At 46.9% G+C, this 59,161-nt stretch overlaps 2 protein-coding genes and 1 long non-coding RNA gene across 3 annotated transcripts in view; all 3 read right to left on the reverse strand.

Moving 5' to 3' along the window:
* Positions 1–24,883: 24,883 nt before the first annotated feature.
* LOC119111844 (uncharacterized) lies at positions 24,884–34,407 on the reverse strand. Its single transcript, XM_037235677.1, has 3 exons — positions 34,215–34,407; positions 32,453–32,637; positions 24,884–25,609 (listed from the first exon to the last, which is right to left on the reverse strand). The coding sequence occupies exons 1-3, from the start codon at positions 34,285–34,287 to the stop codon at positions 25,529–25,531; spliced, it is 339 nt and encodes a 112-aa protein (XP_037091572.1). The 5' UTR covers positions 34,288–34,407; the 3' UTR covers positions 24,884–25,528.
* A 1,366-nt stretch (positions 34,408–35,773) lies between these two features.
* LOC119112276 (uncharacterized) lies at positions 35,774–48,312 on the reverse strand. Its single transcript, XR_005095703.1, has 2 exons — positions 47,971–48,312; positions 35,774–35,974 (listed from the first exon to the last, which is right to left on the reverse strand). It is a non-coding gene; the product is annotated as an uncharacterized LOC119112276 (long non-coding RNA).
* A 5,789-nt stretch (positions 48,313–54,101) lies between these two features.
* The window catches only part of LOC119112640 (RNA-binding protein FUS), a 7,059-nt gene continuing 1,999 nt past the window's right edge, over positions 54,102–59,161 (reverse strand). The window contains exons 3-6 of the mRNA XM_037236877.1: positions 58,602–58,719; positions 55,346–55,542; positions 54,975–55,085; positions 54,102–54,622 (exon numbers count right to left, since the gene is read on the reverse strand). Of these exons, the coding sequence (XP_037092772.1) occupies positions 54,505–54,622; positions 54,975–55,085; positions 55,346–55,542; positions 58,602–58,719 (544 nt within the window). The 3' untranslated portion in view covers positions 54,102–54,504. The remainder of the gene's footprint in view (positions 54,623–54,974; positions 55,086–55,345; positions 55,543–58,601; positions 58,720–59,161) is intronic.

The following is a 59,161-nucleotide window of genomic DNA, read 5'->3' on the forward strand; positions in this document are numbered from 1 at the left end:
TTGGGCATTCTGTACATTAGACATTCTGTACCTTTGGACATTCTGTACCTTTGGACATTCTGTACCTTTGGACATTCCGTACCTTTGGACATTCTGTACCTTGGACAATATGAACGCCTCCCGAATTCGAGCTGGCCGGCTGGCTGAACGGCACCAGATATCAGAACAGTCTGGACCTGGCTGATCCCCAGCAGGTGCGGGGCATGCCCGTTAGGAAAACAAGCGCCGCGCTCGGCGGATGTGGTCGCATGGTTCAAACTATTGCAATTGGGTAGATGACAGGTGAGGCGCCACGGACTTGAGTTGTGGATGAGCAGAATTTTCTGGAGAGATTCCTCGGCAAAATGAAGCCTCTACGCAGTGTGACGTCCCGGCGAAAGAGTCCAAGCTGGTCTCTTGAGTTTTGGATTAAGCAGGTGTTTGCGTGAGTTGTTGAGAGCATTTACGAAGAACATTATGCACATCAATAAGACAGCAGTGATAGTCTTATTCCTCGGAGAAAAAAGCAAGAAGATGACGATGTAGATGCGTCCATATTTCGGCGGCATGCCTTTATCGAAACGAATAGCAGAAATAAATTGTTCTACATGTGCTATATTTATCATATATATGTCTACTATGCTGTCTTATGTAGGTGACCACGTGGATTGCTTTCAAACAGAAATGACATCAACACTCTCAGTGCTACGTTGCTATGAGCTACTTCCTTTTCTTGATTAGACGGGCTTAATTTGTTAGAGCACCAAAGTTAATCAAAACCATTACTGTCGTTATCAGATGCTGGGGAGGAAGCCACTACGTTGCTCAATTTTTAAAATTAGATTTGATTCGGCTTAGCAAAACAAAAGTATAAATATTCCACCCTAATCCGTGTTCAAGTCTTGTTTCTGTCATCATAATCCGACAAGTATGGCGTATATGGCGCATTCCGTATATCTATCTATCTATCTTTCTATATATATATATATATATATATATATATATATATATATATACAGAGAGAGAGAGAGAGAGAGAGAGAGAGGAGAGAGAGAGAGAGAGAGAGGAGAGAGAGAGAGGAGAGAGGAGAGAGAGAGAGAGGAGAGAGAGAGAGAGAGAGAGGAGAGAGAGAGAGGAGAGAGAGAGAGAGAGAGAGAGAGAGAGAGAGAGAGAGGGAGAGAGAGAGGGAGAGAGAGAGAGAGAGATACATATATATATATATATATATATATATATATATATATATATATATATAGTCTCATGAAACCACCCTTTGTCTTCAAATAGCGGAGAGGAGATTTCGATCCTGGACATTCTTCTTGGTTGACTTTTGGCAAGACTCTTGCCAGACATTTAATTTGCGCGTGAAAAATGTGCACGTTTTTCGGCATGAATAGCCATCGACCAATACTTTAGAGCATCATTATACTAACAAAAATGTGGCAAACTGGCTACCAGATACATGCACACCCCACATGCGTAGCATTTCGTTTGACGTGCACACCTTACATAACACTTAACACACATACATATTCCATGATGCTTTTCCACACAGCATGTGTGTATGGTGGGAGGTGTATGCATGAGAAAGTGTGATATATGATGTGCGCGCGGCGTGCCAACGCGTCTTGGTTTGGAGAACCGCACGTGTCTTGTTATTTATTTATTTGTTTTATACTAAAGTGTTGTCTGGGCTGCTTGTTGCAGTTTAATTGAGAATCCGTGCTTGTGTTATTACTGCTAAATATGCACTGTGCCCCGCTACTTGTCCCACCAAAATGAATGGTAATAATATGACGAAAACTGAACTCAGGACAAAAAGAAAATATCGTAAAATTCCAGACAGGGGAATTCGTACAAGTAGAAAGTTTTAGTTTTGGTAAGGGTACCATCCCCGTGGTGCAGCGTTGCATGATGAGCAAACATTTCTCACGCCCTAACGCGAGCAGTACCATGAATGTTCCCAAGCCCCCTGAAGTCACCGCTAGCCATACCTGCCAGCTTTTCGTATGTCTGCAATTGCTGCAGAGATTTACGCTAACGCCTGCCGTGACAGGTGATAACAAGATGCCATGTCGGCGGACGGCCTAGTTTTCAGGCCGCGTGGACGGGACATATCCTGATTCGAGCGCCGAAGTCTCAACTGACGCTGTACGTGAACTGCAAGGGACACACGTATCTAAACTCTGTGGCAATTACCAGATCTGACAGGACCATCTGCGCGGCTGTGACGCACTCCGGCTGCCGGGTCCACAATGTTCGAAGGGTATAGATATCTGGTCTCACTGGAATGTTAGTTGTTTCAACCGAAAAGCGCAAATAGAAGAGTGGGCTTCAAATGTAATATTTGTCTGCTGGGAAACCCGACAAAAATGGAACTACATATTAACTATAAAGTCATGCCTTTTGCCACTAGATCAATGTGTTCAGAACCACAATGAACTGTAAGTAACCTGGCACAATTTGCCCCGCCGAGAAATCATCTATATATTTCAAAGCAGTCAGTTCAATGGCGGAGCTTTTATTCTTCAGATTTGGTCAAACCAAGGATCAGCACGTCATGGGGTCTTCTTCGGCGACAGCGCCTGCCCGTTGATGCCGTGGCTGCTGACCCCGAGTGGCGACACCTGCGTCCCCGGAGGAGCAGGCGTAAGACGGCAGCAATGACCCAATGCGCTTGTGTTTTCAGTTGCGATTGTGCTTCCAGCTGCGTTTGCGTCCGCGACACAATGCAAGTCTACGCAGGTGTTTGTGTGAATGCGGGTCTCATGATTTGAGTTTTGCGTGCTAAAATTACGCCCAGAGAAGAAAGCCACCTAATTTTCGATCATAGAATTTCGGATCAAACGGGTGGGTCAAGCAGAAGTGTTCCTGACAGGAAATCATATTGTTTTGCTGCGTTTTACATCTAGTTGAAAATAACCATGGACGGGCAGTGCGCTTGGTGGTTTAAAGGTGATTCCTTTTCACTTTTTGTGGTGCAGCATGAAACATTCAAGAGCAATCGCGCGCGTGCACCTTGAATCTGAATTACACTAATTACGTCAAGTTCCAGTTCCGTCATTCGAAAAGTATTATTTGACATTGCATTCGTGACGTATGACATCTGGTGATTAGCGCAAGCGTGGGCCCGTTTTGCAGGTGCATTTATATTGGCGGGTACGAAGTACATTCGCATACCAGAGTGGTGGTGGAAAACGCATTTAGCGTAATGAAGCGCCGTTTCCGCGTGGTGGAAGTGGGGCTACGCATGCGTTCGTATCCTACCCATCCCCGCGCCCCACTACCAAACAATGATGCACTGCAGCTTGCTGCGGCAAATGGTAGCAATCAAGCTTCAAGGTGGACGATCTACGGGAAGTAGTTTAAGTCATTAGGGCATCACGGTCAACAAGAAATGGCACGCTCGATACGGACCCAGCTTCTAAACATGTTTTGACAGAATTTGTCACTAAATCTGCCAGAAGACGTGCAATGCCGCACATTGCGAGCGATGGGGAGTAATAGTCAGTTTATGGAATTTGAGGCAGTTTAACGCAACCCATTATTGCCCATCTAATGGCATCCTACCTCGTACACCAATGGATGTTTTAAGTATGCAAACATTTCGGAGAGAAACCTGATATCAATCTGATGTCGAAAATGACAGGCGTCAGATGGCTTCAGCAATAAGACAAAAACACTCTTTTCGGGCCTTAATAATATATTTATGTGAAGTGACCTATCGTTTCACATAATATTTTCAGACGTCCAACGAAATATAAAGCAACACCTTGACCTCACATCTTGGAATAAAACTCTTGAATACAAGACACATGAACGAAGAATTCTGCTTTCCGAATGAGGGGCTGCGATTTGCCTACATCCTTGCACACATCTAAGACTTTTGTTAGTCGCACTGATGTTTTGTATTGTGGATTCACTTGGTTGCTCATCGAAACAACTTGGTGACCACACTACAATCCCAATATATTTAAGACATCCCTGCAGTGAATCACGTGCTTTGGGAACTTGCACGTATGGTGTGATTTAAAAGGCATCGAGCGGGGTTCGACTAGTGGAACCTTAAGATGTTGCACTGTTTCATTAAATCCTAAGCATTGAATAAATGAAGCTGTTAAGCCAACTAGTGAAAATGTCCGGCATCAAACCCTACACCAGATGATGTCTAGAATTGAAAGCAAGGGTTTTCCAAAAAGGTTATTGGGTGGATGTATTGAAGAAATATATAATAGAAAGCAAGCAATTTAAAGAGAACCCTGATATTATTTGCATAACTAAATTTGCAGATACCAGATGCTTTTGTAGATGAGAAACGCAGCAATCAGGGTCCTTTAACAAACGGGAAATTTCATATTACTCCGATGCACAGTTAGTAATACTTCAGTGAAGTAATATTGCCCCACATCAAAATCCTGCCCCACCCGTTGCTGACCACTGCTAAGACTATAAAACAACACTGACTGCGGCGAAACCGAGCTTTTGCGTTCTTTTTCTTTGATTTATTGAAGGATTCAGTATCATAAATCATCCATTATGACATAGGTTTAGTTTATCACGCATGCAACTCTCGTTCGTGTAAGGCGAAAAAATCGGTGTGACACGAGACGGATCGTGGATTTCTCAGAATGGCTATGTGTTAAATGAATCGTTTTATGTGTGCTCGACGTATTTGGTGCCGCAGTAATAATTTGGCATGCCACTTGGAAGACGTACTGCCAGTGAGAAAGGGTCGGAACTGAGACCCTACATGGAGCCACATACAAATAGATAGGTGGGACCTACCATAAAACATGTGACAGCAAAATGTTTGCGTGGAACTATATATCTAAAACATATTTTTCGAGGTTTTTTGACAATCGAATGCTGTTGGAAGGCTCGAGCTACATGCAGCTCTGTATTGGGATAGTTTTATTGAATTTCAGTTTTTTGTCAAGCCTTCCGTAATAGTTAATTGGTAGTCAATGCAAGTTAACCTGCAGCATGAGACAATAGAATTGCTTTAAATTTGGGCCGGGCAGCATGATGTAAGTTTTAATGGAATTAGTCATAGAGTTACAAAGCAAAATAATGAACCCTCTGCAAACCTCTACCGCTCACGTTTTTTGGAACACTGCGTGCATGCTAATCAAGAATATAAACAGTATCATGCCGCCAAATTTTCAACGCCATCGGCTCCCACGTGAGGGCGCCGGCTTCAGGCCCCGGTTGAGCGAGGGCTCCTGCGCGCTGACAGTCGCCACTGGGGGCGCCGGCTTCAGGCCTCGGTTGAGCGAGGGCTCCTGCGCGCTGACAGTCGCCACCATAGCTGTCACTGGCGTTACAAAAGGGTGTGTGACGGCGTGAGCCGCGTCTCTTTTTAGGATAAAGGTCTACCTGCCACCTGGAGAATGGTTGCCTCCACCTATCAAACTGCTGCCCTCCTAGCTTAGTAGCCATTTGTTTGTTGAATATTCCATCCAATGACATGTTAACATGAATATGTTAGGATACATTTACATGGCCCATAATTGAAACCAGCGTCTTTGCAAGATTGAGGCTACTATTATAGGATTATGCAGTTGTGGTATATGACAGTTGTTTAGGGAGCCTACGCGCCAGGCAAGTGGCAGTCGCGCGAGAGTGTTGGCCTTGACAAGGTGGCGCGTGGCGGGGGCGCGACGTGTTCGGACGCCTCGGACGTTATATTATTGCTTTGTTATTATTACCGAGGTATTGGGAAAATACTCACGGTAACATCTGACTTAGTGTTTGGTCAGGCTGTGAGAGCGGACGATACTACAGCAGTAAAGTTATTATTTCCGTCAGAATATTCAAATTCACTAGTTTCAGTCATCGATTTCATTCACTTATCCATCCATCCATCACGCCTTTCGTTCAATCCGCGTGCCGTCCCAAATCCTAAAATCTTGTTCGTTCCTTGTGCTAATCTTTTCGCCCATTTTGGGCGGTTCTAATGAGGGTGATGTTTTCCATGCGATTATCTTTGCTATTTGACGAAGTTCAGCATATTCCCGTACACCAATTTACCGTTAGCAGATAAGTGATCTGAATGAGCATTGGACGTTCCCCATTTGAAATGATCGCCTAAGTCTGTACAATCCCACAATGACACTGCATTCAGGTCGTCATCCGAAGACAGCCTTATGAGCAGAGATATATTGCCACCACCCAAGTGAAGCTACGAATTTTGTTATTGAATGTCCGCCCTTTTGTGTATTTCAGCACGCCACCGCAGCAGTCACGCATCGAACAATAGCCAACCATTATGACATCAGTAAGAACAGAATCCACCGAAACTTTAAATTTGGCACCAGCTGACACTCCGCATACATACGTGGCTATCACGTGTTTTAGTCTGAGACATAAAACAGCATGTCAAAAAACAACGAAAAGTGATAAGGAATTAAGAAACATAAACACATGCACGCATAAGTGGTATAAGACAACCGCATCACACACAACAGAAGCTGACAGTGCGCTTAAAACTTGTTGAATCCAGTGATCCAACGCCCACAGATAACTTATTCACGTGATGTCGCTCGGTATGCGAGGGATCGCTGTCCTGCCGCCGTGCGCACCGCCGGGGACGCAGGTTATGGTCCATGCAATACGGGGTTGTACGGTCACTGGTCTGCGCGTCAGTGCATGCTTGAAGCAAACAGTCGAGACCCGCAGGTTCACCTCGCTCACGGGCTTTGTGCGCAGGGATAACAGTCTGTATTTCACACATTTGGAGAGGCGTGGCAAAGTGCAGGTCATCCCGCACCCGAGACACGTGGTCATACTTTCGGAGACCACTAGCTACTCTGTTAGCGAAGTTAACTACTTTAAGCAGCCTGGCCTCGCTCACAGCTGGCCCCTGGCCATAAACTGAAATGCCATATCTCACGCGCGAGATGACAAGACCCGGTACTATGGCCCAGCAGCACTCGCTGCGAGAGGAGATTTTCAGGTGGCGGGAACCGATAAGGACGCCGACGCACTTTTTACTACATTACTGGCGTTTACGTCCGAGCTCAGATGGCGGTCAAAGAGCACTCCCAAGCTTTTTACGATCAGGTTCTCCCCAACAGTCTCCCCTCCGACCCGTGCGCTGACAGAGGAAAGTCACCGGGTGTTCCGTGTGGTGCCAAGGAGAAGGGGTCCGGTTTTGGATGCATGGAGCTTGAGAAAGTGAGCATGGAACCACGTTGATAAGGAGGAGAGAGTGGTTTCCATGCGTTCGATGAGGGAAGGAAGATTGCGTTTAACATCGGATATGAGGATTTGGGTGTCGTCAGCATGGGCGTCTGGCGCGTGCAGGCCGAAGTCGCTGGCGAATATTGTGAATAAATGAAGGCCAAGGGCTAATCCCCAGCAGACTCGCATGGCAATGAGGAGGGGATCGCTGTCACCAGAAGAGGAGGAATAGATGCAGACTCACTTGGAATGACCAGATAGATAAGAGGAGGGCCAAGCCGGGTCAGTGCAATAGAGCTGGGGCTTGGAAAGCAGTTGAGCATGAGGAATGACGTCGAAACATTTACTGAGATCCAAGAGGCGTGGGGGTGGAAGATGACCACGATCCATGTTGGAAAAAATGCGGTCGGCCACGGTGATGAGCAGAGCAGTCTCAGTGGAATGGCGGGGACGGAAATCGCGCTGGGATGAAGACAGAAGGTAACTGTCAGACATGTGGATGAACACCTGGCGCTGCACCACGCATCCGACAATCTTGGTCATAGTAGGAGAGATGGAAGTAGGACGGTAACTGGAGACCAAGGTTGGATACCTGGATTTGAAAGTAGGATGGACCGGGAAATGGTTCCAGGAATTGGGGAAGTCGCAGGAGGTGAGGCAGGTGGTAATGATATGGAGAAAAGGGGCCGATGACGTCAAAACAGAGGAGTAGGATACGAATACACAGACCATCAAGTCCACACGCCCCAGAACGCTTAATGGAGAACATGATCTCATGCAGCCTGCCAAGGGTCATGCCAATCACGGAAACCGCAGGCGCCTAGCCTGCGCAGGCGATATGGGACGTCAGGTGCCAAACAACGGCCAGGCTGGCTGCAACACGGGGCCCCCGACATTGACAAAATAGCATTCAGCTCGTCCGCGGCCGCGATCGGGTCATGGCGAGGTGCTATTTTGCTATTTGCCTCTGCTATTTTGTTATCGCTAACAGCGGGCAGATAATGCGATGCAGAGAACTGCTTCCCTGCTCAAGCAGCCTCACCTCAATATCCGCTCGGCAGGCGCGCCTGATCGCCGACCGCATCCTCCGATTCAGTTCGCGGAAAGTTAGCGATCTCCCCTCGTGGCGCAACACGTCCCTCCGATGTGCCAGAAGGTCAAGGTTCACCGGGGGTGACAGCTGGTGTGTTTGAATTCCTTAACGACATGCTTTTGATTGTTGTATGCTTGCCAATGTAGGTAGGCGACAGTCAAACAGATGGAACCATATATCAGGAACTAAGGGGCGTCTCAAAACACCAAACCGGTCGCCATGGTACAAATTGCAAAGTAAACGGCCTGGGGCAATTTCGCTTCAACAGTCGACTATGGATAAGGAGAGGCTTGACACGACAATTTGTCAAAACCAAGAACGTGCGAGCAAAGTCATGAGGAATAGAAGCGCAGAAAAAACTCAAGTACGCTGAACGACGTTACCTAAATTAAAAATGAGCACGTTTAATACAAACCCGAAAGAGATTGTTGACTCTCTGACAAACCGGTGCAGATGAAACGATCGCAGCGTCTCATTTAACTGGTCCCTTGCAACGTTACTAGCAGGGTCCAGTAAGTTACAATTCCAATCACCCATGATGACGATCAGTCCGGGGTGCTGCAGAAGTACTCGCTGACATTGCAGCTCCAGTTCACTGAAGCCCGCAAGGAGGGCAGCAACGGTGCGGGACCGGTAGACCGCAGTCACAGTGAAACCGGACTCCGATCTCACTCTCAGTCAGAGGAGCTCCAACCGGCAGTCCGAACACTCAGATGCCGGCTGTGTGACGACAGCGGCTTCGTAGCAGTCACGGTTCACAATCTCCACACCTCCATAGCTGACCCCTCCTGGCCGATCCGCACAGTGCAGCGCATAGCCGGGGACTGTGGCCAGCCTGGACGCAGTGGCGGGTCGAAGCCACATTTAGGTACTCACGTAAAAGTTGTAATACAGGCGGTTCATATGGTCATGCTGTAGTGGAACTATCCTCGGCAGCAGGGACTGGCTGTTGATAAGTCCCACCAGCAGGTTACGACGAAGACCGTCCGGAGAAGAGCGCCGCCACGCCTGACCACCCCTGCAGCCCCGGCGCCTGGTGCCGGCACCGCGCCTACCGCGCCGGGCAGCGCGAGTGGCCGCAGGCCGGTCGCGGTCAAAGTCACCGTGGCCGGGGTGCGCGGCGAGGTCACCTCGAGATCGGCCAGCGTGTCGACAGGACCGATGGACTGGAGGGTCGCTACAGGACAGTATCGGTGGCAATGGTGCAGGTCCGAGTCTGGAAGGTGGCTGTCATGGTGGTCTCGCGGCTGTTGCAAGCAGGTAGGTCAACACCAGCATCACCACATGGCTGGAAAGATCGCTGCGCATCGTTGTCGCGGCGGAAACAGACTGTTTCATCCAGAGACTGTTCCGTCAAGAAGACTGTTTCGTCGGACTGGCACGGAATCCACGGCACGCTACATCACGCAGGCGATCACCCTCACACATTAATTGTTGGCAGGCACGCAAGACGAGGCACAGTGTAATGAGACAGCAAGGAACAGAGCCTCCGACACCGCAGCCGCCGGCGGGGGAGGCGGCCCGGGGGAGCTGGCATAGACACTGCCACATGGAACTTTAGCGTAGTCATTTGATTGCATGACGTAAATTGCTTATGACCACCTTACAACTTGCCCGGGATAATTTGTCCCCCGGTTACCCTAGCAGCTTACTGTCACCCAAATTTACAATCATTTAACCCGCGAAAGTGAGTTTAAGATGCCGGGGGGGGGGGGGGGCGCCTGACAGACGTTATTGCACGGGGGGGGGAGACGTCGCAGCAGTGATCATGTCAGCCCTTTTTAAGGAAAATAACGAAAATATCACTGTTTTGAACAATAATGCAGGAAAGTACTGGTTTTCAATAAATATTTTATCCGGCACAAATTTAATGAGCACATGATTTTCAAGCAAATTAAGCAGAATATCGAACCGAAGGAAATAAAAAACTTACTTATTTTAGAATGAACCAATATTTTGTTTGCATAGTTACAACATGCTTCGTTAAACTTAGCAACAACACGCTTGGTAACACTGCATCACCTGTATCATATTGATCACTTAACCATTCCATCGCACTGTCACGGTACATTTATTTACCAAGATATCAAAATGTAAAAAACCTGACATCGCCTCATGTTAAAATTCAAGCAACTGTATCGTACGGATTGTTAAAAGGCTGCACTTTCACTCGCAGTAGATTTAGTAAAAGCATTATCTCATCGACAAGTGTTCTTAAAAAATATGAAAATTGTGTGCTTTTGGCTGGATAAGCCAGCATAGAATGACCCAACCACCAGTAAAAGCTTACGATCGGTCACATTCCTCTGCTACTCTTCATTGTCATTATTACTACGCGTACCTAGCTCCTCTCTGTTGCCTTCGATGTTCATCTGCTTGCTGATGCGACGGGGACAGCATGCGGTATCTCCTTAACACTTGCAATGCGTGCATCGCTTTCTGCGGTGGAGCTGTAGGTTACTACATCCAGAAGTGCTTCGGGAGTAGCTGCTGCTGTTGAGACGGTCGGTATGGTTGTAGAAACTGCCATGCTCCAACCAAAGCTGGCAGTTTCTCTACCTTCTCTTTTTCAAGGTGGGTGATAACGGGAACTTCTTCGGAGGGAGGGGAGGGGGGGGGGGGGGGAGGGCAGGCTAGGAGTGTGGTGGGCCAGTAGTTACTTAACTTTCAGCCAAGCCTCCTGGGGTCCCAGGAACTGGCCAGTGGACGCGATATGGCTGCTGACCGAGGTCAACCAACATCTGATATGCTGACACTGCGGTCTCGCCGTCCGAGTGACACTAGGCGTGCGCCCTCGCCAGTAGCTCCTTCCTGGCATGTCGGGGAAGGCGCTTCATCTATCTCACTTGTCAGGTCAGCTAGCGAGCATAATTGTGATGTACTGCCATGATGAAATACGGCAGCATTGCCCTGACGCGGCGCTGCTAAAGGAACAAGCTGTCGTTCGACCCTCCGCGCAAGAGAATGAGCGCCAGCAGTGTAGATGTAAAGAGGCACTTTACTTACATGCTTCTGGTCAGTTGCCCTTTGACTGTCTCCAGGTAGTCCCTCAGCTCCCCATATGCCTTTGTGGCTTTCGAGTACATCCCCAGCATCAGAACGGTGACAGTGCGGAGGCGCGTTTGCGAGTCACCCACCCAGTACAGCGCCACAAGAGACCTTCAAATCTGCATCATTGCCGTCAGGTTCAGTTGGCAGTGAAACGTGGTATGACTGTGCACAAGGCTGAAAAGCCGGCCTAGAAGACCGGTTTCAATGCTCGGCAAGACCCACTGGTGGCGGGCTCCGCCATGAAGTCTGAGACACTGGTGGTGTTCGGGCTGATGGTCGACTCGCCGCCTGACAGTCAGACACCTTTTTGCCTACGCTTGTGTGTCTCGAAAGGACTTTCAATACTCTCGGGTTGCAGCACGCCCATCTTGCAGCCGACCTTCACTTGTATCAGAGTGCATGCATAGTCTAATTCCACTACCATCAGTGCAGGACCAGATTCATACTTTACCCAAACGAGCATGATGCACATCCATGATGCATGGGCATACCTGACACGGGCATAATGCGCGCTCCCATGAGTGTGCCGGGCTGTGTAGGGACTCTGGGGATCTATCGTGGGCTTAAATATGGGCGCAGCGTTTGTTGACTGCATGACCAGCAGGACGATTGGGAAGGACTGGAACAACGCCCTAAGGGCTTCCGCCCCCTTACCACCGCGCTGCTGCATGCCGTGAACTTAATGGGAACGAGTCATGCCAGGAGCTGAGCCGCTACCTGGAGTCAGCCCGAGAACATTCGGCGGGGAGAATGTGGGCGGACCCCTTGGTAAATGGGCAGTGCACGAGAACAGCAGAGAAACGATTGTAACAAGAGGCATGGTACGGAGCGTGAGCGGGGGCGGACAATTCACCCGAATGGGCATAAGCTCTATCACTCTGGCCCCAGAGGTTTCTTGAATGTGATTTTCTTGGGCCTTTTTAGGGTTTTACACTGTTTGACCTGTACCCAGCTGCATTGGTTTAGCTGTCGTTCGGTTAACACTGTTTCTTAGACAGCAGACAGCGTCGCTTCAAATAGAAGTCACTGCAATGCGACTTCAGCAACTGTTGAGGAGTCGCGATTTGAGCCCGTGAAGGCAATCTTATTTTATTGTTTCAAGTCCCCGATATATGGCTGTAGTAGCATGATTTGTGAGCAAAGATTTCACGCCCTAGCAGAGCTGTATGCCACTCATAGCCTATCGCTTTGCGGCGACAACTTTGGGAACGGAAGCTGTAGTACAGCCGGTAGTGCAGGATTTTGTATGCATTAGAGTCTCCTATAATGGATGCGTCGTGTATAAAATACATAAACATAACATTATGGTTTATAACACCTAAGACTTCTGCGAGATGCATCCTTACATTGAGCACGAACAGACTACAAGTGGTACTCCATCGATTAATGAAGGGGTTTTGAGGGTCCATGATCAATGTTGACTTTTGGCTTTTGAGCTGACTTTCACAATGACCTTTACATTAACACGCACTCGGTGGGGGCCAATTTGATGCTCCAAAGGCTTCTTCCGGAATGGCTTCCGAACGGTGCAGGATAGCCGTGCTAAATTTTTTACAGCTGTAGGCATTTGAACAGCAGATAGTTTGATATCAAAAATCTAATTGTACCTTGTAAGGTCACTGACCTGCGACAAGTCGAAATCAGGCCATGGATTCAGCGAAGTTAATCTCTAGGGAATTATTCAATGTGATGCAAAAACAGACATTGAAGAAAGAAATTCGATCGGCCATGTATCAAGTAAAAAGGTCAGACCAAGACCAAAATTAGCCTGTTTTATTACTCCGGGGCTTGCAACATGGGTTAGATTGTCACGCTCACAAACAAATCATTGACCACAGGAACATAATTATGCGTTTCCCATGGACTTTTTCAGGTCAGAAAAAGTCAAGTACCTAACACGACCCAGGTCAGCATTTTGTTTTCAGGAACGTACTGCCTAGCGTAACCTTGGCCGCTTTTTCAAAGGCAAAACTAAAAGCAGTCTTGTATGATTTTGGGGACCGTGACTCGGAAGATCGAACAAGGTCACTACCTTAGATGAGCATGTGATCTTTTGTTTAGAACATGCATCTACGTTCTGGGGCACTTTGGACACCAGCCTAAAGTTTGACTTTCTGTGACCTTACTTAAGCCGAATAGTATGACCTAGAAACTTCAATCCTTGACCGAAGTGATTTCACGTAAAGTTCCGTACACCCGGTGAATTAGGTATCTCTAGCTTTCTTGGTTCCTGAGATCTTAGGAGGTCAAATTAACCCCACCCCCATCCGAGCGAAGGGCACCCAACCTGCCATCCGGACGCATATTCAAAATGACTGCAAAAATGGACTACCTGCCTTCGAAAAGCCACAGAAAACGGTATCACACGACCCTCTAAGCCGTCGAGATAAAACTTTGGAACTGGACCAACATTTAAGATGGCGGCGGCCATCATTTTGATCTCTGTGAAATGCGTAAAGTTGTGCAAGTAGCCGCCAAGCTGGTTTGGCTCTCCTAGTTACATAAAGCTAATTGCGTAGAATATTTCGGTTTGCAGTAGTAAGCATTGCGTGGTCTCATATCAAGAGCATAGAGATGGCAACTCGACTACATGTACCCAATTAAGTGAAACACGTCTCCTATAGTACACGCATCGTGAATGTAGCACATATGTAATTATGGTATGTTACACATGCAGCTTATATGAGTGGTACCTTTACACGATGAGTACGAGAAGACAACGAACAACACTTATCGAAGAGAAGGGGTGGCTTTCGTTATTCGTGTTCATCTTTGGCATTTGACCCAAGATTCAACCTTGAGTTTAACCTTATGTATGGAAAATAGTATCAGAAATGCACTCCCTGTCATAAAAAACCTGTCCAAAACGACGTCCTACGTCTCTCCAAGTCATCAAGAAAGGAACTTCGAAACTGGTTCATAATCTCAAGATGGCTGTCGCCGCCATCTTGAACTCTGAGAAACGCTCAAAGTCGTACAAATAGAAGTTAAATTAATTTGTATCGTCTAGCTACATGTAACATATTTCCGTCAAAAAGTTCGCGGTAATCGACATTGCAGGGTCTCATATGGGAGGTATCAGGATGGCAACTATACTAATGACATTTTTGTTATTGTATAATGCGGTGTTGCGACCGTTTAGGTGAAGTTGATGCATGGACGGCACAGTGCATATAATGGCGAATAAACGGATGATAAATTCCGACAATAAATCGGCGCACGCCGTGAATGAAAGTTAGTCGCGACCCACACTACAGTTTCGACGAGAGCGTGCTCTATTCCACACCGTTTTCGAATTGCCAAGATCCCCAGCTTGCCCAACGAATATTGGCACCACCGTGCATCGCATTAACTCGCGTTGGCACATGAATTGGCGACGATGCATCGATCAGCGCTTTAAAATTGGATTTGCGTCTCTACCCGCTCTGGCTATCGAGTTATTTTACAAAACATGAAAATATTTAAAGAGCACAAAAAGCAGGCCAAATCCAACTTGGCCGCTCCTGCGCGTAACACGTGTCACCTGCGACCGCACATCCAAAACCATGTGATACCCCGTCCAATTGTCTATCCAACCGTGTCAATTTCTTGCCGCCCTGACCCCCGGCTGGCGAGATGTGACTACGTTTTCAGACGGCTACTCTTCGACTCGGCATCAGTCACATTTTCGGCCCGCGCGTGTAAAACCAGTGGCCTAACACGGTCATCCCGCCACGCGCCGCACCTGAACTGCGGACCGCGGCGGTCCACGATCGCCACGCATTTACCATATCCCGGCTCGTGAGGAGATGGGTACTTGTCTAGGTTTACAGGGACACCCTAACCAGCGGCGTACGTGGGTTGAAACTTGGCAAGGTGGTAGACGGGAACGCAATCTATGACACATCAACCGGATTCTTGTCCGGAGTCAGTGTATCGACCTCAACATTGTCCAGAATGTTGGCAGTAAAATGCATTTAGGTTGGTCATTAAAGAGTGCGTAAAGCCATTAGAGTGGAACGGTGAATTTGGGTTGCATGGATTTTTTTACATGGCAAATTGCTTTTCACTGCGCAAATGTGAATGCATGCAGCTGTGTAATGCACGATCACAAATTGAAATAGCTTTCATTTTTGCTCAGGATCAGCAAAAAATGGATATTTGGCAGCATCTGACATTTGAGCGATATGGATCAAAAATGAGGCAACTGTTTCATTCCCTGGATGAAAGGGCAGGTACCGCAAGCAGTGGACAGTCGCACGCATGGATTATGTGTGAATTATGTGGATTATGATAATGATTAGGCAGGCGCAATCGAACAGAAAATGATATCCACAGCTGAGGATGTTTCATTATTGGTGTGTTCGGGAATGCATACACACCTGAAGTATCATATATAAGGTGAGTGTGCCGGGCTAGTCATTACGAAGACGCACTAACTAGGTGAGCGTCGTCCTGCGCATGTGAAGTGAGTGCCCCTGAAGCTGTCTAGTGGCATGTGTTGCTATAATGCACCCGACTTGGAGTCTGAGAATGTTAGATGATGTCCTCATGCCCTCAAGATATTGAAAACAGGAGCGATTTTGGCCTCTGCATGTGGTGGTACTTGCGAATTACTGGCCAAAATTATTGTGGTGTGATTAGTAAAATGATGAGCCTAGTTTGTTTTAATCTTCATGAAGACTTCATTTCTAATAGGCAACAGGCTGTGTTAAGTACACACTGATTGATGGCAACTCAACGCACTTTTTTCTCTGATGGAAATAAGCAATTTTTTATATGTCAGATACTGAGATGAACCAAATTTGCTGTTCAAATGTTAAAAAGCCCTTAATGTGCAGGCGGATTGGTACGGATTCGTTGGATAAGTTTTATGTTAAGGCGGGCTGGACCGGACTGGATTGAAAAATCTGCGAAAAGCGGATCGGCGGTCATATTGGATTCAGTCCGGTCCAAATCCGATCAGATCAGATCAGATTAGATCGGATCATATCCAGTCCAGTGCAGTATGGACTAACCGGACCGGTACTGGACCGGAAAATTTTAATCCATGAAGCGCTCAAACGCTAAGGCAAGTATGATACTAACGACTTCTCCACAACGGAACATGGAAAACATGCGAGGCGCATGAGCCTAGATCAGTAAAACGTGAATTGGCCAATATTGTAGTGTTCAAGCTTTCATTTGCTAACTCAAATGGCTGCAATCTCACTCGAAATGCACGACTGTCATGTCACAGTAAAAACAAGAAATGCCGGGGTTGGGTGGCGCATTATTTGACGTAAAATTTGTCGTCTCTTCACAACTATGCCGCAGTGCCGTGTCGCATATTGTCTCACTTGGAGTATTGTGATACTCAAATGGTCTCGTTGTCTGCTTTTTCATAACTTTTTTCGATGCCGCACTTTTTTTTTGCCCGAATGCCCATAGAATTCGGTGACGTATATATGGAGAAGACAGGAGCATCGCTGTAGTCATTCCTTTTTTTAAATATTGGCTACTGGAACTAAAATCAGATATCTTTATAGAGCTTAGACCACCAGCAACACGATGGCTTTTATTCCGATACATTTTCTGTCATTGCTGCGAAGGTAGCACGGAGATCTTCAGCCCAGCCCTCGTTGGGCGCAGGTGTTGCGCAAACCGCTATGATCCACTACCCGATATTTTGTTTACGCAACACCGCAAGCAACCTTAACAACGACGTCAAATTTCAAGGCAAAGTCCACTCATACTGGCTTCTCACAGCTCTCTGCTTCGGCGAGCGCACGAGTCTCGAGATCCAGTAGGCCACTACACCGGTCGCCAAGAGATCACTTAGTTTATTTTCGACCCTGACCGGTAGAATTAGCTTGGTATAGTACCTCAGCACACGCCGAAGTTCCCGGATGTAAGCCTTTAACAAAACACTGCATACGTAAGGCACAATGCAGCTTAAAACGAAATTAACAGTAACATCGGCAACAGGTGTAAACAGGTGTAAAAATGGCTCCGTCCAGTGGCGACCAAGGCAAGTTGAGCCCGCAAGATTCGCACCGTACGTTGTGCCAGATGTCAATGGATTTAGGCATCTTGTAACATAACTACTAATGCGACACGAACAAGTAGCATTCAACGCGCAAGATCAGTTAACGTCCTGCGGTCTGAAATTCAATCTATATAGCTTACCAGGTTTCCTGCAATTTACAACACTACGATATTGCAAGGTTGACTTTAAATCAGAAGTGCTCTCCACGGGAGATACTTCAGGGCTGCATTCCCACACACAAATGTGAAGAGCCGTCGATGATATTACCATGAGAGACGCGAAAAAAATTGCATGGAAATCTAGCCATGCGCGGCGTCGTCGATGCATCTTGGCGCGAGCTTGTAGCCGGCGATGCGATTTCGTCATCATCTCGCGCTCGTGATAAAGCCTGACCTGGCTCCTTTCTGAGGGCCGTCTGAGACTGCGGTCATTCATCTGCCCATGGGCGGGCAGCTCGGACAATGGCTGGGGCCCTGTGTCGTCAGCCGACCGCGGCTGTCTCCCACGCCGAATCGGTGCCGGTAATGAGGCTGGCAGCTGGTCGCTCTCCGCTCCATCTGCGCCGCCATTGGCGTGCGGTTCTCGCTGGGAATAATGATCAAAGACGGTCGTCGATCGGCGACGCCCGAAGAGGCGTAGGAGCCGAGGCTGTTGTGGGGCGCCGCAGTCGGTTGGACCACCCATGTCCACGAATGGGACGCTGATACTCGCCCGACACCCAACACCCGCCCGATACCAGACACACGCCCGACAGTCGACACCCGCCTGACACCAGACACCCGCCCGACACCAGACACGCAACCGACACCAGACACACGCCCGGCACTCGACACCCGCCCTGCACCAGACACCCACCCGGCACCAGACACCCGCCCGACACCCACCCAACACCCGACACCTACCCGGCACCCACTCGACACCCCACCCCACACCCACACCCACCCACAACACTCGACACCCATCCGACAGGCTGACAAATGGAACTGAGAGATTTTGTCTTCAAACATCACAACCAATGCGATGCCCCTTCACAAGAGGATTTCTTTATTTACATGGGGCGGATGAATCGAGGTGGCATGAATGCAGACCAATGCAGCCATTGAAGATTTCCTGTGATGGCTCACATTTCTAGCCTTCTTTCTAGAAAGCAACACGCTCTCGCCCACCAAAGCAGCGTTAGATACGTCAATCAACTATTCATGCATTCCTTACTGAGCCTGTCCCCTCCCTGTGGAGAGCCGTCAGCCAGCGGCGCCGCGCGACGCTCAGTCACCCGAGTCCATTACCGCGCCGCGCCCGGTGGATGAGGATGTCACACGCTGCCTACTTCATCTGGCGGCAGCGTGTAGGCACTGAGCGACGGTCTCGATTTATCCAGGGAGAGCTCCAAGGAACGATGCAGCACGCAAGCCTGCGGCCCCACGAGCTGTATACGCTAGGTCGGCGGGCTCGTCGTGGCTGGGGTAGCTTCCAGCGTGGCCTTACCGTGCGTTTTGCCCGGAATGACTCCCGCTCACAGACAGCCAATGCGAACTCACACACAGGATCTCCTTCTTGGGGCCTTGGCGCTTCGCTGATATTTCGTGGTAAACTTGGTCTTTTCTATGCTTTGCTACGATTGGACAAAGGGCTTTCAGGCTGCCGGTCTCGTAAAAATAGCTTACTAATGCTTGTTTGTGATCTCACTACATAGATAACGGGGTCCTTTTTACTGACACGAAATTTTTGGCACGATGTTTTGCAATCCAAATGTTTTTTCAGCACAAAGGATGGCGTGGATGGCGTGGATGGCCATCTTCAAAGCCGTGTGTCGGCACAATTAGTTGTTTTTTTTTGGTGCAAAAAGAGATCTTGCCATGGCACCTGTCTGTACGTTTCTCGAGTAAAAAACATGCCCCGGTGGCGCCTATAACTGTCATGCCCCTGTGGATAGCCCAACCAATGACGTTGCGTATTGCCTGGCTTAACGACGAGCAGGGGAGTGCCGAGGGCTCGCTCGACTCCAAAGTGGAAAGAAATGGGTTAATGCCACTTCCCCATTTGGCATGAGTTCTTCATCGCGGAAAAAATCAGAAATTTATTTCCAATATATATTAAAACAATTGTGCCGTTTGTTGCCGCACTTCCTCCAACCATCACCAGATGAGCACAATTTGCGCGGCGCATGTACGATGTGGGTCTGATGTATCGGGCTCATAAAGGAAGTAACTTCAAGCAAGAAGACGTACGGTACCTTGTTATCCTCCCACGTGTTGATCATTTGCATGAAAAAACAAATAAGATTGTTGTCGCCTGACCGGGCAAGAACCTCTCCAACCATACGCAATATTGTGTGCAACTGTTGCAAGGTAATTTCGCGACCTGCCTAGCTCCTGCCCATAGATCCTGTCGCTCTCACAGCCCCGCTCCTTGATGCGATTGCGTGACGATTGGAGAGGATGGATGACGATGCCTTTTCCTGTAGGCCGTAGACGGTTATCACCAATGTCTATCAAACGCTTTACGCCTTTAGAGCAAAGTTCTTCTTTAGTTAATTGTCAGTGATTTTGCGCCAAACTTGCTCATCCCCTCTGCTTCAGGTAGAAGGGACTAACTTCTCCAGTTTGGCACCTCAATTCTGCATATTTGTAACATTTGAAGAAGGTAACAACTCTTGTTCGCGAAAATTACGAATGGATTGCACTGCAGTAGCAGCGATATCGCTACACCGCGCAGAGACGCTTCCTGTTCTCCTTCCATAAATATCAATCGATTCGTTTTATCAGGCATATCCCGGGGGCAATTGCTAAGAGCGGCACAACCGCAGGCCTTCATCTTTCCGACCTCCCGTCAACACGGCCCTACACACATACTGACTCTCTTGGCCCCCGGCCCGGTTTGTGGGAAGTTGACGTCGAATTAGATGCTTGGTATCTAGAATTCAATGTCTGTGGCTTCTGACGTGCTTGACCAGCGCACAAAGCAATTTTGCTCCGTCTCAAGGCAGTTTGAATAAAATATCGTTGCTTTAGACCAGTTGTTTGCTTCTTCACACGTTGAGTTTCAGCTCAACTTCAGTGGTTACCGATATGCTGTGAAGACCCGGAGCGCACGACGATGCCACCCACGTCCCTCGTGAGGGACGTCCGGTTCGTTCGGCAGAGTACACGCATTCGTCATTCCGACATGATTCTGGAATAGGGAAGAAGGTGTAATTGCCTGATTTTTAGATTCAAAATAATGGTTTCAAGGTCACGGTCACGGCTCTCCACGAAGTAATCCGATCAAGCCCGCCTCACAGTCACGGCTCTCGACGAAGTGAGCCGATCGAGCCCGCCTCACGGTCACGGCTCTCGACGAAGTGAGCCGATCGAGCCCGCCTCACGATCACGGCTCTCGACGGAGTGAGCCGATCGAGCCCACCCATCCGACGCAGGCTGGGCAGCTCGTGATGTGCTGACAAGCGTTACATCAATCATACAAGATACGATCATACAAGACTGTTCTGAGTTTTACATTTGAATAAGCGGCAAAGATTACGCGAGGCAATATGTTTCTGAAAACAAGAATGTTGACCGGAGTCATTTCAGGTCAGTGACCTTTTCTGACCTTTGAGAAGTGCATGGAAGACTATAGCGCAGTTCCTGTTATCAATAAATTGAAAATGAACACCAGAAACTGCCCCCTACAGCAAGGCCTAGAGCAATAAAACAGATTGGCTTCGACCTTGGCCTGACTTTCAAAACTGACCTTTGGTCAGCAGACTTTGTTCAGTCAATTGTTGCGTTGCCTAAGAAAGTATTTCAGAGATGTATGGGCTCGTCTAACACTCTGTTGTTGCATCAGATTGAACGAGTCCCTAGAAATTGGTTTCGCAGAATCCATGGCCTGACTTTGACCTGCCGTAGATCAGCGACCTTACAAGGTACATCTAAATTTTTAATACCAAACAATCCGCGACTCAATTTTATATAGCTGTGCAAGATTTGGCGCGGCTGCGTTGCGCCTTTCGAAACCATTCTGGAAAAACCGTTGGAGCGCCAATGTGACACCTACCCAAGCGCGTGTTAAGTTATGGTCCCTTTTGTGTTTTCTGTCTTTATCCCGAATAGCGCAAATGGCCGAAGTTCAATTCACTGCCCTTGTCAGCCAAGTCCCTCTACTCAAAATTGAAGATCACCCGTGATGCATGGCTTCCATGGTCCATGAGGTAACTACAATGGAAACAAAACTAGAAGCAAAACCATAAAACAACAAAGATAGAAGCATACCATTTCAGTCAATTGGTTCCAAAAGAAGCTCCGCTGGTTTTGAAATTTGATATCCTGCTAAATTTTTGCACAAATAATATCTTAATTCCTATACATGTGTGTGTATCTGAGTTACGCGCATAATTTTGTAGAATTAATCCTATTTGCAGTATTCTAATATTCCTGATGATTTAATGTTGCAATGACTCAGTTGGGTAGAGCACCTGCCTTCCGATCCATCCACACATGGCCACACGTGGGGTGGATTCGAGTTGCTTTAGGCGCTCGCTATTCGCCGTTGACAGGTATTGCCTGCGGCCGGTGTCAGCGGCCGTGGCTAAGGACAGTAGATGTCAGAGGGTAGGAGCAAGCGAGCCTTGCCGAGCGCTGTGGCACGTTTGAGCTCAGCCAACAAATTCTGCCATTGACCTGGAATTGCGTGATGGGATTGTGGGGGTCAGGGCTCTCACAACAAGCACTGCTAAGCATGAGCTTTGATCCCAGAAATCCTCCATTCAAAACGTTCGGATAAAATCTTTAAAAGTGTAGCCCCACGAAAACTATTTGGTCTCCGGTGAAAAGGAAACTGTGCGCTGTATGCATGACATCCTGAATGGCCTGCACTTTTGGAAAACAGCAGAGTGCAAGAAAGAACTTAATCTTCATCGAATCTATAAGCAAAGAATGTGAGCGAATAGTAACCTAAAAATGTAACCATGCGTGTTTTTTCTACATAATTCGTGTCGTTGCAATGCTGTGACATTTTCCGTCACACTCGTTCTTAACCCACTGCATTAACTCATGGAACACTACTGAATGACATCAAACCGAGTTTTCGTAACCCGTGTTGTTAAGTTCACTGGAGGTTTGAGCAAAATTGACTGTCCATCACAATATAAATATTTCTCATCACACTTCTCAGTAAGCTTTCATGGAACGTAGACAAAACAGTGTGGCAGAAGACGGATCGTGGATCTCCCGTGGGGACCGTTATCGCATCCGTACCCAGCTCGGAGCAGATGGCGACACACACCTCACGGGTGATCTTCCAAGTGGTGGCGTATCCGATGCGGTAAGATTCCACTACCGCCGTAGCGTGGCAGCAAGACGCTCTCCTGGCGAGATGGGATCTCACGCGTTCGTGCCCTGCTTCCGGATCTCGTCAACTGCCAGAAGTTCGTCAAATTCGTCGACGCACATCCGGAAGTGGTTTTGTGGCGCGGCCGGGTCGGACTCCCACGTCCCGTTCGCGAGTATGGGGTTTACGCCACTCTGGTCCCGACAGAACAGTATGTACGGACCCAGAAGGCTCGCTGGCGGCGCCACCGAAGCCGCGAGAAGCGGTGACGATTTGTATCCATGACAGGGAATTAGACTTGAATTGCTGATGACTGGACGTCACGGTTAACGCTGCTTTCGGGTTGCTCTGCATGCAAAAACTGACAAACAACATTTTAAAAGCACGAAAAGACGTGCTGAAAAAGAAAACCTCAAAAGCACAATATTGAAAACAAAAGAATCCTAAAAAGCGCACTCATAGAAAACGAAATCATTAAAAACACGGGCCGTACTGCCACACCTTGATGATCGCTGCGCTTTTAAACGACGTACGGGGTTAATCCGTGCATCTGGTATATATTCCACATATTTGACGCCACAATTATTGATTTAGCATGCGTCTTGATCTAGGTAAAGCCCCTGTCGGCGACAGTATGGGTGCACCATATAGCTGTATGGCTGGGAACGAACTTTCGGAAAAAGTGACTGCACGTTGCCTGTTACATCTTTATGATTTGACGTATCTTTTCCTCAAGGAATGCGCTGAAGTACTTAGTGACAAGGACACGGATTCCCCAAAGGGGAATTATGGTTATCTCTTAGGTGGGGATACCCTATTTGTATTTCACTTTTTCAACGCTCTTAGTTGTAGATTGTCCAAGGTTTACTGGCATCAGTAACAGATCACCAACAAAAAACAAAAAACAAAAACGAAATGCCCGCAGACATCTAATACGTTTTTGCATCACTTCGTGAATGTCTGTCAAAAATGTATATCACACACTGTATCGTGATGTTACTGGCGTGCGCCTGAGGCTGCCCCTGCTCGCGCCGCCAGTGCTGCTGCACCTTGGTACGCCGCTCCCCGACCGGCGGTGTACTGCCTGGCGCGCCGCCCGCCGGGGTCGGCGCCGCCCGCTCGCCTCGCGGGTTAATACAGTTGCCGTCTCGCAGCGCTCGTGTCTGGTCTGGGCAGATAGAACACGTAAGACTTGAAGATACACTGCTACCTAAGTAATTATTATTGCTCAATTTATCATTAATAAAATCAAATTATTAATAATATGCTAGCAGTCAACTTTTTGCAGAGTGATTTACACAGTGACATGTTCACTCCAACAGCCTAGGATAACTTTCCATTACCATTGGTTGTTAGGGAAAGTCAGTTAACAAGTAAATCAACGTCGCTCTTGGATTACAGCTCCTTTTGCAAAAGTCCAGTCCAGTCCAGTCCAGTTGCAGTCCAGCACTGAAGAGTGATGACGAATCCGTACTAAACGAGGGTGCCTAAGAATAATTGTGCCGTTTTCTCTGAGGTGTTCGCCTTTTCATGCGGCAAATGCATCATTCCCTGCTCCCAAAAGAGACGCACGAGACTGGCCAAACACCCGGACAACCACACGGGTGAGGGCATGGATCGATGCGTGTGTGCTCATGGCCGCTCAAGCATAAACCATTGACCCGCACTGACCCGCCCGTTCCATGCCGCACAAGGTGTCATGCCCAGCACTGAAGATGAGATTCGTTTTGATTTTGATGCAACAGTCAGCTGAAGTTTACTACTGCAGATTTATCATGGTTGTGCGCCCGTAATACCTGAGAGTGCAATGCTTTATGATATGTGACGAACGCTGGCCTGAGAGTCACCGAACATGTATAGAAGCGTTAAAAACAAATGACAGTCTAATAGTAGTTCAACTTTTCACAAAAGGGACAACACATTTGGCCTCCAAGCGTCTAAGCCTGAGGATTCATGTTAGGATACAAAAATGGGTGGTGGGAAACTGGGGTTTTTAATAACTTTGCCGTGCGATTTATGCTATAGAGCCTTCCACATCTAAAGAGAAGAACTTGGCTTTGCTGAAAGACAGTTCACTATTTGGGTACTAGCCTCTGTCAACAAGATTCAGCTTGTACGCAACGATCAGAGCAGCAACACATAATCATAATTCACTGCTGCGTTGCCTAAATCAAACCACGTGCATAGATGAGGAAAATAGATAAGGAAAATCGGTCGGCACTGATTAATTTCAGTTGCTTACAACACTTTACATGAATCAGGGTTTTATTGACATACTACATAACACATGCGGGTAATCGAGTTTATCTCTCGTTTAATGTGACAAAAATCAGCACGCAAAGCAACACACCGTCAGCGGCTGCGGCCAAACCTTCAATGTCAGTTGCATTTCACAACATACCAAACTCCACATACATGGCCGAATATAATCATTGAGAGTGCATTGATATACGATGATGCATAATACATTGGATGCGGTGAGCAAAATAGTGAAAGTTGAAGATCAAAAGCCAGACAATAACGCAAATCCTTTATTTTTTCTACAAGACTATCATTTTCTCCTGTCACTCACCTAAACTGTTGAAGATCAAGCAGCCCTTACATCTAGAACATATACATATCCACGGACATTCGGAGGAGGCTACAAAAATGCGGGATTCGCACATCGCCGAGCAGCTACGGGCAACACACATTACATGGGCGCGGCGTATTGTCCTCACCAGGACAGCGGCGCGCCGCCTACATCGCACACGCTGAGAACGGCGCTGGTGACGTGCGCGCATCTGCAGGCGGCACCGGCCAGCACCCGCGGTTGTCCCGCGCTTCGCCGGGCGCCCGCGGAACCGACGGCCCAGCGTAGTCGCAGTCCGCTCGGCGACCCCGCGCCCGCCGGCTGCAGCCAGCGGGCTCTACTGCGAGGGGCGGCTCCAGAGAGGGCGGCTCGACAGGCGCAGGAAGGGTCGCCTCTCGCGAGACCGCATCCGGTTCATCTGCGGAGCAGGGACGGCGGAGGGGTGTGGAAGCTGCCCACAAGCTGTGCAGATGCACGATGACTCGCACAGCAAACGCGGCAATGCTAGATGAGGCAATGAAAGGGGCGAGGAGCTGACGTGCTGTACTGTGCTGTACAGTATTTCGCGTAAGCGCCTCCCTCTGTCCTGCCGGCTCTGGTACTGAAGCTGCGTTCATCAGACTCCACGGATGCCGCAATAGGTATTTCATGGCACCGACAAAGGTGGCCAACAGAACAACGCCAAACCGTGTCGATAACGCTGTAAATTTACATCGACCCTAGGAATGCCCTGAAGGTGAATAGGGCGACGAAAATGCCTTCAAAGCAGCTCTGCGCTGTGAGATTGAGCTTAAAGTTTAACAACGCCTGTATGCCAGTTTATTATGACCTTACAGTCCCGATGGGAACCTTGTAGCAGCAAATGCTTGGCGGCATAACAGCTTAACAAGGTTTAGGGAAGGTCGTAATCTTTGCGCTTTTCCTACCTCATGCGTCCATCTAACTGAAGCGAAAGCTTTACCCCAATGCGGCTACATTCCGGGGGAAAGCAAAGCTGAAAACGACAGACCGGCAAGTGTCGCAACTGTGCGCAGCACTTGGTGCCGCGCGGGCACCAGTGTTTATTGGAGCTTCGTTGTGAGGGGACAGTAATAGGCATTCCTCGTCATTTACCCCGCATTAAGCTAGGGCTGCACAACAGAGCCATTGGGCAGTCCCCGGGGACGCACAGTGGTTTTCCTGCGCGTCTGGGAGGCCTGGGCTAAATGGCTTCATTGCCCGCGATGCCCGCCCTGCCTGCCTTATTGCTTGGTAACAGAGTAAAAAATTGCAATATCTCGTGGAGCATAGAATGACACGTTAATAACACGACAAACCCGTATATAAAATGGACACAAAACAGCCTAGTCCGATTCGGATTACGTGCAAAAACCATGCATCCACTTGGACCCAACCTTAAGTCAAACAAGGTCTTCATGAATAATCGACTTTTTGAAGCCGAATCATGAACAGCAGAAAATATCCGTTCGTCCAGAAATAGCCCTGTTCGTAATCCTTAACTGGTTAAGTCAAAACTCGTGAACCTAGCTGTATATATATATATATATATATATATATATATATATATATATGTATATGTAAATATGTATATGTAAATATGTATATGTATGCAACATATATATGTAAATATGTATATGTATGCAACATATATATGTAAATATATATGTATATATATATATATATATATATATATATATATATATGTCGCTATTACATGGTTTCATGGTTTTCCTTTAGCGTTTAGCCTTCGTTTCGTTTCGAAAGCGCCATTTCTTCCTTATTAGATAAGCTGTTCACTGCATTCGCAAGAAACATTATGCATGTAGATAAGACAGTAGTAATAGTTTCAATCATCGGAAAGAAAAATAGCAGAAGAGTGGAGATATAGTTAAGTCATACCTCCAGAGTGAAGATGTAGTCTATGTCTCCAGTCAGCTGGTTTTTATTTTCTCCGAGGAATAGGGCCATAAATACTGTCATATCCTCCTTCTTATCAAGTTTCAAGTTTTTTGGTTTCTCTTACTCTGCTTGTTTATTTACTACGTAACACATTTCTACCTTTTTAAACTACTGCCAATGTAACACGCTGCGCTATTTGGTCTGCACCAGTACGTCAATAATGCGTAAGATTTGCCTGGACACCTCCTAGCTGTTCTATGACCCATCGCACATTAACATACATACATCTGCATAGTCTGTAGCCATGGAGCAGTAATACAAATGTAAGCATTCATGTGCATGCATGCAACCTTCAGAAGATTGTGCGAGATGATTTCTGAGCGCTGCCATCGAGACGCAGGCACGCAGATCAACCATTTATTCAGCAGAATCAGTCACTTCCCCAGCCTTTACAAAGCGACTTGCTGCAAACTTAGTGCTGTTCATGCAACAGTCTGAGGCACCAACTGACTGAGGCACCAAAACGCTTACTACGCCGTCTTCTAAAATCAGGTTAAGTTTATTAAATATCGTCCGGCAGCGTCCATTGCCGCTGGCTCCAGGCAAACGGCCGTTGAACTCCATTCCCACGACAAAACGTTCCGCTTAAAGATAAATCATACTAGCTGCATGATTTATGATCGGGGCGGCCTTCATGGGAAGAGTGTCATGGCTCGCACTGCACCGCAGACACAGGGTAAGGCAATACAGGCTCTACAAATGCGACGCGCTTGGATGTGAGCCAAGTTGATCCCACCCTCATTGAGGCATAAAATAGATACACCAACTTCGTAGGGCAGGTTGGCTTGCATGTTAACTCAGTTGGTTTTTTAAGCTTCTTTGGTCATGAACTTCGGGTCAAATTAGGTCAGACAAGGTCAACCTGCTGGTTGGTTGGTGTCTGACCAGCAGATAAGTTGTATATTTATCTGTAAAGATACTTTATCCCCATTCTCCTGGTTTTTATCCGAGGAAGGAGGCTAATACTTCCGTCTTATCTGCTGGTTGGTGTTTGATTTGTTGCAATGTTGGTGTCCTGTAAAAACTGTGGCTTGCTTTTTCAAAAACAAGACCTGAAAAATCGAGTAGGATCATCGGCAGGCAATTTTGAATTCACTTCTGCTATTGTTTTGATAAAGGCATGTTGCCGAAACATCAACCCAACTATATCTCCATTCTCATGGTTTTTATCCGAGGATTAAGGCTAATACTGTTGTCTTATCTGTTGGTTGGCATTTAAAGTGCCTTCAAACCTCCTAATGCAGCCTCCTTTAACCTAAACACCGAATGTAAAGCAAAAGGCCACTGATGTTTCTTTTAGGTCAGTGATATTGTTTTATGTTCAGGACGTCAAGGTTAGCGAAAATATGTTGAATTGTTTTCATATTTGGATTTAATTAAGCGTCAGTGATGAGAATCACGGGTATGATCGTAAAAACAACGGGTGCATAGGGGTTATTTAAGGTCAGTGATCTACTCTGACGTTCATGAACTCCAAACGGGATGGCAGTTGACATCCCTGTGATCAAGAAATTCAGGAGAAATGAGAATCAAAATCTACCTCATGAAACAAGTTATTTAGTAAAGAGTGAATGATTTTGGTCTCGGCTTGAACTTCATACCTGATCCAAGGTCAGCGGAATTACTCGAAACACTAAATTCACTTGCCTTATTGTCTAAGAAGCTCTATCAAAGATGTGTGAGTTCGTCCAATATCCACTGCCTGATCAGATTAAACGATTCCCTAAAAATTGAATGCGTGACCTGGCTTTGACTTTTCATCGGTCAGTGACCTCACCAACGAAATGTTATTTTAATTACCAAAAGAGTTGACTGTTCAATGTTCTAGACTTGATGTGCTTGGCGCGGTGACGCCGCGCCGTTGGAAAGTTATGCTAGAAAAACCTTTCCGTGGGGCAAAACGCTATATCTCGGTGCCTATCTGTAAAATGGAACAATTTGAGGATTGTATCACTGCAAGGATTGCGAACAAGTTTGACGAGCTTCATGCTCACATGTTGGAATAGAATCTAGACCTACTAGATATCACTGAATCTTCGATCAGTGGACATTTTTTAGGAACAGCTCGCAAGAATTTAGAGTACCTGGTAACAACATGTTAGCTTTTCATAGAAATGCGAAAAAAGGACGTGGAGTACTAGGCTGTGTAAGACAGAACATAACACATGACTTTGTAGAGAGTATGAAGAAAAATGATAGTGTAGAATCCCTTGAGATCGATTTGATTATGCCAAAGGGCAACACGTTACGTGTTGAACTTTCTACAGGCCTACAAATAGCTGTCAGGATGTGGAAACAAATATGTGTGAAGAAATCGGTCGAGGTGAGAGTGGAAAATGTGTGGCGCCGCGAGATTTCAACATCCATCAGTGTGACAGTGTGCCATCAGTGTGACAAAACGGCATTTGACCGACACCTGCTCTCATGATCGTAATTGTTGTATTTTGTAGACAAGATTATAAAATGTCTGATAAATAAACCCGTTTCGTAGTCATTTATGGTCTATGATGTCTTAAAAACATAAGTTCGTAAACAATTTAGCATTGCAGTGTAAGGTACCAATGTGAACAATGACTGAAATCCGCGGAAACGAACTGAGCCTGGGCCAGAACGGACCGCTTTCGTCAGTCTCCTTCTGTGAAAGATCAATGACCTCAGAATCCTTCTTGGGGACATGCTTTCTGCACAGTGTATATAGCTTGTTATGGAGGTACAAGTACCAGAAGCAAACAGGGGCAAAACGGACGGAAAAGACGTCGCTGCGTCGGCCAACAAGAAATTTGAGCTTAACCATGCGTGTTGTGCTTCGCCGTGTCAGCGCTTGATTCGACGATTACGGCTGTCCCAGATGTGTCGAATTGAATAGCTCTTTTACAGTGTACTTTGCATGTCTTTACTCACCAAAAAAGAGGACGACGCCCCAACATTTGCGCTCAAAATATGCACAAATGCTATTGCTGTAATGCGCACAACCGCGAAAAAACTGTTCGCGCGCTTTGGCACAGCAACACAACAATACCGTTTGGCTCCATAGCATACATTGCAGCTGCTAGATATGTGCCATCGAGTGCTGAAGGTGCGGAGATGATCGGGGCAATAGCCTCTGAGTGAGTTGTCTACAGGTAAGAATTTGGGAATTTGTAAACATAGATGACTTTTGACCTGACCTACGGTCACCAATTTTTCAAATGCGGGAAGGAATCAGGTATGGCGTATCCAATAGTGAAGTTTTGGCAGCGATCGTTTCGGTGGGTTCTGAGCTATGAGATGTCTGCGAGCAAGAATTTTGGAATTTGTGAAATTTGATGACTTGATTGGACCCACGGTCACCAAATTTTCAACTGCAAGTGGGAATCAGGTATGGGGCATCCAGTGGTGTAGGTTTGGCAGGGATCGGTGTAGTAGGCTCTGGGATCTGAGTTGTCTGCATTTGCATGTCAAATTTTCCCTTCTCGTTTTTCAGGTATTTGACCTCAGCTCAGCTCTTGATATTGCCTCCCCATGATTCAACTCCATGCAAGGAATCGATTGGGGAAGGTTTCAAGGAGATTAGACAATCAGTTTCGGAGAACGTGTGTGCCTGCTTTGTATGCCGATTTTAGACCCTGCCTTGTAAGCTTATCGTTGCGATGATAATGATATTGCCACACGGCGATGTGTATACAAATGTTCACGCAGAGGTTTGCGTCATGACTGTGTCATGTGTTCCTCTAATAAAACTGGGCCGCATAGCTCTCTTCGCTGCAATTCTAGTGGCAATTTTCCTCGCGGCTGTAATGTTTGAGCTCATTTCTCACGGCTTACGTCTTCCGAATGTCTGATAACTCGACTGTAATAATTCGCTTGGCTCTTAACATGTTATCTTTACACCAAGTGTAGGCACATCAATTATTGATCACAATATGTGACCCGCCCTTATGTTGGATAGAAATGGAGCAACAGTCTGCTTTGGGACTCAACCGGCTACACAAAATAGATGTATGCTGGAAGCCCTTCTCGCAGACCAAGCCCGCTGATGGAAAGCAGTGTATTAACTGAAAGGTGGAGCATATCTTGCCGTCTAATGGTCTGCTCGCACGAGAGTTTTTCTGCGCGTCCGATGGGGGTAAGGAAACGCCTCATTACGAACCATTAACATGTGGCTCGTTAGACGATCAAAATCCTGTAAACAGTGAGGAGGACATCAAGGATGGTGGTAGCATGGATGGTCTCGCCAACCTCAGCGCTTTCATCGCATTCTGCAGCGCGAGTGGAAGCGGGTAGATGTGATTTCTTGGCGATTCTACGAGCGGTGTGCTGGAAGACAAGCGACAGCAAACAGCGTAATTAAAAACTACGGTGCATATTGGGCAGCCTGTTACGCCTTTGCCGAGGTAATTCCAGGGTGCAGTTTACAACTGGCCTATGAGTTTGGATTGAGCGAGAGCAAATTATGTGAAATCACGTTGGTGTGCTATTTTTCATGTGCCCGCCAAATAAAGCTGGCTCAAATAAAAAAAAAACGCCACCGCCTAATCGCGAAGAGCAATCTGAAGTTATCGGAAGTCATTCCATGACCTACCATGATCGTGGCCCTGAATGATCAGCGTACCACTATAATATCGTTGCAAGGCCGACTTGACCTGATCTAACTGTAACCTTGAATGAGGCAGCGTTAACATGCGCACACGCAAATAATTTATCAACTGAAACAAATAAGAGGTACTGCGATGAATCAACGTCGCGGCAGTCCTAATTGTGCCAATAAATGCTACATGTGACATGTAATGTTAAACCAGGTCGAAAGGTGATACGCAATTGATATGGATGGATGGTATGGGTTATGATGATATGGATTATATGGATTTTACGTAGGCACATCTTTGTTGATGGAACGAAGTCGACATGGTTTGAGCCAGCTAACAATATGCTTCAGTGTATGGAACCGATCTGAACTTGCCGGATTTTACTGGTGTGGATTCTAAAAATTCAATTCAAGAACGATGGTGAACATATTCTAGCCGCATTCCCTTGCCATGCTCAGCTCCGCCAACGCAGAACTGGGCGAAGCTAGGGCACATCCCCTGCACTGCTGTGGATTTAATGTTTTACTCTGAAGATCGGGTCTGTGCTGTGCTCCTACAGCAGCCATGCATCACATGTAATAAGTGTAATGGCAGATTAAGCTGAGCTGACAGCTCGGGATACTAAGCTTTTCAAGCAGCTACACGTTAATCAGCATCCTACGGCAGATTTGCCACCGGGCTGACAGTGCGCCTCTGCTGATTCGCACGAGCGTCTCGGCGGACCGTAGACCACTGACCCAGGCGCGGGCGAAACCGGCCGCGTGCGTGCGGACCCGCTTGTCCCGCGGGTACTGCCCGTCCGTGCCCAGGAGCAGGGGAGACGGGGGCTGGGCCCGCAGCACCGTTTCCAGCAGGCGCGTCACATCGTCTGCCGCCAGCTCCTGCGGCGCCGCCGGACACTGCTTCCCCTCACACCTCTGACCTGCGGAAGGTGGTCAGCCGTGACGTTTGAAGTCGTGGAAATAGTCACTGTGGCACTTGGGCGTTCCTGGAACGCGAGAACTTATCGATTAACATTCACGGCCGATTGCCAGTTGACAGCTGTACGGTTGATGGGATGAGCATGAAAGAAAAAACAAAACAGCGGGCAGCCCGGCCAACGATGCAGTTGAAAGTTTTCTCTAACGTGCAAAGGAAAGTTCGATCTCAAGATGAATCATATTTATAAGCAAATCCAAGTATTGCATAACTTTTGCAGGGATATATACATATATAATGCCATCCAATATTGCGCCAACAACATCGTCGGCCTAAGGAGAAGTTTATCACCTTGCTTGTGACAAATGATATTTGCACTGCAAGCCAAGGAAGTAATAGAAAAAGCTAATGGCAACAGTTTGCCATCAAAGAAACATCAATATCCTAGATAATAGTGACCATTAACACAGCCATAGTTTTTAATCACAAGCCACAATCATAGGTACTTATTCAGTTCATTGTGTCACAATATGAAGTGAGTTAAGCTCAGCGCTTCATCAATGACATTCTTAAGCACAGTGTGGCTTTCCGCCGCTGAAGGTTGAAAGGTGGAATATACCACATTTTGTCGCGCATTTGTCACATGTCATGATCATGTTTACAGTTGCTGCAACTCAAAGCTCCCCGTTATTGGCTTCTAGATCACCCCTCTTTCTCAGCTGTCTTCATGCTAGGCGTTGGTGATGCCGGTTGATATCAAGACTCGCCGGGCGAAACGGTTAGATGCCATAGCCAAGCGGCATATCGGTGACAATGGACAGCACATGATGAATGAAAGCGCTGTGAATTTCGCATGTCAATACTGATGCATCACTGATCTATGAAGTCATCTCCGAAGCACTACAAGAACAAGGTATACGACAAATCGTTTGGTTGTATGTCATTGGCAGCATGCTCTGCCTTTCGGCACGACACGAGCAGACAATGGTTATTTACAAGCACGTAAATAATTTTCATATCAGTGACATTTTAACGTTAAATGATATCATCGGCCAAGGGACGCTTGTAGTTGGGACATCCTCGAACCATTTTTTGCTCGGCATCTGTTTTCGAGCGCGATTTTGTTCCCATTTGGTTAAAAACTTTAGGTTAGATTTTTACAAGATTTTTTTGCCATGGGTTCCCAAGCTTCAAGACCCACCTGACCCGAAGTGTCATCAGATAGCGTCGAATTATCAATGCAACTTACCAGGAGCCCCGATGATGCTCTTTCTCGTTGTGGTTGTGTTTTAATTTGGTATCAGATAGCGATGGGGCCTTACCGTCTCTCCCAAAATATCATGAAGGAAGATGCAATTATTTTTGTGCGAGCCCTGCCAGATTTACATTCGTAGATAAATATGTTAACCGTAGGTTTTTACACAAAATAACTTACGAAAAGCATTCCTTGTTATGTAGGCAACGAGCTAAACTGACTGAGAACGATACACGAGGTCTTCAATGCGATGGACTGGACATATTGCTAAGGGCCCTGCTTCAGTGTGCAGCCAAGTCTGCCTGACAACGACAGCGCATACCAACCTGCAGTGAGTGGCGCGCAAAGCACTGCCACCGACAGGCAAAGCAGCAGGCTGCGGAGGTGTCGGCGCGCCATCTTGACCTGACCTGACCTGATCCTGGCGCGGCGGGTGCTCTTGGTTACAGCGGGCGTGAAGCTGCGGCAGCGCCGGCCAGCGCCCGTCTTATGCTGTCGGCCGGAGCGACCGACGATAGGCTCGTGCGCGCGACGGTTCAGGACTGAGGATGCAGCGTCCAGCTTCTGTCTCCCACAGAGGCCCGCTCGTCGAGCGGGGAGTGGGGTCCAACCGACGGGGAGGGGCCAGAGAGTGGGGAGCGTCCAGTTCAAGTACAAGGCATGCATATTAGCCGGTTGTTCCATACCAAGAGTTGTGTCTGTTCATCGTCGTTGTGTTTTAATTGCTTGTCTGTCAATGGGATGTGCAACCAATGCATTTTGTCCAAGTAAACGTCATGTGGTGATCGCTCAGTTCTTGTCTACCGGATCTTCCATAAATACGTTGCCATGCTGCCGGACGGGTGTGTCAAGGCCTCGCATTCCAATGCAGCATATGCGGTTGGCTGCTGCAGGGTGATGACATTCTAAGGGTAGTCATATCGCCATTTACAATCCAATATTTCAACCTGCCGGAGACATGGCAAAATCAAAAAGACATTTCGGCAGAAGCAGCACAGATTTCCAAGAAAAGGAAAGAAGGGGTAGCCGAGCGTGCGACCGCGTGGCGTTTGAGTGTAGTGTTGAGAGTAGTACCGAGTAGCGTTGATACTAACTCTGCGTTTTCCTCCTAAAGTAGTTCAGATTGATCTGGTGGACTGATTGACACATGGGCAGGCCATGATCATACTTGACACTTGATAAATGTTCGGGAAGTCTACCTTGCGGATAGTTCTAGATATGTACCATTTTACTGATATCAAGAGACAATGACCAGCGATTGATGACATTTTTATCACGAAGGCTTATGCATCATTCGTTTTCCGATCACCGCACTATTCGGACTTCCAACATCATTATCAGAAGCGGCGCAATCTTTGGACAAGTCCTATTCAAATTAATGACGCGTGAGGCATATGTTTTAAACAGGAACCGACGAATAAAAGCACGCATGGCATAGATGAGACATGGTCAATGATTCTTTCTTCATATTTGATCTTTCAAATGCAGCTTTGCTGTGCATTTGTTTCCCTTGGCTCGATGCATGCTGTATTGAACAATAGCTCAACGGACAGTGAATTTGGGAAATCAGTGCATTGTCAAGCAGTGAAAATATAAAATAAATCTATAGCAGTGGCATAAACAGTGAAACAGGCTATCTGAGAATGCTGAGAACTGATTCATCCAAACTGACGACATTATGTGACAATGAAAGATAGCCTATCGCCTTTGTGTATATAGCAGCAGCTTCTGTCTCAAACACCGCGGAATCCCGCACCAGATTATCCCTCCTCAGTGACACCTGTGTTCGCTGCATAGATAAGCATCCAGAGGTCTGCCCTGATTGCGTTGCATAACAAATAGTGTCCTACCTCTACTTTCACACGCTGATCAAAAACAAATAAGCGGCGGAGGCAAAGCTATATATTTGAAAAAATAGACCGACATTTACATCATAAACATTACAGTATTTCGCTCCTCGCAATGCCTACAACATTTATAGTTCAAAACAGTTTGCATAATCTCGTTGTCCTAGCCAGTTGATGGGCCTGATACGGGCTGTGCGACACCGGGACCTCGAGACCAGGCAGCATCCACTGTGATACGTCTGCAACCAGAGACAGCATATCCGTCAAGGAATGCACTGATTTCAGTCACATTATCATCGGAATTGCGTGCACACTTCCCACAATATGTACAGGCTGTTACACTCTACCTACTTGTTCAATTTACACGCCGAATATGTGTTTGTCGAACACAGAAGCGCATACAACAACGGTAGGCGGAGGGGGTCGGGAATCACCTTAGAATACAAAAACCTTGAGCCCGAAATGAATTAGGAAACAAACAACTGATGGGGGCTTACACCTGGTGAATTCAGTACCTCCAAGCCTACCAGTGAAACATAAAAGTAAGGTCTCATAAAAATCATGGACAACTAGTGTCCTGGCCATCCGGTCCCATGTGCAGCCTCAAAATATCGCCCTGGAGCTCACAGCAAACATCAGTCAAAAATGATGGAACGCAGCGGCACAGCCGGGTTCCGAAAGGGGGAGGGGTGGAGCTCAGTGAGAACGCCACGTTTTTAGTGAATTGTGTTGCGGTTTACCACTAGATATCTGGTGCGGGGGGGGGGGGGGGAGGAGAAGGGCTACCCTCTTGAATTATACACTGTGGCAATATCCTTAACATTGTCAATAGCAAACTAAGCCATCAACCTAACGATTGGAGGACAGGCACAGCCTTGGCATATTCTTATTGTATTAAGTGTCATTGCATGCATGGAAATTTGACAACAAGGAGGTGGGCATTAACGTAGCTGCTTTGATCTGGGGTAGCCTTTGCCTCCCCTTTCGCTTGGTATGTTGCTATATTATACCATAATGTGAGCAGTACAGTTATACATATTTCGACATGGAACTTCAGCAGATGAGGGCAAATATAAATGAACGCAGCCATCAGTCGCGGTATCGTCACGACTTAGTCAGCACATGGGCAAGAGGGGCTTTCTGGTGCGCCAGTGGGTTGGGGGGGGGGGGGGGATCAACAAGTAACTTTGTCACGGAAAGTACTGGAACTATTGCTGTTGTCAAGGAGTGTAGAGGTGGGTGGGCTGGATGAAGGGGGTCTATCACTAAATAAATCAGTAGCTTCACAGAAAGAGCGCAAGCACACAATGTTTATGAATATCTCATGGCACTCGAAATCATGGATGGAATTAGCAAATACCATTTAGCTGCACATGACTAGAAAACACTTCGTCTAGTCTTAACATATAAAATGAGTAGTTTAAGGGTGGGGGCGCAGCTACGGCCTTGGTACGGGCATAGGGTTGACAAAGGGACTCCTGACAGTAAAAGAACCCCTAAAATCGCTGGATAGGATCCAGTTGTAAATGAGAACATGTTTATGCACACACACATATACATATATATATATATATATATATATATATATATATATATATATATATATATATATATATATATATATATATATATGTCAATATATATGTATAGTTGATAAAAATATGTAATACATGCATGTTTATATGCATATATTCATTTATTTAATACAGCAATGTTTTATATATATATATATATATATATATATATATATATATATATATAAACATACACATTCATACATTTAAATATTCTACACCTTTGCATCTGTTGTAACTGGCATATTGGCCAGACGCTACCACCAAAATCGCGCGTTAAGTGACTGCACGGAATAAATCGCTGGCACCCATCATTTCACAATGATCCAGTGGTCTCATCTACACCGATAGAACTAAGAAACTTTATCCGAATTCTTATCTGCGTGCCACAGAAATAACAAGGATTCCGCGAATGTGGGTTTGAGACCAAAATAGGTCAACAATTTGCATTAACACGGCCAGGCCATGTTGGTCTGAATATCTTCAACAGTCAGTCAGAATTGGTTTGTGGTACAAATCATGTAAGGTAGTTTCAGCATGGGCGCCCGCATATCATAGAAACAAAGAGCTCGACGCCAGGCGTTGAAGTCTCTTTAGGCCGCGCAGCGTCGGCCCCGCGGCTTACACTAGGCCGTGGTTAACAGATGGACAAAAATAGTGACGCGAGGTTCTGATGGAATCTGGTTGTGGAACTGGAAGAGTAAAGGTAAAATTTCTATTTGTCGTGTTTGTGTAAGTGTTAGTTTGTTCAGAGGATATCTTCAAAGTTGTAAAAATATGTTTGCCCGATGGAATCTTTGAACTGTACTAACTAATTTTGAAAGACAATCAGAAACATAATTCTACTATGGCCATTGCTGCGCACTCGGTACCAACTACCTGGCGTTACTTGCAGTGACCAACGCCGTTCGGTTTTACAAAACTGCGGCCCAAGTCATCGCTACCCTTGCTATCCGAGATTACTGCCGTATCGCTGGGGCTTTATAACGCAGTCAGCTGCTGCCACCATATGGCGCCGCCAGCCTCTCACCCTGGCGGGGAGGGTGGACAACGCGGGAAATCGAACTCGGCGCCTGTGCTATCCCAGACGCGTAGCGGTTAACACAGGCTTGTGAACCACTACACTATCGGCCTCCGGCACGCAGTCTCAAATACTTCGATGGTGTTCGTTTGACTAGTCGATTCTGCAAAATAATGAACGTTCTCAGCCCAAAATATGATGGTCTTGTGCGTTTTGAACTCATTTCGGCCCACTCCATTCAGCACTAATGAGACACCTTGTTTCTTGCCGGTAAAAGAGCCTCCTAAATACCCTACGGTGCACATCGTTGCTCCCGGTCAAGAGCTGAGGGACCATTCTGTTCCACCACGACGTGTCTTCCGGCTGGTATTCTGTCGACACGGGGATCCAGTGAGCTGGAATTGCTTTTGAACTAGGGTGGGAGTGAAAAATTACATCGCAAAAAGACCGTCCGGGAGTGAAAAATTCAATTTACAAAAGCCAGAACTTATAAGCAAGTGACTGATGTTTCAGCAAACAAAGACATCTATTCCAGGTTGGCATGGACATAATATCATAAGCCTGACAAAACTATTCTTTAACACCTTAGGCCATTAAAGGGAAACAGAATACATTAAAGGGAATGTTCCACATTTGTATGGCGTTTTGAACTGAAATAGCCACCTTGACGACCTTTTGATGCAGTTCACGGTCATGCCATTTTTAAGACCCAAAACGATTTGGTTCATGAGTTACACGACCCCAAAGTGTCAAAGTCCTTATAGTTGCCCTATTTCAAAATCGCCTTCCGATTAATGGCGCCATAGAAACGTCATTAGATACCCGCGATATGATTGGTTGTTTAAGTTTCGTTTATGATAAAAACCGTATGGCGGCTGATTCATTCGCAAAGGCGATGATGCTGCACATGTGTTACAATACGCGAAAGATGATTGGCTGTTATTGAGATTGCGCTGCTGAATGCGTATCGCGAACATAAACGTGAGCAATTTCGGGTCGCGCGGCATTTGTCGACGGGGCATTTTCCCCCACTCCCAGGCAGTGTCCTATTTGTATCGGTGGGGGTGCGGAACACGGGGTGATGTGTGTGCGATGATCGCAGGACAAAAGAAAATGATTTGACTGTGTTCGCGTAAGTACCTCGCTCCCAATCTGTTAAAACTACTTCATGCCGAATATTTCTGGCGTATCACTGGCATCTCAGCAGTAAGTTCAGGGTATGCACGTCTCAATGTGGCATGCAGCCTCGAGTATGGTGTGCGGTCGCTTTCCATTGTTGTCAGTTTGAGGAATGAGTATGCAATCACGGGCGTGTTCGGCCAGGGGAAAATTATTCAACGAATAATAATCTCTTCGATAATCATCCATGGAGATTTTTCATTTACACTCGACCGGTCCGGAAATTATCCCCCAGATTAGTCTCCCATACGCCATCCACAGCCAACGGTCATAGCTATGCATGGCGAAAACAGATTCTCCGTCTTGACCATGCTCTGAAAATTATCCGGGATTCCTCATCGCTACGGAAAATTATCGGACAATTTTCCGTGACGGGACTGCCGAACGCCATTCCTAATTGTTTTCAATATTCCGGATAATTTTACAAGAGTATCTGCCGGCCGGACGCGCCCCGCAAAAATGGCAAAAATGCCTTCAAACATGCCGGCAAAATGCCTTCAACAAGAAAAGAAAGTCTTTAAATTCAGATGCACGCGACAGCTGAATAGCGGGTGCAAATGCTAGGAGCTGGGCCTACGGTTGTCACCAATTTCAGAAAGTTTTGTTTATGTACTTTATTGCCACGAAAAATATACAAAATATTAATTTGGGGAGTAATTGACTACGACCGAGTCTGGCATGCTGGTAGAGGACGTTGTATGGCACATTGGCAAATAACTTTTTATAACATTTTTGAGTAACTTAAAATAATTTTACTTGTTTCCATCACTAGGTTATGGGCACCACATGATCAATGTAGTTGGCGAGCCCTAATGCCCAAATCATCATCATCGTCATCGTAATTGTTTCCATCTCCTACCTATCTCACTACCGTCATGGGGCTACACCTTGGCTATTTGATGTAACCACTTCATAAACAGATGACTTGCATAAACTTGCATAAACTTGCATGAACAGTGTGAACTTTGTCAGTCAGGCCAGGATCAGGATATCAGTCAAAACTATTCCATTGTTCCAGATTACAGGAAGCGTCAGTGTGCTCAACTTATCACTGAACTCTATGTGCTGTAATCAGATTTGCACTGGGCTGAGCTCTGACCTGTCATATTCCGGCAATGACATTGTTTGGGTATTGCCATGCTGCTGCCACTATTTTAAAACACCAAATTTGCTTACTATGAACTAGATTTGGTGACAGCTATGCACCATGCTCACAGCTTGCAAAGTTCATGGGTGCATGGCCTTAGCTTGTATTAATTATTTTTGGGATGACGAGCATTTCAAAATCTGTCAGACATTTCTGGCAACCCAGATGTACTCCTGATGAATTACCACTTAGCACAATGATTAACGCACACCCTATGGATAGACATTTTCAATTTGCATTACTCATTTAAAGTAAATGTCCATTGCATTGTATAGTAATCCAATTTCCCAATTATTGTGATCCTTTCAGATTCCCAGCTCAACAAAGCCACCAACAGAAATGGCTTGATGCATGTGATATCAGTGTTGTCAAGCCGGGACATGGAGTGTGCCAGGCACATTTTCCATCACATGCCTTTTCCAGCCTGGCAGCCAAAAATGAATAGGCCTGGGGCCAATGCTGTGCCCTCTCTGCAGGTTTATGAATGCCTGGGTTTTCTTTATTTCTTTTTGTCAGACACTTCATATTTAGCCTTGGCATCCAGGCTTGAACTCATTCAACATTAGAACACGCATGGCATTTCTGTAATCACCTTTTATCTCATTCGTTTCCATGTCCGCTTTCAGTGATTATTCATTCATGCATTTCAGTGTGCTGCAGCCATTTCTGACATCAACATTTATATGATGCAAGTAAAACGTTGTTTTGTGTTATACTTGGTGCACATGTCACAGTGCTGTCCTCTAACCTGTACATTGTGTGACAGCTTTGTTCATTGTTAATCTTTCTTATACTGATCGTTGATGTCCTAAATTGTTTTCAGCACAGGGAAGGTGTTCCAGGTACCACAGTGTTTACTGTATCTGCACCATCTCGAAGACCAGAAACTGGGCCAGAGTGTTTTCTTTTTTGCTTGGATTTTGGAAGTTAGTTTACTTTTTGAACAAGAAGATTGAAATTTGTGCTACAAAAATTATAGTACAAGCTGCATTTAGTAATGACATAAAGATGATTAAATTTGCAGTAATGATTGATGTTGACATTGTCTTATAATGGCCATATCGTGCCAAACACAAGGAACTTAGTAAGACATACAGGGACTTAGAGGACTACATGAAACACCTAGATGACTAAAGGGACTAGCAGCCTGAAATATGTCTAATTAGTGAAATTGCACATTTTCATGTAGTATTGTATGAACAATACTGTATAAAACATTAATGCAGCTTGTTTGCTCCTATGCTCTAAAGCCAGAGCAGAGTTGCCAATAAGTCCCCACCTTGGTTGTTGCAGTCATCGTCATAGGTATTAACTCCACATCTGCAGTCTATTACAATTTCCAATTCACACTGTGTTATGTTCCAGACGATCGGCAACAAGCAAGAAGCTGGCGGCATCCAGCAGCACGTACATGATCCTGCGACGTACGATGCGAAAGGCCGGCCTACCAACAGTCAAACGTACCATCCTGCATCCTGCTAAAGGGTAACCATTGGTTTGTTCAGGCAGCAGAGTGCTGTTTAGACTACATAACCTCGTACCGTGCAGTGTGCACACAGCTTCAGGAGCACTGCGTGTATGTACTGCACTTGGCTATGATTGTTTTACAACGGTGCCTAAGCCTATAAGGAAGAAGTTATCACCCATTTTTCTATGCAAATTTTCTCGTATCCCAAAGTTCTTTATAGTGCGATGTGAGTTGTTCCAAACATGGTGCACCTTACTACCTTGCTGGTGTGAATTAAATTAGACGTCAGCAGTTAATTATCAGAAACAGCAATTCAGTATCCGAAACTGACCATCCCTCCTGGTAGGAAGTTTGACTTCCAGAGTTCGCCCGCGCTGCACCACGCAAGTGTGGGTGGGGTGGCGCGCCTGCCTGCCAAGGCGGCTGTCTACGCACCGCTGCTGGGCCACGCCCCCGGAGGAGGTGCGACCCGACCTGCCGCACAGCTGCACCGGCTGCGGCCGGCCATTCTCCACCGGCAATCGGGTTTCGCAACCACCGGGCCCGGTGTCAGGGGGACGGCGACCGCCTCCCTGGACAAAACGGCTCTCGTCGTCGCGTGACGCCTGCCGCCGACTCGCCGCCCGGCCGCTCCGCAGCCGAGTTTGTGACTCCCCGCCCTGCCCCGCGCGCTCGCCGGCGGCGGGCGCGCGGGGCAGGCTGTCGGCCTGGCTGTTGCCGGCCGTGCCTGAGCCGTCGCTGTGGCACCTGGACCTGCCGCCGCTGACGCCCGCCTCCACCGGCGGCTGCCCTCAGGCGCGAGACGCGGACGGAGGGCGACCGCGCGGCGCCGCCGACGGCTGTCCTCGGACGCTGGGCGCGGACTGAGAGCGGCCGCGCGGCGTCACCGGCGGCTACCTTAGGGCGCTGGGCGCGGACGAGTGGGAGGGGGGGGGGGGGCGCGGGGTCACCGGCGGCCTCCCGCGGGCGCGCTGCGTGGCTTGACGGCTGCAAGGGGCGCACTGAATACTCCAGCACAGCAGTACATGCATTACCTTTTAACACAGCAATGTGTAGTCGTGGGTTTGACTATTTGTGGTATTCAGGATAGTCGCTAGTAGTCAGGAAACAGTTGGTAGTCCTCTGACCATGCACAAATCAGTATTTAACGAACTATGGCGCCGTCGCGCCCTTAAGAGATTGAGCTGAATCCAGAAAGTTCTTATTTCATTCTCCCAGAACGAGCAAAACATTGTGATTGCAATGAGTACCCTTTAAAAAATGCAATGAGTGTTATGTACCTGGCGGTGACTCCCAGTAACAACTGTCCGCCTCAGTTCGTATGTCTGCCTTAGCACGCGCGGTGGTGGGTGAGCGGGAACAGCAGTGTTGCTCCCTATTGTGCCCATGGCTGGGATGGCCTGCATCCTGCGGCAGTGGCCGCTCAAGGCCAGTTGAGGTCAGAGGGTGGGATGCACTCTGCCGAGCAATGCGGCACATGAAGGAATGCCATAAGTCCCCTACAAACGGTATTCCTACGATCAGATGTGCGCAAGGCACATACCAGGTTCTGTCATTTTAGACACTGATCCCAGAAATTCGTTCATGGAAAATGGTTTGGATGGAGTTATAGAACATCGTCATTTGGCGGCTTGGTGTAACTAAGTGGTGAAAGTTTTTTTGTAATATGGTGTCTATTCTTGTTCCTTCTTTTTTTTGTCAGAACTATTCTTTTCTGGGAAGCGTGTTGTCAACAACGAAAGTCCATAGTGATGTATCCCAATGTGAATTAGTTATGACTGAACTTCGTTGCATAGTTCCAGAAAGTCTCGCGTCTACAGCCGTGTCTCCGACCAGTACATCCTGTGGCCGGTGAAGGTGTCGAATACCTTTCCGCATGTGCGCCCGCTCCTGGAGGCCATCGGAGACAAGCGTATGCAGGTCACCATCACTGGTCCGTCGGAATACTGCGGTGTGGCACACCCAAATGTGCACGACGGACATCGGCCCGACGAGAGTCTAGAGAGCCTGGCGGACAGCCACACCCGGCACAGCCGATCCAGTAGTAAAATTTGTCATGACTAGCTAACCCGCTTTGCTCGCCCTGGTGGGCGTTAAGCACCGTCCATTGAGGATGGATGCTCCTGGTGGAGTGTCATGTGATATTTGTTGGGAGTTAAATGTTAGTTTTCATTATCGTTGGATGCAGAATGTGCCTTGCCAGAGGTGTGTTTGCATGTATTACCCACGTTTTGGGGATTCACAAAACAGGCTGAACAAGTGAAGACACTTACTGGTTGTGTGCTTTGCTGAAAGATATTGGTATAATGTTTACTGTGTTTCTGACCAGTCGTATGTCAGATGCAGAGTTAATACAAGAATGCACAATTGACCCATCTCCTCATGATGGAATTCATTTTTAAAGCAGTGGGGTATTGCATACAAAAACCATATCATTGTTCTTTATGCCATGCTACAGTACAGCACTGGAGTAGGCCACAATGACACGGTTGACCAGGGCCATTCCACGATGTACCACATTGGTTGACTGCTCTATGTCAAGCCTGTGAGAAAACAGTTTATAACATGTAAACGACTTAACGTCTGATTTAACGCTGCCAAGGGACTATTGCGGGCCGCAATGCCACAACACCACAATGATTGTATCAGGGCTAACTAGTGACGGCATAAATAATCCTGTGCAAGAAAAGCATTCTTGGTGGCTTAACCTTACCATTTTTACCATAGCAATAACAATGATTTGGTGATCAATTCATAGCAATGTTGCAAATTCATTTTTAATTTTTGCATGTGACTGCACTTCCAGTTACAAAAAAAGAAAGCAAATACGGCGTACATCAAAAGATATCGATGTCACGACTACAGCACTGCAGGCAAAGGCAGGTGGACAGTACAGTATTGACATCTTCAACAGTCCTCGGCAGGTTTCGGTTAGAGATTCACGACACTACATGACGGTTTTCAAAAATATGCCATAAAAGCCGGCGACCACTGCGTTGCGTACATTGATCTATAAAGCTCTAGACAGTCTACTCCCTTTGGCGTGGCGACCGGCCGGTTGTTCCCGTCCTGCTACACTATCGCCACCATGCGGAGAGTGGCAAGAGTTAGCTCCGCAATGATAATCCTATGGCGGATGGCCGATCTCCGGAGGCGTGTGATTAAGAAATGATGGGAGTGAGGGCCTTAAAAATTCTGGGGCTGTTTAAGACATCAATTTTACGCAATATGGCACGGCAGTTTGCTCCGACGGCATGGGTAGCGGCTTGATAGGCTGATCTAGGCATACTGATTTTGCGATTTTGCGTTTGCGTCGTGGCAGAAGTGGGGGGCGGGGGGGGGGGGGGAGCAGGATAATATCTGGTCTCAGAAGAAAACAGATGGTCCCTCTCAGACAGCAAAGATGCCATAACGATAACGCTGGAAACAGCTGTTCTAAACCCTCATCCGGATGTAGTCCTTTGCAGCATTCCAGCGAGCGGAGGGGCCAGTCGTATCACGCTCCCCTGGCTTGTGGCTTCGACTTGAGATAGTCAGAAGCAAAGCCGAGCAAGAAAATTGTCATGAATGTTAGTCAACTGTATCCAGCTTTAAATGTATTCGACAGTTGGGTCCACCCGACTGACGCCAATGTCATCATTTCTATCAGCCTGTTGGGAGACGGAGGACATTGTTACGTCGTTCTTTATGGGCGAAGTAACCGCCCCGGTGGGTTGCTGGGGTTCGGGCCATGGTTATCCCTTCGTATGCACTGCATGCACGCTGTTCACCTGCGTGAGAGAATAGATCTGTCCCCATCCACACTCGGATAAGGCCAGAGCTTATGTTTCAATTTGGTACGCTACAAGAATATAAGCTACGTCCAGCACCGTCGGCTCGATACTCCTGCGAGCTGTGTAGGCACCGAGATATGCTCATAGTATATCATGTTATTCAGAGCACGTACACCGTACTATTGACAACGTTATTGCACAGGACTTACACGTCGACACACCTTACAGCCACAGCCTCCTCTGGAACGGGCTGGTGCGGCTGCCCGAGAAGCAGGTGCCTGACATGCTTTGGCTTGGGTGGAGTTGTGCATGGGTTAACACGCTTTTGGGGACTTTTGCGTGCCGCTGGTTTTGTCTGCTCCGGGAACGTGAACCATGATGGGATGCTTCCTTCACGCAGCATTCTGCGTTCACCGTGTGGTTCAGAATCAGTCTCCATGAAGTGGTCACTGCCTGGAAGTGCACTCTCGAGAGGGCTTCCACGTCCTTTGCTTTTCTCCCTGACGTTTTGTAGCAGTAATCCACTTCCTCAGCAGCTTCGGGTCATGATGAGGGTACTTGGAACAGAAGCGAAACATGCACCTTCAAAATGCACCTCATGCACCTTCCACATCATTTTTCACCCATTTGATTCTATCTGGTCCACATTTTGCAAGCATTACACTCAGCAGGGCTGTGGTGCACATTATGACCATGTCACGTTAATGATCTGAACGCTGCCCTGCATTATGTAACAAGTGCAAATCATGCATCACAATTGTCACCATACCACAATTTGCCACATTTCTGTTTTTGCTTTGATTGTCACCATGGCACCATCACAATTTACAGACGTCTTATGTGTCGGAGTGGTAGTTAGGTGGCATTTATATTCCATGACACAAACATGTCCCTGAGATGGGGTTATGTTTGATTGTGCTTTTGTGCTCTAAAGAAAATTTGTGGTTGTAAGTGGGATGCAAGCTGGAATTTCATTGTAGACAATATACAACAGTATACAACAGAAGACCCTTGAGACAATAGCAAGGCAACTTGATAACAAGCTTCATGTGAATTTGCACACTTAGGCAGCATCTGTAAAGTTGAAATTTGAGTATCACCGGTGTGGGCTGCTCACTTCCGGGCACAGTCTCAATCAACAGAATCTAGTATGAAATTCATACAATTTTGATATCAGCAAATGCATGGGACATTTGTGAACACCTCTAACACCTTCATTTAGCTCCATATATAATGTGATGACCATAACAAGCATTTTGTCACACACCTGTCAACCAGTCAATTCACTAAATCTGTGGTGCGGCAGAGTGTGCAAGGCTTCATCCAGCAATACCAAATTTTTTTAGGTGTTTAGTACACAATTTCTTACTGAGAGGATTTTGGTCAAAGCCTAAATTCTGGACTCTACAAAGTAAACAGAAATTGAGTTGTTAGCTGAGCTCGAACTGGATTACAAAATGTCGCATTTGGTACAGTTTTAACCCTGTTGCAAAGATTTCTTAGAGTGCAAAGAGCTAAAATATCCAGCCAATTCAAGACACTGGTTTGAGTCAGTCATTACCCTAAAATCACATGACGTGGAGTGGTTTTCACTGTCTAGTTTAAGCCTTGTCTTGTCCAGCTTAGTCTTGTCTCGCGAGCCCTATTAACCATGCAAATAGCATGCTTATGTGTTATTTTCCAATTGAAAGGAAGCAACTGCAATAGCAATGCCATACCAGCACCCCATCAGTGCTGAATAGCACATGTCAGTCTTTCATAAGTGATAAACATTGATATCGCCCATTCTTGATAGATATTTTCCATCTGGCTCTTAGATGTTCTTCATTCCATCTTCCCACTTGCCAACATGCATATTTAGTATCCTAAAGGTGAATGCAACTGGATTCAGTTGTGATAAAATGCCTACATGATAGTAGGAAAGCACACAGCGTGTCTGAGCAAAATGAATTAAAGAGATAACTTCATATCTCCGCCTTGATCACCAGCAAATGCGCAGGTTGACAGTCATGGTGCAGACTTGCACCCAACAAAATCAGTAATTCATGCACGATCAATCTCGAAAATACTTACTTGTGGAATGACAAGCTATCTCCATGTCTTCACCGATCACCCTGCCTCTTACTACACCCGATTGCAGAGCAGCTTCTCGCCATCTTCGCCCCATGCGCCACCGCGAAACGTCTGCGTATAGCAGTTCCAGTGGTTGGTAAGCGCCGCAGAAAAACGCCTTCCCCTGGACAGCGTTGCCGGGCGGCACGTTTTGTTAGGTCGAGAAGTTTGTCTAGTCTGTTATGGGTCAATGATTGCGTATGTCAAACCGCCCACCAAAGCTTGTCCTACGACCAGTACCAAGACAAAAATTCACAGCCAAACCCTTCACTTGCTGGCCATCCACACAAAATTCGCCACCAGAATGGCCGGCGGGCGCCAGCTCTAGCGCCTTTCGAGGTATTCTTTAGGTTTGGCTGACAAATGCTGCCAAGTCTGGCTGTCGTCACAAAACCATTCCATGACGTCACGAAACGATGACGCAATTGGGCGCCTTTTTACAAACTTAGAAACTTTGCTACTTAGAGTCGTTTTTGAGCCTTGAAAACTTACCAATAGTTACAAGTAAGCTTTTCCCATCATATCTGGTGCTTCTCTCAATATATTCAAACGTGGAACATTCCCTTTAAAGCATAGCAACTTCATGACAGTGTAATGAACATAAAAATTCACCAACACCAATAATTTGAAGCTGCACTTTGCACTTCCCTTCCACAGCATTTTTAACACAAAACAAAGTGAAGGAATTCAACAGCAAAATAACAACAACAAAAATCAACAAGCATGAGGCACTGAAATAAAAAATCTTGGACTCCTACACATCAGCCCATCACCAAGTCAAACAAAATACACATACCTCTGGATTCTGTTAAGCTGGGGTCAGGGAAAACAAACATTTTGTCACTGTTTCTTAGAAAATACCAATGCTTATTTCCATGAAAGTAGCCCAACTATGCCTAACCTAAAGAGGCCTTACTTCATCTCATTCTGTCCAATCTGTTGGTGTCACAACGGCAGTTGTGAGTTACTGATTCCTGCACAATTCCTATTGTTGCTTGCCATGCACTTAACCAACTCAACCTAACTTAGAGTAGCCCATATGTTGAACATCATCCCAACTCACCTATCTCTTGACAGCAGTACTTATAATAAAAACATGATAAAGCTCATGTGTTACTGGTTTCAACTTGCGTCCTTATTCTGTTCATTTGTGTATGCTTGTTGACATCAGACAAACTTGGCAACACACAAATGAAAACACTTAAAATCACTTTGAACAACTTCTTCTGATTGCCATGGTTAACCTCTGTCAAGGGCAATAATGGGTACGCTCCACAAAACAATCTCTCTTTTCCAAAAGTAACATAACTTTTAGATGACCATACCAGTTTTGCTGCTTGCATTTTCATCTGCAGCACAGGCATCTATTTAGGCTTGCTTATTCATATAAAATGGCGTAGTCTGAGGTGTTGGCCTGATATTTTAAATGGGATGGTCTGACTATTTGCTTGATGCTGATATTTGCCTCATATAATAACTGCTATGTGGCTTAGAGCATCCCAGTGTTAAAAATATGGTGCATATATACAATGCAGTTATCTGCCAGTCAGCAAAGCATGACAACTATGGAAAACATCTGGTTAAAGCAGCCATGGGGGACCACTTCCAGAGATTTGGGGCAAATAATAAAAAATATGGAATAAAATAAGCCCATTGCATGCCTTGTGGCTCATAGTTTGTCTTATGCTAAAACTCGATGGCTTACAACAGAAAATAGCTAACTCTGCTTACAAATCATGTGCTGAAAGCAGGTAAGGCAAGCAATTACTTAGTCCACAGGAGACTTACTGGCTTTTTCGGGGCACACTTCTTCCTGGTCCCCCAAAACAAAAAGTCAGTGCCACAGTTTGCTCAGTTTGCTGACGGGCAGTCATCCCACTCACAAATATAATTCCCCAAATATAAGTATCAATCACGTCCCCCAGCCTACCAGATTAAAATCCGAAACAAGTAAGAGGTGTGCATGATATACATTTCTGAGGGACAGAATTTCGCCATAAAGCACTCCTGTATTACCTGCGTCAGATCTGTCCGAAAACTCTATATGGCAGCATAAGGATAGCCTTGTCGGGGGGGGGGGGGGGGGCGGGCCTGGTGAGATGGACACTCGAAAGACTTAGATTTATCATTGTCGAGCATCACCATGAACCAAAAAATTGCTAACCGGGGGTTTAACGGGGCAAAAATGGCGTTAAAAATGAGTTCCGTGCTTCAAGTTGTCTTCTTCATTCGCTGTGGATTGTTCAGTCTTGGGTGCGTGTCTAACATGTTTGGGTGGCTGGCGAATTAATCCAATTTATGTATAAAATGCGTGCAGGTTTGCAGCTGGAGCATCTTGCAGAGAAATTCGTCAACATTTTAAGCAACAGATGGTACCTCTAAAGACAATGGGAGAGGAAGGAAGAATAAAGTGGTATCACACGCGCATGATACCAGGAAAAACAAAAGCAGTTGAATGACTATAAAGACAGATACTTTTCAGACAAACTTTTGTTATCGTCTGATTTGACCTAAAATCTGTTAAAATAAGTGCTCAAATGGTGATATTCATCTTGTAAATTTTGTTTACAAGATATTTCTTGAATTCTTCACTCCTGCATTTCGGGAGTGATACAATTTAATGGTCAAGCCTCTTCGGGTAAAAGAAATACGTAGAGCAAAATTTTTTACCTGGCCTTGCTGGTGTTTGCACCAGGCTGTGCTTTCGTGGTGTGGTGGCTAGTCAAAAAATTGGGGATGCGTGAGAACCTTGTATTTGGCACACTGCTGCCGATTGTGTGCATTTTGTAAATAAACCAAACGTAATGCATGCAAGCGGCTGGAGTCGTTTGGGGGTCTTGGGCTTGAAGGTTAAAAAAGATGGCGTTAATGCTATTGTGGTTATGAGCTATTGCTATTGCTAATGCTATTGCTAATGCTATAGGCGCTATTGCTCTGTGCATAAATAGACATGATTCAGATGTAGGTGAGGCAGGACATAGCCAGGTGTCCAGGTTCTGTGGAGCCTTGTTTATGCTTGGTGGTTTGAAGTGAACTCGGTTTTGGATGACGTCTGAAAAACTCGGAGAGGGAAATATGTGTTTGGCATGTGCGATTAGACAGTGTCAGGTAGGAGTGAAAAAATCCACGTAAAATATAGAGGAAAAAGAATGAAAAATTCCTCCTCGTAGGGTGTTGCTTTACATCCAAGGCCGGCAATTCTAGGACACTGCGAAGATCCCCCTTGCCGATCTCGGGGCCCTGAGAAGGATACATCATATCACCCTGGTCCGCTCCCTGGCGCGGGAGGCCTTTTGACTCGCGCGTTTGACCCGGATCGGCGCATGAACCGTCATTAACGAACAACGTGCCTGCTCGCCGTGGGTGGTCAAATTATTGGCCCAATAAACCCTAGTTGGGCTTAACGGGCCCATCCTGAAAAAGGGCTGGAGGGCCCACTTTTCGGAAGTAGGGGCCCTGGCTGGCACAGGACTTCTTCTTCTTCTGTTACCCCAGTGGGAGCAATCATGATAAGTCCTTATTCCCTTCAATTGTCAGAGGGTCTCGACCAACGCAAGAAACCCTCTGTCATTCGGGCTCCCGTCCCCGTCCCTGTTGAACAAGTCTTCCTCTGACCGATTCGAGGCCCTGGTTGACACACAATGCCCTGTTAGGTACTTTGGGACCCTGGACGATACAGGGGCCCGACCGATGTAAGTCGTAGGCCTGGCCTTGTCCCTGCTTGAGAGCTGGACCCTCAGAGCTCAGGCACTTACGGAGCCGGCTGTTCGGTGTTCGTGATCTCTGGATGAAATAGAGGAACGCCCAGTTTCAGGGGTTCTATCAGTGCAAGAGATAATCTTCCTGACATTTAAGATCACGGCCCTATATCCTTAATGAGCCCTGCAGCCAGTCCTTCGGACCCTTCAACCAACACTTCAAACCCCTGATATTGGGTCTCGAGAGTCCGGCCCCTCTTTGGATCCCCCAAACACCGCTCCGATTCGGGGCCACTTGTCCCCAAAGGGCCCCTGTTCCGCACTGTTGCCCCTAACCGACACAGGAGCCCCCCCCCCCCCCACCGCTATGTCATGAACATTTAACATTGCAAATCGCGGATCCCAGCCTCGTTTCTGTTTGGGGAAGTTGGTCTCAAAGGCTCAGACGGACATGGAGCCGGCTGTTCGGTGTTCGTGGTCTCTGACCGACTTCAGCACCCGCATGGTCACAGGAGCTCCTAAAACGGTACAAGGGGACCTCTGACTGATATTTCAGGTCATGACCCTCCGGACCGCGATTCTTTATGTGACCTACAACCAGTCCTTCGGGCCCTAATGCCCCCCAACCGGGCCTTAGATGGTCGGTTCCGGTTGGCCGCACGGGCCTCTCTTCGGGCCTCATCAGCCACTTTCCTTGGTCCGCTCGGGGCCCTTGCGAGCACAGGACCCTCTATTAAGCGCTATGGGCCTCTTACAGATGCGAAGCCCCGACCAGTGTAAATCGCTAACCCAGCTTTATAGCTGATTGGGAAGTGGGTCATTATGCCAATACCGACACGGAGCCGACTATGTAATACGGTGGTAACTGATCGACATATAGGCCCATACCGACTCAGGGGGTCCCCGATCGGTGCAAAGGGCCCTCTGGCCGTTATTTGAGAGTCCGTCTTCACAGGTCGAGGCCCCTGAATAAGACTACGGCAAGCCCTTTATGCCCTTAGGCTCTCTTGTCGAGCCTTTGATCTTTGGACCGGGTGGGCCCTTTAGGCTTTTCGGGTCTCCTCAATCACTGCCTCTGGCTGACTCGGGGCCCCTTGGCAACACAGGGCTCCGCTTAGGCGTTGTGGGGCCCCGAACAATGTAAATTGATGGCTCTTGATTTTTCCCTGTTTCGGAGATGGGCCCTAGCCCCATGGCGCCACGGAGCCGACTGTGTGTTCTGGTGGTGTCTGACTGAAATAACGGCCCTTATCGACTCAGTGGGTCCCTGATCAGCATCCGCATCCGCACCCGCACCCGCACCCGACCAGCACCCGCAGCCGCACGAAGCGCGCAGAGCCCTTTGGCTGGCATTTGAGCGCCCGCCTTGCGGGCCGGGGCCACCGAATGAGACCTCTGGCGGGGTTTTCGGACCCTTCGGGCTCTCAAGTCGGGTCCTTAATCATAGGTTCCGAGGGGATAGGGAGAACTGCCGCACAAGTAATGGTAGCTTTTAACATTAATCTTCCGCCCCCCACCCCCTCCATCTAGCATTTAGACAGAGGTTCCACTGCTCCGCTCTCCCCCCTTGCCCCAGCGTGTTAGAACCAGCAAGATGTTGCCATGTAGGTAAAGCTGTGATACATGCAGCAGTAGTGCAGATATTGATAAGTCGGGGCTCACCTGCAAGCTATAGCATGTTGCTGAATCCCATACAATGCTTCAAGGGAATTTCCTTGCCATTTTGGTCTCTGCTTCATATACGCATGGGATACAACTAAAGCACTACGTAGCCAACTCGAAGCACGATGGATGTTGCAGGTTCTAACGAATAGCCCGTTGTAACCTGATGTTGACTTCACCATCGACCAGGTGGAAAAAAACGATACAAGTTAAGCACTGAAGCTGCATGCATCCTGAATCTAGGTTTATGTGCCATTGCAACTTAATTAGGTCGCATTCTGATATAAGTACGTCGGTCTTGTTAAACAAAAAACGCGACGGTGAGGTGGAATTGTTGTCGGCCCATTTTCAACAAAAGCTGTTCATTTACCATTGCGCCTCTCGCTGCACATCATGCTTATAAAACTCGATGGAGGAAAATCTGAGAAAGAGATCCATCTGTTGACAAAAATGTATTTCTAACACTGGCCTCTGGTTACAGAATAGAGTTCTGTAGCGACACTTTGAGGTGGCGAACAAAAGCGAATTAGTAAAGGCAATTTCCATGTAGCCTTAGCAATGCAAAACCCTTCTAGGATTCTGTCAGTGTGTTGTAGATGCAGTCAGTTTCGTGATCGTGCAAGTTTCGCAAATGTTATGCAAACAAGCAACAAACAAGTCGGACAATAACTCACAATCGCATGTATGACTGCATTCGGTTGATCGCTTCGCTAACTCGCGCACTACATCAGATCGATATACACAGCATATTTTGCATCACGTTTATTGGCAGCGTTATCATTGGTCCGTATAGGATTTCCACTCGTGTCACAAGTTCTTTCCAAAAGTTCAATAAAAGGCATCTATGCATGTCACTGAATTTCTGTCACGTCATCTCTAACGTTCAGGTCATCGGCTCAATTTCTAACTGTTTTGATCGAGGTCATTCGCGCACTTCACTCCTATAATGAGAAGTGAAATTTTCAGCGCCACGTTGCACGCATTTATAAACAAACGCATTTGTGCTCACACAAAGAATAACACCATGGTATAACGCAACAGAACAATCCCTCCTAAATCAAGCTGCCCGCACAGTATTTGACACTTAGCTGCGATCTCTTGGCTCCCACTGCTAGCAAATCCTCCGAATGCTCTTTTATTCCTCACATGTTTGGTAAATGACACTGCATTCGGAAGCATTATCACTGAATTTAACAGTTTGTAGGATTCTTCTGACATCAGATGTCATTGCTTGTGATGACAGAACGTAACTCCTGAAAATAACAAATGGCTATATAGTAACATTAGGGCAGGACACGTTTTAGCATGCATCCCCGTTTTTATTGACGTTACGCTAAATTTATTTAGTTGCATGGTATGCGGACTCCTGAGGACTTTTCACATCTAGTCTCGTTGAGTGATAATATAACATAACGAGAATGTTACGTTGTAAGACTTGTGAAATTCTGAGTTCCCTAACATAGGAAAAACAAATGTGTCATCCCAAGGTGGAGGTCGCTCGTTCTAAACATCGCCAACAAAATAAGCACTTGTCAACGTGCAGCAGGCTCGGGCAAAGGGCCCAGACGAGCAATATAGGCTGAAGCATTCTGACGCTCTAGTTACCTTGCTAGAACTGCCACCAGACGTCCAATGATGCCGAAACTCCGGTGCAATACCTGATGAAGCTGGCAAAACGCAAACTGGAGACAGCTGTAGTTGCTGTCAGATTTGTGCCTGCAATACACACAGTAAAGGTAAGAGGTGTATACGTGCGATTATATTCCTTCATTCTCGTTTGCTGTCTCAAACTGCCACGCGATGCAAACAGTCGGTCTGTGCTAGTACGAGTGCAGGAACACAATTTATACCATGATTTATTGGCGGCTACACCAAATGGAAACAGTGTCAGCCTCTGCAACAAATATTTCGCAACGCATCACCATCTGAAGGACATACGGGTGTGTGGCCCGTCTCTGGGCCTCGTGACCTCTGACCTTTGCACAGCGCCAAGCCAGTGGACCGTGTCGTAGGTCATCTGTTGCCACTGGGTCGCGTCAAGCAGCGCACCACGCACGCGCAGCTCCAGCTCCGCTGAGTAGCGCTCCCGGTCCAGAGACAGCCCACCCGATCGCCCGCCGCCGCCTGTGCCGCCCGTGCCGCCCGTGCCACCGTTGTTGGCCGCCAGCGTTTGCTGCCGAGTGGGGAACCGTGCAGCTAAAGAACAGCGATCCGTTTTTGAGCGTCTTTGTGCACTCTAACTGGTGGGATCAGTGTAGAGTGTGGGACAAATAGGAGTGTGTGTGAAAGAGAGCGAGAGAGAGAGAGGGGAGAGAGAGAGAGAGAGAGAGAGAGAGAGAGAGAGAGAGATAGAGAGAGAGAGGAGGATAGAGAGAGAGAGAGAGAAGAGAGAGAGGAGAGAGAGGGATAGAGAAGAGAGAAGCGAGAGAGAGGAGAGAGAGAGAGAGGAAGAGGAGAGAGAGAGAGAGAGAAGAGAGAAGAGAGAAGAGAGAGGAGAGAGAGAGAGAGAGAGAGAAGAGAGAAAGAGAGAAGAAAAGAGAAGAGAGAGAGAGAGAGAGAGAGAGAGAGAGAGAGAGAGAGAGAAGAGAGAGAGAGAGAGAGAGAGAGAGAGAGAGAGAGAGAGAGAGAGAGAGAGAGGAGAGAGAGAGAGAGAGAGAGAGAGAGAAGAGAGAGAGAGAGAGAGAGAGAGAGAAGAGAGAGAGAGAGAGAGAGAAGAGAGAGAGAGAGAGAGAGAGAGAGAGAGAGAGAGAGAGAGAGAGAGAGAGAGAGAGGAGAGAGAGAGAGAGAGAGAGAGAGAGAGAGAGAGAGAGAGAGAGAGAGAGAGAGAGAGAGAGAGAGAGAGAGAGAGAGAGAGAGAGAGAGAGAGAGAAAGGGGAAGACAAAAAGGCAAACGTTGCGTTTTGTGATAATCTGTTAACTCAGCAGACAGGGGAAAACATTGCGTTCCGGGGAACTATGTTTAACTAGACGTGTGAAAACTTTGACATGCTGTCTACCACACAGAAACGGTGTTCACAAATTATTCTGTGTGGCTATGACAAGGCCTGTGCCCGGGAGGTTCGACTTTTTAATGACTGGCTTGCCGAGCCGGGACTGGAAAAACCAAACCTACCATCGGTCTATTCTTTACGAAAGTATCCACGTATTCGAGCAACATTTCGGTCTTGCCAGCACAACTTGGCAAGGCAGGATAGGTCTCGTTTAATACTGAGCTTTTCCCCTAGTAGTGATTTCAGCAAAAAGTATTCGACGTGCCAAAACGTGAAGGGTGGAGGCGGGCTTGGATATCACCGAACTGATGTGGAAATCCAGGCCGTTTTTTTAAGGTCTGTTATCATTTCTGATAGAGTTAGCAAAGTAACCAAAATTGCAAAGATAAGCTGGATGGTTGGCCTGAATTATCAGCGGCGTGTGCGAAAATGGCTACAATGATTTGAACCAAGAAAAAAAGAAAACAGCAATAAACTGAAGTCTATCAAACAACAGCATTTCCAAAAACTGGGTAAGTACTGTTGAAAACGGCTTGTACTCAGAGCCCCATGACTGTGGGTCGCGCGCTAGGCTGGCTGCAGCTGCACCCGACCGTGCCTGGCGAGGCCAGGTGTGTCATGTGCGTCATAAAGACCAGTGGGCCAAATCTCCGCCGGCGCAATCCTGGCCATGCTCCATGGACCCAACGACGGCGACGGCGGTCACAAACTGTGAACTGCTGCCGCCAGGTGTCATGTCAATGGAGGAGCTGCTTTACCTGCGGCAGCGGGTACGTAGTGATAAAAAGTTCAATGCGGTTGCATGTACAACATTCGTTTTGGGGCCTTCCGGCTCAGTTACCTTATGCTCAGTAGCAGAGTTAGTTCAGTCAAGCAAAACGAAACAAAGCAAACAAAGCATTGTCCGCTACCATTTTGTTATGACTAAACAAGTCTTATCGCCAATTAACTAGAAATATTGCCCGTCTCGGCCGTGCTCACATACGTTTTTCGCAGCTATTTTTTTAAAACACCAATGCAGAGTCGTAAAGGTTTTAACAGCAATAAGCGCAGTAAATGTTTTATAATCCTGCAACGTTTGGAAGTGTGATGAAAACTGATTAGTTGGCGTGTTGCCACAACTTTACAAATCACCGTCATTTCATTTGTCCATTCGACAAACACGGTAGCCGCAAAACTTGCAAACCACACACTAAGTCAACGATGCGGATAAGGAGCATTCCGGGACTACCAGGCGTAGGGGTGGAGGTTAATCGATACTAAAGGAAGGCGCTCTCTTCTCCTAAAAACATCACTGCTGTTGGTAAAAATATCACTGAGGACACGCTTACACAGCGAAGCCGATAGATGGCAAACGATAGATTTTTGCCTCGGCTGAAGTCACAAGATACAAGTCACGCGTTTTCAGCCAGGATTATCATACAACTCCACTATGTGATGAGTAAGTAGAGGTTATTTGACGGGTTCTCTAACAATGGGCTCCTTGACCATGAACTTGCATTGAAAATCGAGTGATGAAGCTGAGGTATAAAATGACAATTTTTAAAACTTCAATGGTTTCACTACATGATTTTAAGTTGAAGTGAAATAATTCAGGCTTTAGAAATGTGAAGACGTTATTGTACCTCCTTTCCGGTGTTGTCAGCAAGCACTCTTCAGCGTGACACTTCTTAGAAATCCGCCCATTTAAAAAGTGCTGACCGAATTTTTGTGAAGAATAAAACTGGCGCGCAGACAAAAAGTAAAAAATCAACTATTTAAACTAAATAACTTCTAAACCATAGACTCTCGCAACACATTTAACTCAGGGCAAACACATAATATCCAAGCAACCCGCCATTGGTCAACTATAATCTTAACTTGATTATCTCACCTGACGTTTTATCTATCATGACATTCTTCTAAAACGCAAGCACACACTCATTCATTTTATACCGGTCACAAAGCTATGCGACAATTATGGCGACTGACAGAGTCTCTTTGATTCGTTTGATGAGCTTTGCGATTTTAAAATCATCCCACCTAAATTGTGAGATCAGCAATCCTGCCGGCCGCTGTTAATACCGGGGAAAACTTCCGACCACAAGAAACGGTCACGGCAGCGAAATCCCCACGGGCGGCACGGGCTTATGAAACCTCACCCGCATCAGCTGTGAAACTAAAGGAATCATCACCTGAGGAAAAAAGGCGGAAGGCCGACGGAGTCTCGCGACCGCGGAAAATACGGCGGAGGGGGCCTCACCTGGATTAGGTTGAGAAAGAAGAGAAAGCCTAGCAAAGCCAGGGCAGAGAGCGCGGGGCTGTTGTCGTACCCGCCGCCGCCGCCGTAGCCTCCACCGCCGCTGTGACCATAGCTCGGTCTGGTGTTCCCGTGGCAGTGCAAAATGATAAAAAAGACGATGTGGTCACATGGAATGGCGCACGGGAATATCTATGCCAGAGCAGCTACATGGCGGTCTGTTATGCACATTTGCAACAGACGACAGCTATCACTGTCTGTCTTCAAGCTCCTGTGGAAATTTGTGTTAAGGCCATTTCGTTCCTGTTTTTAACAAATCAGCGCCATCAACAAAATAGTTGAGCATTAGAATTAACTGAACGAAGCGTCAGCACAGTACTTTTTTATTTGAATTTCAAATCAAAACAGACATTAGATCGGCACTGGAGAGCAGGCATGCCACCATTTTAATGGCACTTTAATCGGCAGGAACATCGCGCCACCCAGTAGCTTTGTTTAATGCTGATAGCACCAGAGAGCTTTTGCTGATCCGATTTTTGAAATGGCAAGCTCATGTAGCGCTT

The sequence above is a fragment of the Pollicipes pollicipes genome, unplaced genomic scaffold (assembly GCF_011947565.3).
Source record: "Pollicipes pollicipes isolate AB1234 unplaced genomic scaffold, Ppol_2.1 Scaffold_2555;HRSCAF=2994_pilon_pilon_pilon, whole genome shotgun sequence".
Classification (NCBI taxonomy): domain Eukaryota; kingdom Metazoa; phylum Arthropoda; class Thecostraca; order Pollicipedomorpha; family Pollicipedidae; genus Pollicipes; species Pollicipes pollicipes.

What these genes read in the sequence shown, in the direction of transcription:
- LOC119111844 (XM_037235677.1), bottom strand. Translation starts at nt 34,287, where the DNA reads ATGGCGCGCCGACACCTCCGCAGCCTGCTGCTTTGCCTGTCGGTGGCA. An exon ending in TTGCGCGCCACTCACTGCAG is followed by an intron (nt 32,638 to 34,214) that starts GTTGGTATGCGC and finishes CACCTTCCGCAG; the next exon opens with GTCAGAGGTGTGAGGGGAAG. An exon ending in CCGGTTTCGCCCGCGCCTGG is followed by an intron (nt 25,610 to 32,452) that starts GTCAGTGGTCTA and finishes CCTGCTCCGCAG; the next exon opens with ATGAACCGGATGCGGTCTCG.